This window comes from Oryctolagus cuniculus, chromosome 18 (genome assembly GCF_964237555.1).
Source record: "Oryctolagus cuniculus chromosome 18, mOryCun1.1, whole genome shotgun sequence".
NCBI classification, from domain to species: Eukaryota; Metazoa; Chordata; class Mammalia; order Lagomorpha; family Leporidae; genus Oryctolagus; species Oryctolagus cuniculus.
In genome coordinates, this window is record NC_091449.1 from 51,711,611 (window position 1) to 51,780,570 (window position 68,960).

General features: G+C 49.6%; 1 protein-coding gene across 9 annotated transcripts; it reads left to right on the plus strand.

Moving 5' to 3' along the window:
• The first annotated feature begins 23,007 nt into the window (after nt 1-23,007).
• Nucleotides 23,008-50,426, plus strand: ZFP90 (ZFP90 zinc finger protein). 9 transcript variants are annotated; one of them, XM_070062652.1, is made up of 6 exons: nt 23,008-23,258; nt 23,548-23,614; nt 27,902-28,021; nt 33,748-33,874; nt 34,191-34,286; nt 39,303-50,426. In XM_070062652.1, exons 3-6 carry the CDS (start codon nt 28,001-28,003, stop codon nt 40,955-40,957), a joined length of 1,899 nt encoding a protein of 632 aa, XP_069918753.1. In that variant the 5' UTR covers nt 23,008-23,258; nt 23,548-23,614; nt 27,902-28,000; the 3' UTR covers nt 40,958-50,426. The 9 variants fall into 9 exon arrangements, with proteins under 9 accessions (XP_069918753.1, XP_069918754.1, XP_069918755.1 ...); XM_070062653.1 differs by having other exon boundaries at nt 23,008-23,248; XM_070062654.1 differs by lacking the exon at nt 27,902-28,021 and having other exon boundaries at nt 23,008-23,266; nt 33,732-33,874.
• The last annotated feature ends 18,534 nt before the right edge of the window (nt 50,427-68,960 follow it).

The window sequence follows — 68,960 nt, forward strand, 5'->3', positions numbered from 1 at the left end:
CATGCAGGTATGTGAGAGCACCTGGGGACTCATCCCGGCTGCTGAGACAGGCTAGCAGTGCTGGTGAGGGCCAGTAGGGACTCTCCCACCTCCGGGGAAGGATCCCCATTATGTTTGCTGTGGCTTTGTTGGGACCTGAATCCCTTAGGTGTGTCTCTGCAAGCTGGGGATTAGCTATGCCCTGTCCACTTGCTGAGGGCTGTATGGTCTCATTCCCAGGCCTGGCAATAAATAGATGTCCCACAAGTACTTCCAGAAGCTTACTGAATTGTCCCTGAAGTCCTGTGTAGTGAAACAATTGTGTGACAGGTACCTGCAGTTCTGTTGGTGAAAGCTCTCCCGGCAACCTCAGAAGCCTGTGGAAGAGAGCAGTGTCACTCTGGGCCCTGGCCCCATCGTCCAGCCAGCTCCATGAGCCCAGGCAGTCAGTCTGCCGGATCACCCAGAGCCCCATCACTGCCACCTGTGGCCAAACTGCCTGGCCTGCTTCTCCCTCCATCTGATTCCTTCCTTCTGCTCACATACAGGTGGGCATCTGGCTGACCAGCCCCGATCTGGGTGCTGAGGTCACAAATGCACAAGACAGGCTCTTGGAATGGCCCCTGTTTTGAGATGGACAGAGAGAGAAGTGATGTTCGCTTCTTAGAGAGAAGATGAGGAGATTCAATTCCAACTTCCCAGACAAGTGGAGCTTCCTGCTATGTAAGGGTCTTCTGGCATCCATTCCTGCTTCCCTTGGCGCAGTGTCCACTCGCAGCCCAGTGACTTCCCTCCCTCCCTCTGTAGGGTCAGACCCTGAGAGGCTCATGTCCATCAGCACATCCCCTCCACGTGACCACAGCGACTGGCTCAGGGGGGGAGCAGACGCAGTCAGGCGCAGTCAGGCCCAGCAAGGATTTTTGGATGGACCCTGGGGAGATGGTTTCTTGAGCCTCAGTGGAAGCCACTTAGAGAAAGGCTTCCTGGCTCTTTCCGATGGCCAGGGTGGAGACCTGAGTTTGAAGCCCTTGACACCTGTGTTGTGTTGAGTATGGCCATACTGGAGATGAAGCCATGGCCAGAGGCAGGGGAAGAGAATTCCAGGGCAGTGAACTCAGAGCCCTGCCTGACCTTGGCTGGACTCATCTGTTACATGAGCTAACCACCGTCCACGTTGTTTGTGCTGCCTTGGGTTGGGTGCTTTGCACGCTGCAGCTGAGAGCATGCAGCTGACCTCACTAAAGAGAAATTTCCTTCCAGGCTGCCAGGTCAGGCCTGAGGCAGCCTGGGGTCAGGGGAAGGAGGACCAGGCAGCCGGCTGGTACCATATCCAGGAACCAACAACCTTGTACCCATGGCCAAGGGGCAATAGGAAGGGGACCTCAAGGTGGACAGAGGGGCAGTAGGTCTGAGAGAGCAGGGGTGGTGCCCAGGGTCCTTGCCCCTAGCCTCGACTTGAAAGTTCCCATTTAACTCCATCCACCCAGTAAAGGCAGAGTGCAGTCCACTTAACAGAATTCAGAGCAGCTGCCACTTGGAAGCAGGAAAGATGTGTGTAGGTGGGTGGGGAGGAGGTGGCTAATTATGCAGGAAAAATCGTTTTCTTGATATTCTTTTGGAAATATGCGCGGAGCGGAGGGAGCAGTGAGAGAGGCGACAGGAAGGGAGAGTGTTTTAGCAGGGGGCACGTCTGACCACACTGGCCTTTTTGGGGAAGCATCTGGGACCCATGGGACACCCAGGAGGGACTCTTTAATATGGAACGTCATGCATGGGTCACTCAAGGATTTGTTGGGAGTGACTGAGCCCTCCTCTTGTGTGTGTCTGTACTACACACTGATTCTTCCTGCCCTCTGACCATCGGGCTGGGTGTCTGGGGCATCTGGACTTTCCATGCTCTGGGGAAGAGGAAGGGAACTTGTTCCTCACAGGGGAGGAGGCTGCAATGTGCCAGAGATACAGCAAGCTGGGAGCTCTTTGTGCCATTTTTGTCCCCTTATGGAATCTTCCCTCAGATACCCATATCCCGCATGCCCCGAGTGGCATAGGGGCGTCTCCAAGTAGGTTGTGAATGTTAGATTCTGATAATTCTCCAGCTGTGCGTAAGCTGAACATTTCTGGGGACTATTTCCGCGTAATTATAAATACTTGAGGATATTAAACTCCCAGGTTCTGCATGGAGGGTATTATTTGAGCAGTGGTTGGCTGCAGAGCTGGAAACACAAACATCTTTTCATTCTTCCCTCCTGGTGCATTCAGAATATCTTTGTGGGATTCAAAAGAAAAAAGTTTCAGTGGAGAGAAAAAAAAAAACAATCACCACCTGGAAGCAGTGTCAGTTGCTAATATTTCTAAATAGCTTTCAATCAGAAAAGAGGAACGTGACCACTTCAGTTCATTGTGGTGGGGTGGTGACGCCTTTTCTCGATGGGTTAGGAAAGCAATTACCCAACAGCCTACCTGTGCCTCCGTGGTGATAAAATGCTCCCTTGAAGGGGGCTGACTTGCCACGCGGTGGGTCCTTCCACACTCGCTCCTCGGGATGTGTTCTCACGTGCAGATCCTCTATGGGCAGTGAGAGCCAGTGAGTGGCTCCCCCTGAGCACTGTCTTGGTGTGGGGGCTCCAGGGATCGTGAGTCCCCCCATGCAGAGGCTGGGGTCTAGGGCACCTGGGGAGGCACTGCTGCTCTGGCCCTGCCCAGTGGCCCCTGGGATGCCCTGGCGCCTGTCCAGCCTCCCACCCTGGGTCACACCTTGTCTCCTCATTTGCCATCCTCTCGTCCTGGGAAATCTGCCATAGACAGGTCCTCCATCTCTCTCCCATCCCCTGTCCTGAAGCTGGCTCCTGCTGGCCACAGCCTCCGGTCCCCCTCCTCCATCCCTGGAGACCATTGCTCCTGGGTCTTTGAACACCCCCACCCCCCACTACCACTTTTAAAGGCTTTTATGTGCTGATCCCCCCTCACCAGCCATTGCCCTTTCTGGTATCTAAGACCTGCCTTTGCCTTGGGTAACTGTGACTCTGGGGTGAAGAACCCATCTCTCTCTCTCTCTCTCTTTAGAAAACTTTTATTTAATAAATATAAATTTCAAAAGTACCACTTTTGTATTATAGCAGATTTTCCCCCCATAACCACCATCCCACCCGCAAACCATCCCATCTCCTACTCCCTCTTCCATCCCATTCTTCATTAGATTCATTTTTAATTATCTTTATATACAGAAGATCAACTTAGTATATACTAAGTAAAGCTTTCAACAGTTTGCACACACACAGACACACAAAGTAGAAAGTACTGTTTGAAGAAGAGTTTTACTATTAATTCACATAGTACAACACATTAAGGATGGAGGTCCTACATGGGGAGTAAGTGCACAGTGACTCCCGTTGTTGATTTAACAATTGACAATTGACGTCAGTAATCACCCGAGGCTCTTGTCATGAGCGGCCAAGGCTATGGAAGCCTCTTGAGTTCACAAACTCCGATCTTATTTTGACAAGGCCATAATCAAAGTGGAAGTTCTCTCCTCCCTTCAGAGAAAGGTACCTCATTCTTTGATGGCCCGAAGAATCCATCTCATTGTCCCCATCACAAGCTTCCTGGGGGCCTCTCCATTTCCTGCCAGAGCCAGGCCCCCGTGTGCAGGCCTGACCCTGTGTAGTCTTGGCCCCTGGGGTGACACCTCTGCCACACTGGGCAGCTCCCTGTGTCTCCTGCACCCTCTGCCCCCATGGAGGCCTCTGGTAGGCAGCCCAGCGGACTTGCAGTCCCTTCTCTTCTGCCTGGGACCCTACGACCCCACTGCCTCCATCTCTCCCCTGTGATGCTGCCTTCGAGGGCCTCTCTGCCCAGCAGGAGCTGCTGCCGGGTGGAAGTCCCGGCCCGGTCGCTTCCTGCTCCCCGATCCCTGGACACGGCCTCGGTCCCCAGTGAGACACCATGAAGACTGGTTAAAGCGCAAAATCAGAACTTCGTTTCTCATCCCAGGTGCGGGACCCTCGGGGAAGCAGCCCCACTCGCTGCCCGCAGGTGTGTGGCTGGCGCGGTGGGCGGCGTGTTTCAGTGACAAACGATCCAACATTGCTTTGGAAGCCGGAGGTCTCCTACAAAGGTGGGCCAGAGTGGGGAACCCCGGGGGCGCTGCGCTCCCTGTACACGTCCAGCCGCCCCCAGCCAGGACCCTCTCCAGATCACCGCCCTTGGGTAGGGGACGTGGAGGATTCAGGACTAGGGAGACAAACCCAGCTGGACCCGGTGGACCCCGAGTTCCTTGGTGCCTGCACCCGTGGTCGCCTTGTGGGGCAGCGCGGGACTCGGGCGCCCCCTGGAGGCCGTGAGGGCCGCGGACGCGCAGCGCAGGCGGAGGAGGGCGCTCCTTTAAACTTCCTGCGGGTCAGCTGGAGAAACATCCTCCGTGCACGTGCGCGCGCACAGGAGCAGAAACGTTTGAAACCAAACACAAATGCCTAATTAAGCCTCAAGCCGACGTTTACGCAGACAGGGTGCATTCCAAGCTCGTACATGCATCAGCTCCTTTAGATGTCTCTGCAAAGCCACTAGGGAGGGGCAGGTTCCCATGCTATGGAGGAGGAAACCGTGGCACAGTGCGACAGGCGCCTTACTCAAGACCACACAGTAAGTGACAGGGGCAAGATCTGACTCAGCTGTTCGGCACCAGAGTCAATGGCCTTCCTCACTCCTGGAGACCCAGTGTCAACACTCATTCAAGAAATGGAGGGGCTCCTGGAGGAGTGCCTTTTTATTTATTTATTTTTGTTGACAGGCAGAGTGGACAGTGAGAGAGAGAGAGAGACAGAGAGAAAGGTCTTCCTTTGCCGTTGGTTCACCCTCCAATGGCCGCTGCGGCCGGCGCGCTGCGGCCAGCGCACCGCGCTGATCTGAAGGCAGGAGCCAGGTGCTTCTCCTGGTCTCCCATGTGGTTGCAGGCAGCAAGGACTTGGGCCATCCTCCACTGCACTCCCAGGCCACAGCAGAGAGCTGGCCTGGAAGAGGGACAACCGGGACAGGACCGGCGCCCCGACCGGGACTAGAACCCGGGGTGCCGGCACTGCAGGTGGAGGATTAACCTATGGAGCCGTGGCGCCGGCCAGAGGAGTGCCTTCTGCACACACCCGTGGGCCAGGCAGGATCGTGGAGTCCTCGCAGGTGCATCCAGGCCCAGGATGGTGCTCTGTCACTAGATCTTGCAGGCACCCAGAATTTGAAGCAAGCTTCCCTTCAGGTCCTGGTGGGCTGGCCTGGGGTGGCAGGGCCAGGCTGGGGCTGGAGCCTTGTGGCCTCCTTTCCTGCAGAGAGGTGAACCCATTCTTTTTAGTGTCTGCTGCCCTCCTCTTTGGCCACAAGGCCATTCCTGTCCAGGCTGTCCACCTGTCCATTCTTGTCCACCACCTCCCTTTGAATGTAGGTACTCACTCTCTGGAAGCAACCTCCAGCTCCAGTGGTTTAATACTGACAAACTTCTGTTGAGATTTGTATCCCCCTGGGCTCCCTCTAAGTCCTGCTTAGACCACCTTAAGCAGGGGTGAACTTGTTTTCAACCTGAGCACAGACTGCGGTGGAAGTCGGAACAGAAGGCGGCTGAGAGTCAGGGCCATCCTGGGGCCAGCAGGTCACTCCACTGCCCTCCCAGAGGCACAAGGTCTCTCCCTGAGCTTGCTCTCATCTTCCTCCCAGCAGCCCCTTCACCCCCTCCTCCCTCAATAGCCTTCCCCGTCTCCCGGCTCCTGTTTCCGCTGAACATCTGCTGACCTGCGTCTCCCAGCCTCTGCTTTCCTCTTTGCCGCACCCGCACCAGCTGCCGACCTCCTGCCGACCGCCTCGTTGCCGGGGTTCTGCACTTGTGTTCCCAAGCCCGCGCATCTCTTTTTCGCCAGGACACATCAGCTCTGTCTGGATTGGCTGCCGTGGGTCCTGGTGCCCGCGTGGTCTAATCAGCCGGGCCAAGAAGAGACGACACTAATGAGGCCAGAACGCGGCTGTTCCTTCTTCAGCAGGTGCCATGGTGATGCAGGCACTCGGTCAGGCTGTCTGCTCTGCTTGCCTTTCACTGGGGACCTTCATTATTGTCACCAGAGATCTTTTCAAGGTCCTTAAAATTTTCTCAGCCCGGTTCCCCGGGGAGGCTGCTATTCAAAGCCCAGCCAGAGAGCACCATACCGGCCATTCCGTTGGCTAAACCGTAAGCCGCTTCCTCCTCCCTCTGTAGTCTCGCCTTTCTTTCGGAAGGGGGAGGGGAAGCCGTATTTAATCAACACCAACCACTAGATTAGATTAGTGATCTCCGCGCATTGCATTCCTTCCAGAAGCAGTTACCTCTCCTGCCCTCCACGAAGAGCAAGAGCGTGTGGTCAAGAGGAAATTGAATCAAGTCCTTTAATCAGCCACAGTAGTATTTGAATCATTTCATTTAGGATCTGACAACCACAAATTACTTTATTTTTCAGGCCAATTTTAGCCAACCAGGAGAGCTGGCCCGGTCCAACTCACGCTTAATAAATCACCCTCCTGCCTAATGGTGGCAACTTTGGGGAAGAGATTCTCCTGGAGCTTTTCAAAAATAATCAAAAGCGATCTCCCATGCTGTATGTGCCTGATGTGAGTTCTTGGACGTGCACCTCCTCCCGTCTCGCTGGGGCTGGGGAGGAAAGAACCGGCACAGGAGGCAGCGAGCGAGCTGTCACCTCCGCAGCCTGGGCTCTTTATTCCTCGCCATGAAAACAAGTCAAACAGAATCAGATGCCAGGCACACACTGTCTCACGGAGGCTCTCCCTCCACAGCCCTGGACTCTCCCATCACCTGCTGAAATCCCTTCTCTGTCAAAAAAGAAAGAGGAGCTTCTGCCACCCCCAGCGAGGCCTCCACCAGCTGTGGGGGCGGACACGTGGCATGGAGCTTAGCTTGGAGTGCCTGGGTTCCAGTTTCTGCTCCACAGCCGACCCAGCTTCCTGCTAATGCACACCTGAAGGGCAGCTGGTGATGGCTCAAGTACTTGTGGCTCAAGTACTTGGCCACCCACATGGAAGACCAGCATTGAGTTCTAGACTCCTGGCTTCCACATGGTCCAGACCTGACTGTTGCTGGCTTTGAGGGAGTGAACGAGGAGATGGGAGACCTGTCTGCCTCTGTCTTTCACATAAATATTTTAAAAGTACCTGTGAAGTCTCAGTAAAAGGCGAAACACAAGGGCCCGCCTTCAGAACCAGCCCGACATCAGCTGCCCTGAGCTCCCAGTGACATCCCCTTCCCCCAGCTGCCAGGTGCATGTGCCTGGGCTGGAATCCCCCGGGGCCTCATTCCCTCCCAGCTGCTGCCACAGCCACAAGTCCGCACCCGGGGCCGCTTGCAGCCTGCAGTCTGTGCCAAGGAAACAAGGCAGGGAGGAGGCTGGGTCTCTTGGGGCACGTTGCCCTCTTGGAGGTGCAGCACCCATGAGTAACTGGCATTAAGCGTGGGAGACTGAGAGCCTGCGATGTGGCAGAGCAGGTTAAGCCACTGCTCGCAACATCAGCATTCTGTATCAGAGTGCTGGTTTGAGTCCCAGCTCTGCTCCGTGTCCTGCTCCCTGCTAAAGCCCCTGGGAAGGCAGCAGATGGCCCAAGTACTTGAGCACCTGCCGCCCATGGGGAGACTTGGATGGAGTTCCTGGCTCCTGGCTTCACCCCAGCCTAGTCGTTTGAAGAGTGAACCCAGAGGATGGAAGGTCTCTCTCCCATTCTGCGTTTCGAATACATCTTTTAAAAAGAAAGGAGACTCAGGTACATGCAGAGAATTGTAAATTTTTCACAAAATCTGGCTTTTAGACTTGCTCAGTCAGAGATGTATTGATGTGAAAATAGAACTGTCAACAGCTGGGGCCCAGGGAGCCTCTGGGAGGGAGCCAGATGTGAGTCCTGCCAGGCCCCCTGGGGACTGACTGTGGGCAGAGCCCCCCTGGCACTGGTCACTCGTTGCCTGACTCTGGGCATCCCCTCTTTCTGTAGACAGGCCCTTGGTTCTTGCTGACCCCAACACTTGAGCTCACATTAACAAGGCTTTGGACTGATGACACTCAGTAGTTCAAGAGCCACTATCCAGTAAGGGGGCCCATTTGGGGGGGGTCTCCAAGGGACAGGGTGCCTCATGCATCTTGGGCTACTTGCTGTCTGGCAGCAGGCCCCACGCAGAACCTCCTGGAAGGGCATCTGCATGACTGCAGGGGTGGGGAGGGGTATGGGGATGGAGGTGAGGGAGAGGGCTGCTATCTTGGTCTGTTGGAATTGCTATAATGAAATACCAGAAACTCGGTGACTTAGAAACAACTTTTTTTCTCACAGGAGGCTGGGACATCCACGATCAATATGCCAGCAGAAGTGGTATCTGGTAAGGGCCCACTTTCTGTTCATACAGGAAGATTCTCACTGTGTCCTCACATGACAGAAAGGGCAGGTGAGCTCCCTGGGGCCTCTATCAGGGCACAGGTCCTAATCATGAAAGCTGGCTTTGGGGGAGTGAACGAGGAGATGGGATCATCTGATCACCTCCCAGAGTCCCTGCCTCCTAGACTGTCACATTGGCAATTGGGTTTCAACAGATACATTTGGGGTGTCCTAGACATTCAGTCCCTAGCAGCTACTGAAGTGTCCCAACCCCCTCCACTGGCGCCCCTACTGCCTGCACACACACATACACCCTGCCAGCCCCAGGGAACCCTAACTCTGAAACTGACCCCTAAGTAGCTCTGGGACCCTCTTAATTTCTCATCATCAGACACGGAACAGGGAAGGAAGACCACAATCTCTTCCCTCCTCGGGTTGTTTGGAAAATTAACTGAGATGAGACTCCAGGAACATAAAGTTTTTAGGAAATATTAAAGACAATAGGTGATTTGACCTACTTGCAATCAGAGATCAAGGAATGCATAGACAAGTGCAGAGTAGAGATATGATCTTGTTCTAGCAAGATGAATACTTTTTTTAAAGACTTATTTATTTGAAAGAGTTACAGAGAGAGAGGGAGAGGGAGAGGGAGAGGGAGAGGGAGAGAGAGAGAGAGAGAGGTCTTCCATCCGCTGGTTAACTCTCCAATTAGCTGCAATGGCCGGAGCTATGCCGATCCGAAGCCAGGAGCCAGGAGCTTCTTCCGGATCTCCCATGCGGGTGCAGGGGCCCAAGGACTTGGGCCATCTTCTACTGCTTTCCTAGGCCAAAGCAGAGAGCTGGATCAGAAGTGGAGCGACCGGGTCTCGAACCGGCGTCCATATGGGATGCCAGTACTGCAGGAGAGGGCGTTAACCCACTGCGCCACAGCGCCGGCCCCGAATACTTTTTTTTAAAGATTTATTTATTTGTTTGAAAGTCTGAGTTACACAGAGAGAGAAGGAGAAGCAGAGAGAGAGAGAGAGAGAGAGGTCTTCCATCCGATGGTTCACTCTTCAATTGGCTGCAATGGCCAGAGCCGTGCAATCAGAAGCCAGGAGCCAGGAGCTTCCTCCAGGTCTTCCCATGTGGATGCAGGGGCCCAAGAACTTGGGCCATCTTCCACTGTTTTCCCAGGCAATAGCAGAGAGCCGGATGGGAAGTGGAGCAGCCGGGACTTGAACTGGTGCCCATATGGGATGGCGGCACTATAGGCAGCGGCTTTACCCTCTACGCCACAATGCCAGCCCTGATGAATTGATGCAAGAAGACATTTTATTACAGAAAAAAATTAAATAACGTTTGTGTACAAACACAACTACAAACACGACTCATAAAATATAACCAAAAAAAAACAAAAAAACAAAAAAAAACAAGTTATCTTTGTCTCCCTTTGTCCTTTAAATTTAGCCCTGGGAGCTACTTTTCCCCTTGCGCCTTGTTGAAATATAAGCTGAGTCCTTTTATGATCCCTTCTTCACCCAGGGACGTGCAGTTTCTTCCGCTGAGTTTTTCCACTCCTCTAGGAGTTTTTCTCCGACAGGTTCTAAGACAACTCCAGGCCAGCTCTCTCACATCAGTGGCCACCTCTTGTCCCCTGGAAACCTTCACTCCTGCTTTGTCCTCACCACCTCTGGGCAGGCAGGCCGATCCCAACGCAGCACCCCTCCCTGCTGCACCTGCTCCTGCCATTGCGGCCTGTCTCCTGCCACTGAGATTCCTCTGGCATGAGTCGTCCAGGTTCACTGTGTCTCTGAGCTTTCCAAGAGTTCTGCCAGCAGCTCCATTCCCTAGGCCTCAGGTGAAGGACGAGCATCCCAGCCCTGAACAGTCCCGAGTGCAGACTCCAGTCCCTCATGAGAGCTCATGAGAGGCCGAGTTAGGGCTCCACCCCCTACCACAGTGCACCTCGCTGGACTTTGCCAAGGTCTCCAGGGAGAAGAGTGCTCCCCACCACTATGATATGAGGTTGGGAGGCTAGGAGAGGAGAGGCCAGCCAGCTCCGGGCACGTAGTACGCATGGCAATGGCCCAAGCAGGCCAGCAACTCCCACCTTGGCTGCCCCGTTAGAGATCTTGACCCTTACTCCTTGAATCCCCAGTAGGAAGAATCCTGGGATCCCTATGCCCAGGGTGACCCCACAAGGGCCAGGTCTGGAGGCAGAACAAAGACCATGCCCCAGGAAGTAGGAGAGAGGAGCTGGAGGGATGCAGAATGGGTGTAGGGGAGGAGGGCAGGCCCTGCAGCCAGCTTTGTCTTGGGGAGAAAGCCCAGAACCCCCGTCACCGGGGGAGGGGCCTGGATCCTGCTCTAGAGCCACCCAGGAAGAGACAGATGGTCTGAGAAAGCCAGGCAGACGCTAGGAACGTCCACACCAGCAAGCCCATGTCAGATGATTAAATGGCAGCAGATAAATTTAACTAAACGTGACTAATGGGGACACAAAGGGGAAGCGAAGAGAAATAGAATATTTTAGCAACATAAGGAAATGAGAAGAAAATGACTTTGCAGTGAAATGTCAGACTTCTGTGCCTGCAGGAGATGTAATCTGGTCATTGCAGGCTCAGGAGAGTGGGGAGTCTGTGGTTATTTCAAGCCAGTTTCAATTCACTTTAGTTTAATAACATATGGCCTAATACCTTTGAGACAGGGTCAGGGATGGAGCTGGGAGCTGGACAGTGCCAGCCTCGTTGACTGGGACGGTTCTTCTTTGTTGCTTTACTAAAAGACCCTGGGATTCTCCTCCTTTCTTCCTGCTTCCATTCATTCATAGTGTGAATGTCCAAGCCTGGGGATTAAGAGAAGACACAGCTCAGACTGCCCCAGCCCACGGGTGGTGCCTGCCAGCTAGGGAGGCAGGCAGGTGAACAGGAAGTTGCAGAGTAGGGGCCGCCTCCTGGGCTTAACACTGGTTGGCCTAACAGGAGTTCGTGGAATGAATGCATGATTGAAAGGGTGGTTCTGGGCCGCCGTTGTGGTGCAGCAGGTTAAGTTGCCGCCTGCTCTGCTTCTGATCCAGCTCCCTGCTAATGCGCCTGGGACGGCAGCGGAAGATGACCTAAGTAACTGGAGACCTGCCACCCATGTGGGTACCCAGATAGAGTTCCAGGCTCTTGGCTTTGGTCGGGCCTAGCTCTGACCGTCACGGCCATTTGGGGAGTTAAACAGTGGATAGAAGACTCTTTCTATCTCTGTCACTCTGCCTTCCAAATAAATAAAATCCTAAAACAGAAGAGAGATCTAGGAAGGCGCCATAAATGGGTGAACATCAAGCTGGGTCTTGACGGATGGCTAAGTTTAGCAGGCGGACAGGAGAGTGAAGAACGGGCCAAGCAGAAGGAACTGCATGTGGCAAGGTAGGAAACCCACGAGACAAGCAGATGCTGGCTTCGCTCACGGGGCTGCCATAGGCACAGGGTGAGAAGGGGCAAAGGTCAGGAGGTGACACAGGGTCAGTGGACAGTGTCCAGGAAGGGGGACCTAGGAGAAGACCTCCCCAAGCCACCTAAGGTCAACCAGCCCTGGAAGCTCTACTCCAGCCCCGTGGCCTACTCATCCTTCAAGGCCCAAGTCAGACCCCACTTCCTGCAGGAAGACTTCCTGCCCAGCTCAGACTGGGATGGGTCCTCCTTCCCCTAGGCGGTGCTCCCAGCAGACTCCATGGCACCGAACTTCCCCGCCCGCCCGAGCTCCGGGTGGGCTGGCTCCTCACATGCCTGCTCCGCTCCTCCAGCTGAGGCTGCCGTGCTCCTCCCCCGGCACACAGCGGGGGTTCCCTGGAGTCAGGCTGTCCTGTCCACTGGACAAGCACGAACAAGGACCCTCAGGGTTGTGAGTGGGGACGGGGAGAATGGGGCGGGGAGATCCGGCTGAGGGAAGGGTGCATCCGCTAATGTCACATCGGATCTTTGAACTCTCTAGAGGGACTCGAGGTGACCTGGATGACAGCTCCTCTTTGGTCCCCAGAACCCTGGCTGGAAGGAGTGGGGTAGTCAGGGCTATTGGGCCTGAGCAACAAAGCCAGAGAAGCCTGGCCCAGGCGGAGAAGCTGGGATGCTGGAGAGGTTGGGCGGGGAAGGAGGGAGGAGGGAGAAGCCGGGGTTCATGACAGGGACCGGCAGTACACGCGCCGTGCCCAGTAAGCAAGTCGCCTCTCTGGACAGAGCTGGGAAAGACAAAGCTGCAAGTTCCCTAGATGTCCGCTAGGGGGAAACAGAGGCTAGAGCGGCCGCAGGTCGCTATGGTAACCACGAAGCTGACGCTGCGTTTTCCTTAGCCCCGCCCAGCAGGTGTCCGGGAGGCTGCAAGGTCCCGGCTCAGCTCCGCACAGGCAGCGAGTCCAGACAAAGGCCCAGGTACGGATGGTTTTCTCCGCGTAGCTCACACGGTTTAGCAGTTGTAGGAGGAAAATCAAACGGGTTTTGGAGGATGGACGTTTGGCCTAGTAGTGGTTAAGCCACCTGCTGGAACCATCGCATCCCGTGTGCCAGTGCCTGGTTTGAATCCCAGCTCCTCGGCTTCCGATTCAGCTTCTCTCTGATGAGCAAGGTGGCAGGCAACACGTAATGGCTCAAGAACTTGGGTCCCTGACACCCATATGGGAGACCTCTGTGAGATCCCGGCTCCTGGTACTATCGTGGGTATCTGAGGAGTGAACCAGTCCTTAGGAATTCTGTCTCTCCGCCTCGCAAATGTTTTATTTATTTGTTTTTTAAAAGATTCATTTATTTATTTGAAAGTCAGAGTTACACAGAGAAAGGAGAGGCAGAGAGAGAAAGGTCTTCCATCCACTGGTTTACTCCCTAGTTGGCCAAACGGCCAGAGCTGTGCTGATCCGAAGCCAGGAGCCAGGAGCTTCTTCTGGGTCTCCCACGTGGGTGCAGGGGCCCAAGCTACTACTACTTTCCCAGGCCATAGCAGAGAGCTGGATTGGAAGTAGAGCAGCCAGGACTCGAACCGGCACCCATGTGGGATGCTGATACTGCCGGCAGTGGCTTTACCCAGTATGCCACAGTGCCAGCCCCTCTCATTTTTTTTTTAAATGGATTTTGAATCAACCAAACCAGCTCCTTCATTATACTGGGAAGAAAGAAACCCAGAGAGGAGACCAGCCTTGTAGCATAGCAGGTAAAGCTGCCACCTGAGATGCTGGCATCCCATAGGGGTGCCGGTTCAAGTCCCAGCTGCTCCACTTCTGATCCAGCTCCCTGATAATGGCCTGGGAAAGCAGCAGAAGGTAGCCCAAGTGCTTGGGCCCCTGCACTCAAATGGATGACCTGGAAGAAGCTCCTGGTTTCTGGCTTCAGCTTGGCCCTGCCCAGCTGTTGCCACCATTTGAGGAGTGAACCAATAGATGGAAGATTCTCTCTCTCTCTCTCTCTCTCTTTAACTCCCAATGTAATTCTGCCTTTTAAATTAAAAAAAAAAACTTTGTTTTAATGATTTATTTTCTTGAAAGGCAGAGTTACACAGAGGCAGAGGCAGAGAGAGAGAGAGGTCTTCCATCTGCTGGTTCACTCCCCAAATGGTTGCAAAAGGGCAGGAGCTGTGCCAATCTGAAGCCAGGAGCTAAGAGCCAAGAGCTTCTTCCAGGTCTCCCATGTGGATGCAGGGCCCCAAGGACTTGGGCCATCCTCCACTGCTTTCCCAGGAGTATTAGCAGGCAGCTGGTTCAGAAGTGGAGCAACCGGGACTCAAACTGGCACTCATATGGGACGCCGGTGCTGCAAGCAGAGCCTTTACCCACTACACCACAGTGCCGCCCCCACCCCGCCAAAATAGCTTTAAAAAACAAGAAAAGAAAAGAAACCCAGAGAGGGAAAGACGCTTATTGGAGGCCAAAGAGCAGACCTAGAAATGGAACTGAAGAGAAAGCGGAAAAGAAAAGAGAGCAGCGATGCCAATTAGGAAAGCCCAGTCTAGCAGTGGGTTCCACATTTAAATGACCATTGTTGGAGCACCAGCTGCCACCTGCCGTGGTGTAGCTGAGGCACGTCTTTCGGCTGATCACATGCAGACTTCTTCCGTGCCCTTCTCCTTCAGCGAGGGTCTGCCTTCCCTGGGCTTCCGTTTCATCTGTGCAATGCAGTGGATCTCAAAAGCCATTGCTCCTTATAAGAAAGCAAAGCCTTCATTTCATAAACTCAGCCCAGGGAACTCAGCGCACTCTGAAGGGCACACCAGTGCTAAGACTTTTGGGGTTGAGATCGGAAGTCTCTGTAACTGGCCCCCCCGGCACGCTCAGCCTCAGGACAGACTAGCCCGGGGCCCTTGGGTTCATGTGTCTGTTGGGAATGTTCAATGACGGTAGTCATGAACTAAACTACCTTGACTGGAATATTTGCAAATCAGTTAGCTCGCATGTTTATTTTAAAACTCAGACACAAACATGGCAGGCATCTGGTGTGCAGTTAAGACAGACTCCACCTGGGACACCTGTGTCCCTTGTCATAGGGCCTGGTTACAGTGCAGGCTCTTTCGCTTTAAACCCACTTTCCTGCTGATGAACCCTGAAAGGCAGCAGGTGACAGCTCAAGTACTTGGGTCCCTACCTTCCTACTTGCATCCCTACCACCCACATGGGAGACCTAGCCTGAGGTTCCAGGCTCTGGCTTCAGCCTGGCCCAGCCCTGGTTGTAGCAGACATCTGGGGAATGAACCAATGGATGGAAAATCTCTCTCTTAACAAGATGTGAGAACATCCTTCTTTGGGCTTCCTCAGTTTTTATCTACCCTCCTTTTCCATCCTGTCCCTGACTCGCTTTGTCCACTTTCTGGTTTCTAATCAGAGCCCTTTGGCTGCGAAAGACCGCCGATGCCCTTTGTGTCTTGGAGGGCCTGGAGACATCGGTCCCCCAGATGACCATCCACACCCCCGGGCTCCTGAGCGTCCTCGACCCCGGAGGCACAGAGATGCCTGGGGAAAAGCCTGGGGAAAGCCTTCCTTGGCAGACATTTTTCCTGACTCCAGGCCCTCATGGAGATGCTGGGCTAAATCAGACCAGCCCATGCCCGCAGCTGACAACGAGGAGAGCTGAGAAACAAGGAGGTGAGAGACTGACACAAGTAGGGCCTCTCTGGCAGAGCCAGGGGGCTGAGCTAGAACTGAGTGGGGGCTCTGCCCCCCGAGCCTGTTGCCTGCAGGGACTCCATTACCTCTGAGGTGACGGCACCAGCTCCTGACCGAGATGGAGCAAGAGTCGACGGGGCCCTTCTGCATGGCCTGGGGTGGCAGGAGGATGCCCAGGAGGCTTCGTAAGGCAACGAGGGGCGCAGAAGTCTTGGGCTACGTAGGTGCTTGTTGAATGGGGGCCGGTGGAGACGGAGTGGCTGGCATGGGCAGAGAGGGTCCGGAAACCAACCACGGGCACACCTCATCAGGCACCACCGGGGGATCTGTGACAAGACCCCAAGTGCTCGCAGATCTCTGTGTGTGTCCAGGAGCCTGAGGCTCTGGTCTTTCCCGTTATCCGTCCCCCCAGTATATCTGAATGAGGAATTTTCGCTAGACTGAACTAACGCCAAGCTGTGGAACGGTTTTCCATCCACACAGCAGAACGATACAAAGGAATCGACTCAATACGCACGGTGACTAGGTGGACTATATTAGATGGACTTTACTCTTGATGGAAAAAAAATTCCAATCTGAAAAACTCATATATTGTGTGACTTCATTTATGGAACAGTCTAGAAGTGGCAGAAGTGTGGAGGTGGGGACTAGATCAGTGATTGCTGTGGGCTGGAGAGGGAGACAGGGCGGGTCTCATCACACAAGGGAAGCACAGGACGCTTCTCTGTGGGATTAGGACGTCTGCATCTTGAATGTAATGGGGCTGCATGAGTGTGCACGTGTGACAAGATGCCAGAGGAATATACATAAAGACATACCCAGAAAAGAGTATGTGTGAGGTCTGTAGAAGAGGGGAGTATGTTTTAGCAACAGTTTCTGGGTTTTGATATTGCACTAGAGTCAGGTAGGATATCACCACCAGGGGAAGCTGGGTGATGAGTACATGAGACGTTTCTGAACTACTTGTAGTATTTATTATTTTTTCAAAAAGATTTACTTATTTGAAAGGCAGAGAGAGAGAGAGAATATCTTTCATCTGCTGGTTCACTCTCCAAATGGCCGCAACGGCCAAAGCTGGGCTGATCTGAAGCCAGGAGCCAGGAGCTTCTTCTGGGTCTTCCATGTGGGTGCAGGGGCTCAAGGACTTGAGCCATCTTCTACTGCTTCCCCGAGCCATAGCAGAGTGCCGGATCAGAAGAGGAGCAGCTGGGCCTCGAACCAGTGCCCATATAGGATGCTGGTGCCACAGGCAGCGGCTTTACCCGCTATGCCACAGCACCGGCCGCCTTGTAGTATTTACTGTAAATCTATAATTAACTAAAAAAACTTACATTAAATGTATACCCATGAGTCAGCTTTATTCTGTCTTGGAGCTTTTGAGTATGGGAGTAGGTAGTGTAAATCCGGTGTAATTATCCAAGACTGTGGTTGCAAGAGTCAGAAAACTCATTTTAAACTGGTATACGAAATTAAAAAAAAAAAAAGAGGAGGAAATTACTGGTGCATGCATTTAAACAAAGAAACAGCAGGGCTAGAGCGGCACATATGGCAGCTAACTCAAGACTGGCTCAGACAAGATTCTCTCCCCTACTTCCTCTCCCCCCACCGTTCCCTTCCCTCATCCCCTGTCCTGTCCCTCTTCCACCCTCCATCTCTACCTCTCCTCCGTCTCCCAATCTGAAGTCTGGGGTCCTGCCTGCTGCTTGGGTTGCTACAATCCAGGGGGAAAGTTTCCTTCTGCTAGCATGCACATAAAACATCCAGAGAAGGATCTGATTGGCCTGCTTTGCGTCATACGGAAGGCAGTGATTGGTTGCTTCACCAAAACCTCAGAGAGGAGAGAGCCGACCTTCCCTCAAAGGAAGGAGGTGCTGTTACTGTGCAGAAGGGGAAAAAAAAAAAAAAAAAGGCTGCCCATTATGGTATATATGATGGGTAACTTAATGAAAACCAGAAATAAGGGAATAGTTTGCTGGCACCGTTTAAGGCCCCAGCGTGGTCTGCATGCACAATGTTGGGCATCATACTGGTTTCAGCACCTGCCGGGTCCTCTCCTGAAGCCTGGGGGGTGGGGAGATGGGAGGAAGGTCTACAGAGGGACATGAGAGTCTACAGGATCAAGGCCAAACGGAAGGGGCCACTAAAATGTCCTGGAGAGGGTGAGAGCCCTCAGGACTCAACAGTGGCATGCCTGAGATGGAGACCACTTGGATCACTCCTCTGACACTGGGTGGCTGAATGGCCTTGCGAAGTTTCTTAAATTATCTGAAATGGAGAAGAGAAGATGGACTTCATAAATTGCTAAATTCGACTGATGTAATAATATATGTAAAAATGCCGAGCCTGGCTCCAGCAGGTAGAAACCGTCAGATAGAAACGCATTCTTGCTTTGTGGGTCTTTAGAGCAGTAGTGGGTCTCAGTGGCCGGAAGGTGGCGCTCGAGGCCAGCGGTCCGGAGACCGGGGCCCTGGAAGATTCAGACAGAGCAATGGCCTGGGGTTGGCCGGAAGGCTCCCGGGGGCTGGGACTCCGGGGTGGACTTGCAGCTGTTTATTAAGACTATATCATGTTTTTGGTTCACAGTGACTATAATTTAAACAGATGCGCAAGTGTTTCTGGGTAAACTCAGAGGCTAATATCAAGATATGGACAAGGCTGTTTCTGGAAGCTCTAGGGGAGAATCTGTTTCTTTGCTTTTTTCAACTTCTGGAAACCACCAGCATTCCTTGGCTACGGCCCCCTTCTTCTGTCTTCAGCGTCATCAGTGCTGCCTCTCCTTGGTCATGGCTCCTTAGTCACAGCTGAGGAGGTTCTCCACCTTTGTGTATCTTCGGGATTAGATTTATCCACCTGGATAATCCAAACTTAACCTCCCCCTTTTAAAATCATTAATTTAATCACACCCATAGTTCCTTTTCCCGTGTAAGGAAATATATTCACAGGTCCTGGGAATTTGGACATGGACCTCTTTGGGAAGCCATCATTCCTGCTGATCCATCAAAACAAAGCATAGCCCAGGTCTGAGAGTTTATGGTTGAGATGCCCTCTGGGTGGAGGCATTGAAAACAATGCCAGGCAATAGTCTTCAGGGTGTGTAAACAGGATTACTGGGGCACGGGCTGTGGTGCAGTGGGTTAAGCCACCACTTGGGGTCCCTGCATCCTATATCAGTGCATGGGTTGAGTTCTGCCTACACCTCCAATACCCCTTTCTGCTAACGCACCTGGGAGGCAGCAGATGGTGGCCCAAGTACTTGAGTTCCTGCCACCATGTGGGAGACCCGGGTGGAGCTCCTGCCTCTCGGCTTTGGCCGGGCCCAGCCCCAGGGGCTGTAGGCATCTGGGGGGTAAACCAGCAGATGGAATATTTCTCTGTTTCTCCTTCTTTCTGTCACTCTGGCTCCCAAATAAATAAAGAATTTTACGAAATAGTTCTTGTATCCAAACTGCTATTGTGTATTGAGATGTCATTCATCAAAATAAAGGACAGAGCGGGTGGAGCAGGAGTGGGAGGGGGTGCCTGAGAGGAGTAATCAAGAAGACATGTCTGCTGAGAGGTAGGAAAAGGGGGCCCAGGCCCACATCAGCTTCCGCATGGCTCAGAGCCTGCTTCCTGCCACTCTCTAAAGACATCGGTTAGTCCTTATCCAACACCTCCTGTGCCCTGTGGATTTCTGCTACTGTTGTCCATTGTCTTCAATGTGAAAAATGCTTTCCTGGCGTCAAAATTTTGTCAACATTTAGGCTTTTTTTTTTTTAAAGTAAAATCCATATAATGTAAAATTAGCCACATACAACTAGAATGGTTAAACAATAAGAAATGCTGGCAAGGATGTAAATCGGAATCCCCACACATTGTTGCTGGGAATGCGAAATAATGCAGCCCCCCTGGAAAACAGACTTGCGATTCCTTAAAATGTCAACCATGAGGCTACCAAATGTCCAGCGACCCCACGTCTCAGTATCGCCCCAAGGGAGATGAAAACATGTCCCCATAAAAGTGTTCACACAACTATTCCTAGCAGTGTTGTTATTATGAATGCATTAAAAGCCAAAGTGTACACATCCCAACTGATGAATGAACACAGTATATCCATATTTACCAGCAATAAAAATGGAATACTTACATGTGCTACCACATGGATGAACCTCAAAAGCACTATGGTGCATGAAAGAAGTCAGTTACAAAAAGAAATCATATATTGCATGATCCCATTTATAGGAAATGTCCAGAATAGGCTAATCTAGTGTACAGAAAACACAGCAAGTTCCTAGGACTGAGAGGTGGCGGGGATGAGATTAGAGAGTGGCCACTATGGGGCACAGTTTTCTTGGGATGATGAAAATGTTTTATAGTGATTTTTGTTTTTTTACTGAATTGTACACTTTCAATTGTGAGACCTATGATAGATAAATGATATCCCAAAAGAGCTATTAAAAAGAAAAAAAGAAAGAGCTGATGTGTGGGGACAAGGGTGGAATGTAGAAAATTCTAGGAGCTGCAGAAAGGGCAGCATTGGGAGCCAAGGGAGGAACAGGCTTCAGGGAGATCAGTCTCAGCTGGGACAGAGGACGATTAAGTCTGGCAGGCAGCAAGCAGAGTAGCCAAGACCTGAACAGGCACCCCGAGATAGGATACCTGCCTGGCAGGCAGCAGCCCCCAATTCTTTCTTGAAGATATTATTCTAAGTGTCTCTGGCTCCCATTGTTGCTATCTTCTAATTTCCATTCCTCCAAAGCTAATCTGTCTTTTCTCTCTAGCTACTTTTAAGATCTTTGAGGGGCTGGCATTGTGGCACAGCTGGGTAAGCCAGCACCTGCTTCGCTGGCATCCCGTGTTGAAGCACCGGTTCGAGTCCCAGCTGCTGCACTTCTGAACCTGCTCCCTGCTAACACGCCTGGGAAAGCAGCAGAAGATGGCCCAAGTACCTGGACCCCTGTCACTCACGTGGGAGACTGGGGTGAAATTCCAGGCTCCTGGCTTCAGCATGGCCCAGCCCTCTTTTTCTCTGTCACTCTTTCTTTCAAATAAATAAACACTTTAAAAAAAAAAAAAAAGATCGTTAGTGTTCTTCAGTGTCCCTGTGCTGTTTGTCAGTGTAAATTTATTTTCATTCATCATGTTTGGACTGCTGGCATTCCAGAATCTGTACATTTGTATCTTTTACCAATTCTGGAAATTCTCAGCCTTTACCTTTTCAAATATTGTCTCAATTTTCTCTATTTCTTATTCTGGAACCCAGATTAGATATGTTATGGCTGAGTCTGGTTTTGTTTTTTTTTTAAGATTTGTTTATTTATTTGAAAGTCAGAGTTACACAGAGAGAGAGGGAGAGAGAGAGAGCTTCCATCTGCTGGTTTACTCCCCAGATGGCTGCAATGGCTGGGGCTAGGTTTGACTAAAGCCAGGAGCTTCTTCCGGGTCTCCCACGAGGGTGGCAGGGGCCCAAGAACTCAGGCCATCTTCCACTGCTTTTCCCAGGCACATTAGCAGGGAGCTGAATTGGAAGTGGAACAGCCAGGACACGAACTGGTGCCCACATGGGGTGGTGGTGTCACAGGTGGTGGGTGGCTTTGCTAGGCCACAATATCAGTCCCATACTTTTATTTTTTGTTTAAGATTTATTTACTTATTTGAAAGAGTTACAGAGAGAAAGAGACACACACAGAGATCTATCCACTGCGTTCACTTTCCAAATGGCCACAGCAGCAGGGGCCAGGCCAAGTCAAAGCTGGAAACCATTCGCTTCATCTGGGTCCTTCCACGTAGGTGGCAGGGGCCCAAACACCTGGGCCATCCTCCACTGCTTTCCCAGGCCGTTAGCTGGGAGCTGGATCGGAAGCAGAGCAGGTGGGATGTGAACCAGCGCCCATATGGGATGCCAGCATCATTGGCAGCGACTTTCCGTGCTATGCCACGATGCCAGCCCCATCTGTACACTTTCTCCTTCATTTTTTTTTCCATCCCATCATTTGTGAATTATTTCCTCAGATCTACATTCTGGTCACTGATGTCTAATCTGCTGTTAATTCTGTGTATTTTATTAATTTTTTAAAGATTTATTTACTTATTTGAAAGAAAAAAAAAAAGAGTTACAGAGAGAGAGAGAGGTCTTCCATCCGGTGGTTCACTCCGCAGATGGCTGCAACGGCTGGAGCTGCGCCGATCTGAAGCCAGGAGCCAGGAGCTTCTTCCAGATCTCCCATACGGGTGCAGGGGCCCAAGAGCTTAGGCCATCCTCTATTGCTTCCCCAAGCCATAGCAGAGAGCTGGATCAGAAGTGCAGCAGCCAGAACTCGAACCGGCGCCCATATGGGATGCTGGCACTGCAGGCGGCGGCTTTACCCCCACAGCGCTGACCCCCATGTCCAAGGTTTAAGACGGCAGTCTCCAGTGGAGGGTTTCACCCTTGGAGTCCCTATTTTTACTGGAGGTTGGGGGTTGTCTCCATTAGACACCCTACTTCAGATGGGACGTGGGCTTTGTTACCTCTCTGGTGCTTCAGGAGCACCAGAAACAAAGCTCAGGGCAGTCTCCCTTGGCAGATAACTTCCAGGGGAAGGCAGGCTTTCAATGTTCTGCCTATACTCGTCATCAGTTTTGTTTCGTTTTTTTTTTTTTTTTTTTTTTCCCTCTGTGTAGTCCTTACCAATTTTCCAGCTCATGCATGCATTTTAAAAGATTTTTAAAATATTCTAAACAACACGGAAGTGCACGTGTGAATTCCTTAGAGGAGACTCAGGGGTGCCCGACTTCGGAGTTCTGGGGCCACAGCCTCTTATCTGCTGTGAACTGCACATCCCTCTCCCGGGGGGTAAACTCCGAGTGCTTTCCACTGCATCCACTTACTCCGGGAGCAATGAAAGCTGGAATCACGAGCTGAGCAGCTGGGACTCACACCAGGAACTCTGACTTGGGATGCGCTTATCTCTAACAGCGGCTTAACCCACTGCACCACGACCCCTTGAAGTTCACCATCTTTGTGCTGAAATTTGCCATCATCTGTGGCTTACTCCAAGCACAACACCCTAAGCAATGCGATAGTAGGTCATGGTCCAACATGGTTGCGGCACAGTCTGGGCGGCACTCGTGCGGGACCTCCCGGAAATTTTTTTCTCTTCTGCGGTATCATTAAATATTTCGTCAAGTTTCTTGATCGTAGTAAGTGTAGTATGGGGAGCCAGTGTGAAGACAGGCCCTGAGAATCGCCTCTTGACAAGGATTCGGGAATGCCCAAGCACTAACGCTGCCTCACTCCCCGTCCTGTCCCATTCTTAACAGCTGACGTCAGAACCTGAAATCATCTCGTGGCTATGTTTACGCTCTTACTGTCTACTTCGTCCACAGGCACCTACGCAGAGACCCCTCCTGCCCAAGCCACAGCTGTCTGACCCCCGCTAGCAAGATGGCGGTGGCTCACTGACCGAGCCCAGTGATTGACAGCCACACCGCTCCCCAGCTCCGCCCTAACCGCGGGCCCCACCGCAGCGCCCCTCGGGGCCGCCTCTGTGGGGGCCTGCGCGCGGGGGCGTCTGGGAAGTGTAGTTCGCGCATCCGCCACCGTCCCGGGGTTGCGGGCGCGAGCCTCCGCGTGCGCAGGCGCACTTCCGGCTCTGCCCGCCGCTGCAGCCATTGTCCGGCCCTGGTGCGGCTGAGGCCGCTCGGGGCAAGCCCATCAGCAGATCAGGATTGGAGAGAACCGAGCCTGCTGCAGGCGCGGGAGGAGCCGGCCAGCGGCTCTGGGTGGCCTGAGGTTGCAAGATTCGGAGGCCCCCGGAGGCGGTGATTCCGAGTGCGCGGGTGGGGGCGGCACTTCTCACGGGTTCGGGAGGTGGGGGGGTGCCCGCAGGCCATCGGCCACCGTGTAGCGGGTGAGACTGGGCGTGACTGCTGTGAGGTGTCCTGGAGGCGGCCGGGCCTTTCAGCTGGGGAAGGAGGCGCGGCGGGCCCGGGCGGGGCCCACGCTCCGCTGCCCGCCGCGCTCGGGCTGCAGCGGCCGAGGGCCGGAGGCGGGGCGGCGGGGCGGGGTGGGACCGGGCGGCGGCCGCAGCCGGTGAGCACGCCCTGTCCTCTCTCCCCAGCTCCGGTCGGGCAGCGGGCCCCGGCGAGGCAGGAATGGCCCCGAGGCCGCCGACGGCCGCGCCCCAGGTGAGCAGCGCGTCCCCGACCTCCGGGGGCGTCCCATCCAGCGAGGCCCCCCCGGGCATGTTTGGGGACTGTTCGTGTCCTCCGCCTGGCGACTTGGAGCCTCGTAGCCACGCGAGAAACCCCGGGGCGCCCAGGGCTGGAGAGAGCGGGATTCCCAACGCGGGGGCCGCCCTGTGGGCTAGAGGGGCCGGGGCCGTGCGGTCTGGTGATGCTGGGCAATGTCCGGCAGTGCTGAGTGCTGAGTGCCACGCCAGTTCTTGAACTCTTGTCCATCCGTGGAGAGGGTGAGGTGACGGACAGGCAGCTGGGGAGGAGGAAGTGAGTGGCGATGAGTGAGGGGAGAGGAACCCAGCGGCTGACCCGGGGGCCACAGAGAAACTTTAGCCGAAGAAGGCCCGTCGGAATCTGCCTAGGAAGAGGCTGGTGGAAACGGGCTTTTTTTTTGGGCAAGGAAGAAAGCAAAAGACAAAATCAGACTGACTTGCCCCGAATTTTTGTCTTTTTTTTTTTTTTTTTTTTTTTTTTTTTTTTTTTTTTTTTTTTTTTTTTTTGACAGGCAGAGTGGACAGTGAGAGAGAGACAGAGAAAGGTCTTCCTTTGCCGTTGGTTCACCCTCCAATGGCCGCCGCGGCCGGCGCCATCTGATGGCAGGAGCCAGGTGCTTTTCCTGGTCTCCCATGGGGTGCAGGGCCCAAGCACCTGGGCCATCCTCCACTGCACTCCCTGGCCACAGCAGAGAGCTGGCCTGGAAGAGGGGCAACCGGGACAGAATCCGGCGCCCCAACCGGGACTAGAACCTGGTGTGCCGGCGCCGCAAGGCGGAGGATTAGCCTAGTGAGCCGCGGCGCCAGCCTTTTCTTGTCTTTTTCTGCCTTGATGAAGGAATGCTAGTGCGCAGCCCCCGGAAGTTCGGCCTGCACCTTGATTAATGTGAATGAAACTGATTTGGGAGCTCATTTAGACTTGCGGCAGAGGGCGCATTTTCTAGAAGCATCCTCACTCGGGGTTATCCGTGGATTTACAGAGTCTGTCGGTGAAAATGTAAGGATCCAGGCCGGCGCCGCGGCTCACTAGGCTAATCCTCCACCTTGCGGCGCCTGCACACCGGGTTCTAGTCCCGGTCGGGGCGCCGGATTCTGTCCCGGTTGCCCCTCTTCCAGGCCAGCTCTCTGCTGTGGCCAGGGAGTGCAGTGGAGGATGGCCCAAGTGCTTGGGCCCTGCACCCCATGGGAGACCAGGAGAAGCACCTGGCTCCTGCCAATGGATCAGCGCGGTGCGCCGGCTGCAGTGCGCGGGCCGCGGCAGCCATTGGAGGGTGAACCAACGGCAAAGGAAGACCTTTCTCTCTGTCTCTCTCTCACTGTCCACTCTGCCTGTCAAAAAAAAAAAAAAAAAAAAAAAAAAAAGGATCCAGATGGCAATGTGTGAGACAGTCATATCAGTCCAGATAAAAATACCAACTAGTAATGTCCTTTAAAAGCAGCTTTTAGGGTGGGTGCCTGGCACTGCTGTTAGGATGCTCCTGGAAATGCCGGCGTCCCATGTCTGGGATCCAGCTGCTGCTCATGCACGTACTAGAAGGCAGCAGGTGGTGGCTTAAGAACTTGAGTCCCTGCCACCACGTAGGAGCCCCTGACGGTCAGTCCCAGGGTCCTGGTTTCCACCTGGCCCAACCCAGGCCTTTGTAGGCCTTTGAAGCAGCACGTGGGAGATCTCTCTCTCTCTCTCTGTGTCTCTTGTCTCTTTGCCTTTCAAATACAATAAGTAAATTAAAAGTGTTTATTAAAAACAACTAGTAATGTCCTTTAAAAGCGTTTTATTGCCTGGGACCCCTGCGTCCCATGGTGGAGTGCCTGGGTTTGAGTCTCAGCTCCACTTCTGGTTCTGGCTTCCTACTGATGCGTACTCCAGAAGGCAGCAGGCAATGGCTCAAGTAGTTGAGTCCCTACCACCTGTGGGAAAGACCTAGCGCAAGTTCCCAGCTCCTGGTCCTGCCTCTGCTGATGTGGAAAGTTGGAGAGTGAGCCAGTGCATGGGAGATCTCTGTCCCTGCCTCTCAAGTAAAACTACAGCGCTTTACAGTAAATAAAAAACACAGCATACAGTGCCTTTAGGTATATTTTTACTTCTTCTGGTTTCTGTTCTTTAGGGAGAGCCCTGAGGAGTAAGACAAGTCACACTACTAGGCCGAGAGAGTTACTTGGTTTGGGGAGAGCCAGAGCAAGCCATTTTCATCTTTGCAAAGAGTTTCCTCCTCAGGAGGGAGAGTTAGGATGACCAGGGGCGTGGGCCTCTGAAGGGGGAGCTGCCTTGTGAGTGGAGAAAGTGTGTGTTCTGAGTGGAGAATTTTAGAGGCTACCTTAAACTTCACTTTTAAGGCTATGTTCCCTAGGCAGTCTGATTTAGTTTTATTCTAATGGAATGACCTGGTGGTGTTCTTGGATTATCTAACTCGCAATAAGCCTGCAATGGGACATGTCAGGCAGAAATCCCTCTTTGTCAGTAATTCCCCTTCTCTGAGCACGGACCTCTGGAAATGCAAGGGTGAGTGAGCGAGTCATGTGACTGCTCGTCTGGACAGTTAGTTCTGCTCCCTGCAGAAGGGATGTCCTGGGCTGCTGCAGAAGTCCAGGAGCTGCTTGAGTTCGGAGAAGGGGCAGGAATTCTCCCTGCAGGACGGAGTCAGAGATGTCTTTGAATAGGGCAGAGGCTGAGCAGAGTGAAGACGCAGTGTCTGGGAGCAGAGCTGATCGACTGGGTCAGAGAAGCTGGGGAGCAAGATGAGGGCCTTGCTCATGGAGCAGTGCCCTGGGAGACACCTGTGGGCTACGGGAAATGAGAAGGCGAGAACAAAAAGGAGTTTGGACTCCTTTTGGCCTTGTAACTCGTTCGTTCTTTCATTCACTTATTCAGCCTATAGTGTGTCGGGCGCTTGTCTAGGCAGTTGTGATACTTCAGTGAACAAAAATCTGTCCAGGACTCTGCCCTCCTGGAGCTTCCATTCTAGGGAGGGGAAGGAGAGGGCTCCAGTGATAAGTAGTATCCTGGAATATCCAGTGATTTGTAGTATCCTGGAAGGTAACTACCTCAAGAAGGAAAAAAGGGGGGAGGGACAGGTAAGGGGCTTGAGTCAGGAGGAGACATTTTGTAGTAGGGGTGTAGTTTTTGGTTTTGTTTTTCTTTTTTTTTCTTTTTTTTTTTTTTTAATTTTTGACAGGCAGAGTGGACAGTGAGAGAGAGAGACAGAGAGAAAGGTCTTCCTTTTTTGCCGTTGGTTCACCCTCCAATGGCTGCTGCGGCCGGCACATCGTGCTGATCTGAAGCCAGGAGCCAGGTGCTTCTCCTGGTCTCCATTGCAGGTGCAGGGCCCAAGCACTTGGGCCATCCTCCACTGCACTCCCGGGCCATAGCAGAGAGCTGGCCTGGAAGAGGCAACCGAGACAGAATCCAGCGCCCCGACCGGGACTAGAACCCGGTGTGCCGGCGCCGCAAGGCGGAGGATTAGCCTAGTGAGCCGTGGCGCCGGCCTTGGTTTTGTTTTTATGTCTCTGGCCCAGATGTCCACACCTAAGAAGGTAACCGTTAAAAAATGTATATTTACTTATTTGAGAGGCAGAGTTACAAGGAGAGAGGGAGAGACAGATACAGAAATGTGGGGAGCAACTGGGAGCAACCCGGACTAGACTAAGTTACTGGAATTAAGACTTATTCTATGCATCTGCTCTCCCACAATATGGCGCTGAGAAGGGAGAAACAGCTTCTACACAGCTGCCTCCAGTTCAACCAATAAACTGTAGGACCTGCTCCTGATTGGAGGAGAGCAGCATACTCGGCGTGTGGGTAGCAGAGTTGGGATTGGAGGAAGAGGACTATAAAGGAGGAGAGAGACAACATGCACCAGGAACATCTAAGGGGAACACCTGAGGAACACCTGTGCAGCCCCCGAGAGAGCCGGCCGGCGGTGTGCCGCTCCCCTGCGGAAGTGGGGAAAGTGGCCAGGGGGAACCGCCCTTCCACGGAGGTGGAAGGGACAGTAGCCAACCCGGGAAGAACCAGCAGCAAACCCGGGGAGGGCCGAGCAGACGAAAGAACAGCGCAGGGTCCTGTGTCGTTCCTCCACGAAGAGGGGGAGCGACACAGAAAGATCCATCCACTGGTTCACTCCCAAACGGGCACAGCGGCTAGGGCTGGATCAGGCCGAAGCCAGGAGCCTGGAACTCCACTGGGGGTCTCCCACGGAGGTGGCTGGGGCCCAGATATTTGAACCATCTTCCAATGCCTTCCTAGGCATTTTCACAGGGAGCTGGATTAGAAGTAGAGCAGCCAGGACTCCAGTTGGCACTCATACGGGATGCCTGCTTCACAGCAGTGGCTTAACCTGCCACTATGCCACAGCGTAGGCCACAGGTATTGTTTGTTGGTTGTTTGTTTGTTTTTTTTGTGAGACAGCTGCCATCCTCAGGTTCACTCTCACAGAGGGCAGATGGAGGCTGAAGACAGGAGCTGGCAACTCAGTACAGTCCTCCTGTGTAGGTAGCAGGGACCCAACCACCAGCCATCCTTGCTGCCTCAGGGCCTGCATTTAGCAGGAAGCTGGAGACAGAAGTGGAGGTGCTGGGACTCCAAAGGGTGCTCTGATAGGAAATATGGACACCCACGTGGCAGCTTAACCCACTTAGCTACAATACCTGCCCCTGTTGTTTTCATAGTAGCCAACCTGGTAGGCGTGAAGTGGTGTCTCCTTGTAGTTTTGATTTGTATTTCTTTAGTGGTCAGTGATATTATAGTTCTTTCATATGCTTATAAGCCATTTGGATATGTATCTTCTTTGGAGAAATGTTATGCCCATTTTTGGATTGGGTTTGATTTTTTGTTGTTGAGATTTATATATTATAAATAATATAGATCTTTATAGTATGCATATAAATCTTAATATTATAGACATTTTAATAGAAAAAAAGATATTTAGGATACCTCTTTAGCACTTCTGTATGTGGTTTGATGAATTTCCTTCTTTTCTCCCTATGCATGTTTTCCCCTCAAATGTTTTCAGTTGTAACTTATTTTAAATTACATATTATTTTTATGAGGGTTTTTCTTTCTTATGAAGTTTTTTATGTATTTATTTTTACTTATTTAAAGGCAGAGTGACAGAGAGACAAAAAGAGAGATCTTCCATCCACTGGTTCATTCCCTAATGTCTGCTACACCAGGTCTGGGCCAGACCAAAGCCAGGAGCCCAGAACTTCAGCTGGGTCTCCTGTGTGGGTGGCAGGGATCCATCAACTGCTGCCTCCCAGGGTGCACATTAGCAGGAAGCTGGATTGGAAGCAGAGTAACTGGGACTCAACCCAGGCACTTATGGGACATCCCAATATTTTAATAAAAAAAGTTGGGGGCTGGTGCTGTGGCACAGTGGGTAAACGCCCTGGCCTGAAGTGCCAGCATCCCATGTGGGTGCTGGTTCTAGTCCCGGCTGCTCCTCTTCTGATCCAGCTCTTTGCTATGGCCTGGGATAGCAGTGGAAGATGGCCTGAGTCCTTGGGCGCCTGGACCCACATGGGAAACCTGGAAGAAGCTCCTGGCTCCTGGCTTTGGATCTGCTCAGCTTTGGCCGTTGCGGCCCTCTGGGAGGTGAACCAGTGGATGGAAGACCTCTCTCTCTGTCTCTACCTCTCTCTAACTCTGTGCTTCAAATAAATAAAATAAATCTTAAAAAAAAAAAAAAAAGAAGAAGTTAGTTCATTCCCCCAAATGGCTGCAATGGCCAAGGCTGAACCAGTCCAAAGCCAGGAGCCAGGAGCTAGGAGCTTCATCCTGGTATCCCAAGTGAGTGCAGGGGCCAAGCATTTGGGTCACCTTCTGCTGCTTTCCCAGGTATATTAGCAGAGAGCTGGATTGGAAGTGGAGCAGCCAGCACTCAAACCGGTGCCCATATTGATACTGGTATTGCAGGCGGGGACTTTACCCACTATGCTGCAATGCTGTCCCCAAATTTTGTTTTACTATTATGAATAATATTGGGATAAAGTCCCACTTGGTTGTCCCAGGTAATTATTTTAAGAATACTTACGCAATTGAAAAGTCTTTACATCTGTAATTTTTTTTTGAAAGGCAGAGAGATACACAGAGAACCTATTCACTTATCTGTCCCCAAATACCCAGAGAGGAAGGATGCCAAAGTTGGGAACCAACTACTTGAGCCCTCGCCACTGCCTCCCAGGAAGCTGTAGTCAAGAGCTGGAGTTAAGGATTGAACCCAGGTACTCCATTATGGGACAGAGGCATCCTAACCAGTGTCTTAACCATTAGGCCAAACACCTGCCCCTGCATCTCTTAAATGAAGTAGCCAGCAGAGAACGAGATCTCTTTGACAGGCTTTGGTGTCAAGCATCTCCTTAACTTACAGAAACATTCAGATTACTTTTCTTCTTTCTCAGTCTTTTGAAAGAATTTACTCATGAAACACTTTGACCTAGGATTTTTATAGAGAGGATGATTGGGGAGCAATTTTCTCTGTGTACACACTCAATTATTAAGGTTTTTATGTCAACATTGATAATTTAGAACACCCATCCTTTAAGATTTTCCAACTTCCTAACATACTGTTAGTGTCATTTTACTGTTTTGTTTCTCCTTCCATCTTTAAATTCATTTTAAAAAAATTTTCTTTAACTGTATATATCAGAGATTTTTCTACATGGCTGACATTTGAGAGGAACCAACTTTTCGGTTTGGTGACAGTATCATCATTTTTCTGCTTGCCCCTGCTTTTTATGGTCTAGGAAGCTCATTCACTAACCCCCATGAATTTTAGCCTCAAGGCAACTCCTCACTTCCCCGCAGTCAGAACTGCTCCGCTGCCTCACTCGGGAGGCATCTCTGAGCCCCTGCTCCTTGCCAGCAGTGGCTCTCATCTAGGGCCCCCCGTCAGGGCCAGCTGCAAGTGGTACCCGCTTCCGGTGGGGCAGTGCTGAAGTGGCAGTGAGGCGATCAGGGAGAGGGAGCGCATGAACAACTAAGCCCGGGCCTGGTCTGTGCTGCGTGCTCTGTAAGTCTTCACTGCTGGAGGCAGGCACTCAGAGCCGGTGGTTAAGACACTGCTTGGGATACTCGCTTCCCATATCAGAACCTGGGTTTGATCCCGTCTCTGCTCCCAGTTCCACCTTCCTGCTAATGTGCATCCTGAAGGGGGGGCAGCAAGTGAGGTTCAAGTACTTGGGTTCCTGCCACCCATATTAGAAACCTGGATTGAGTTCCCAGCTTCAGCTTTGGCTTCAGCCTGGCCCAGGCCCGACAGCTATGGGCATTTGGAGAGCGAACCAGTGGATAGGAGATTTCTCTCTCTCCCTCTCTCTGCATCTCAATAAATAAAGAATAAGTAAATAAAAAATTTAAATAAATCTTTGCTGTTGTTCTTTCATTGTGAACTACCTGAAGAGCTTTTAAAAGATGCCTGACAGCCCTCTGTGCATGGGCAGTTGAGAACAGTTGCCCAGGTCGTTCTTGACCATCTCCGCACTCTGGATTGTGGACAGATGGCTGCAGTTCTGCGATAGAGATGTGGGCCAAATGCCAAGGGAGGATGGGGAAAGGACCACTGTGCTTGTTCTAGAATGACAGTGAGGGTTTTTTTTTTTTTTCACATAGAGCTGAGGGAAAACATTGTGTCATGGTGCTGGTGTTGAGGTGCATCAGATTAAGCCACATCTGACAATGCTGGCATCCCAAATCGGGGTGCTGTTTCGAGTTTTAGCTGTTCCATTTCCAATCCAGCTCCCTGCTGATGTGCCTGAGAAAGCAACAGGTGATGACCCAAGTACTTGTGCTCCTGCTACCCAGATGGGGTTCTGGGTTCTGATTTGGTCTGGCTCAGCCCCAACTGTTGGTAGCCATTTGTGGAGGGAACCTGTGGATGGAGGAGTCTTTTTCTCTCTCTCTCTGTCTCTCCTGTCTTACTCTGCCTTTCAAAGAAATAAATCTTAAAAGAAAGATCATACCCAGAATAGGTTGCATGAAGGGAGGAAGACACAAAATAGAATGATGTTGTCGGGACAAAGAGTCCTCATGGCAGAGATGTGGTATGTGTGGCAGGAGACAAATTTGACAGAAAGGTGATTCAGTAGCCCAAGGAGAATGGCCTGAAGTAGGGATCTAGAATAATCTGGAACAGTGCTGCCCAAAAGAAATATAGCTACATTGTAATATTAAATGTTCCAGTAGCCACTATCTAAAAAGAAGGGAAATTAAGTTTAGTAATATATAATTTAACCTGCCATATCTGGGGTATTATTTCTACATGTAATCACTTTTTATATTGCTAATGAAGGCCGGTGCTGCCCGCACCCCGGGTTCTAGTCCCAGTCGGGGCGCCGGATTCTGTCCCAGTTGCTCCTCTTCCAGTCTAGCTCTCTGCTGTGGCCCGGGAGGGCAGTGGAGGATGGCCCAAGTGCTTAGGCCCTGCACCCGCATGGGAGACCAGGAGAAGCACCTGGCTCCTGGCTTCGGATCAGCACAGTGCGCCGGCCGCAGTGCGCTGGCCACAGCGGCCATTGAGGGGTGAACCAACGGAAGGAAGACCTTTCTCTCTGACTCTCTCTCTCACTGTCCACTCTGCCTGTCCAAAAAAAAAATTGCTAATGATGCGTTTAATTCTTTTTGATACTAAATCTCCAAAATTGCTTTATATTTTATACATATCACATAGCTTGATATAATCAAGAAACAGCAAAATCAGTGTGGCTACAGTTTAGTGAGTAATGAGGGAGTTGGAATTTTATTTTTTTAAGGATGTATTTACTCATTTATTTGAAAGGCAGAGAAACAGGGAGAGAGAGTGAGTGTGAGAGAGAGATCTGTCCTCTAGTTCACTCTCCAAATGGCCACAACAACCAGGTCTGGGCCAGGCTGAAGCCTGGAGCCAGGAATTCCCTCCCAGTCTACTACTTGGATGGCAGGGGCCCAAGTACTTGGACCATCTTCTGCTGCCTTCCCAAGTTGCATTAGCAGGGAGCTGGATCAGAAGCAAAGCAGCTGGGACTTGAATTAGCACTCCGATATGGGATGTCAACATCTCAAGCAGAGGCTTAACCCACTGTGCCACAATGCCGGCTCCTGAATTTTATTCTTAGTCCAGAAGGGTTCTCTTGGTTTTATGGAGTGGGTCCCTCATAATACAACTGTACTATGGAGTACTGTGAAGCAGTTCAAACCAAGAAGAAATAAAATTATATAAGTCTTTATGGAAAGATCTCTAAGATACTTAGTTAAATGTAAAAACAAGTTGTGAAACAATATGTATGGTGTTTTATAAAACAATTTGTGTGTGTGTGTGTGTGTGAAACATAGACAAGGGACTCCAAGTATGTACACTAAACTATGAAGAATGGTTTCTTCTGGGGAGTAAAGTGGGATTGGTTATGAGGGTGAAGATGAGCCCTCCCTTTTTACTCCACACTGTACTTCATATAAAGGAAGTGGAGGGCAGCAAGGAACTGGTTGGTGATTATATAAAAGACTTGGCTTTGCACAGCGTCGGGAGGATATCTAAGTGGGTATGCATGTTTGCAGGACAAATTGCCCCTCATGACTTTCCTGCTGGCCACACCAGATCCTCTACATTAGGTAAATGGCTAGTGCATAAAACCCCATGTGTGTCCCGCCCCACCGCAGGACAGCACATATGTGGTCACCACTTATTTTATTTTATTTTTGACAGGCAGAGTGGATAGTGAGAGAGACAGAAAGAAAGGTCTTCCTTTTGCCATTGGTTCACCCTCCAATGGCTGCCACGGCTGGTATGCTGCGGCCGGTGCACCGCGCTGATCCGAAGGCAGGAGCCAGGTACTTATCCTGGTCTCCCATGGGGTGCAGGGCCCAAGCACTTGGGCCATCCTCCACTGCACTCCCTGGCCACAGCAGAGAGCTGGCCTGGAAGAGGGGCAACCGGGACAGAATCCCGTGCCCCGACCGGGACTAGAACCCGGTGTGCCGGCGCCGCTAGGTGGAGGATTATCCTATTGAGCCGTGGCGCTGGCCTACCACTTCTGATATATCTCACAGTATGTTCATAGTATTGCCCTGGGAACATTGATGGGGTCGATCCCTTGTTGAGCAGGAATGTGGTCCTACAGGAATCAGTAACATTCAAAGATGTGGCCGTGGACTTCACCAGGGAGGAATGGCACCACGTGGACTCTGCGCAGAGAACGTTGTACAAGGATGTGATGCTGGAGAACTATAGCCACCTGGTAGCTCTTGGTAAGTACCACTTACTTCTTTCAGAGCCTTGTCTATTGGTGGGTCCCTCCTTTCTCAGCTGCTAAAGTTATGCTCATAGCTTGGGTAACTAAGTGGGTTCAGGAGTCAGAGTTTGGTCATCTCTTCGGGATCTAGCTTTATAGGAATTGAGCCTGTGCAATTGCAGAACTGGAGAAAGGGAGCTGGTTCCATGATTCCTCAAGCTGCACCCTTTTCCTTCGGAGTTCCTGAGGATCAAAGGCTAGTACTGACTAGTAGGAGGGTACTCTGTCTACCTGCACAAACAACCACATCTTGTGTGTTCACCCATGAGCAGGATATCAAGTTTCCAAGCCAGAGGTGATCTTCAAGTTGGAACAAGGAGAAGAGCCGTGGATATCAGAGGGAGAAATCCAGAGACGCTTCTGTGCAGGTAAATGAGTGAGAATCAGGCAGGGAGGAATCAGTGCAGGTAATGGCACAGCTGAGGGAGGGGGAAGTGCCTTGGAGTCCCTGATTTGAGAGCTCTTAGACCTGCATGGAGAGCTGAAGTCATGTTCCTGGTCACACCTTTGTGTGTCTCTGTTCTTCAGTAGAGTGCTCTTGCTGTCAGTAGGTCTTAGAGAAGAGGGTACCTCTTTTTCTTTTCTGAAAGTAGCCCTTGTCCTGCATTTAGAATACCATCTCTGCCTATTCTGTAGCCCTCCTTGCTGGGTTATTTTCTCCTCTGGTATCCTTAGACTCTTCATTATTTAAAGGCCCTTTTCTCACTTGCATTCAGATAGGAGTTAAACTCCTGTGTCTCCTCCTTGTTGTGTATTGTTTCTTTCACTGTCTGGTGCCCTAGAGGTACAGGAAATACCCACAGCCTTGATTCTTCCTCCCTTTATAACCTGCCTTGAATTTCCTTTCCCTGACCACATGCTTTAAACCTCTGTCTAGGGAGTAGCACCATCCTCCTTCCAGCCCATGTCTGTTAGGTTTTTAACAAATTTTTCATGTTATGTGAAAGGCAGAGAGAGAGAGAGAATCTTTGATCCACTGGTTTAGTCTCCAAATGCTCACACAGCCAGGGCACCCAGCTCCAAGTCAGGAAAGTGGGAATTCAACCCAGTGTCCCATGTAAGGGGCTGGGAGCCGAGGACTTGAGCCTCATCTACTGCTTCCCGAAATGTGTATTAGCAGGAAGCTGGAATCAGAAATGGAGCTGGGACTCAAACTCCAGTGTGGGAGGCACATGTCCCCCATGGCTCTTTAACCCCTGAACCAACACCTGCCCCCTATGCTGGTTTGACTCACCGCCTCCACTTTCTGTAGGCTCATCCTCACCTGATATTCTGACTTGTTGAGTGCTTCCTGGCTTTAGGTCTTTGGCTTTTCTTGCTTTCTCCAGTAAGTGAATCTTCCTGAAGGAACCTGCCCTCCAGCCTCCTCCCCCTTCTCTCTGTTTCCCCCCTACAAGGATGCCTGCCTTCTGGTAGTTGCGGCCTGTTGGTCTGTGTTGTAGGCTCAGGAATCTCCCTTATTTGTACCCTGGTCACTTTTTTTTTTTTTTTTTTCTTTTCATAAGATCTCTCCACTTAGAAGTCTCATGAAGTTCATATAGAATATGTAAACTCTGAATTCATCATTTTTTAATTCTTGTTTTGAATGTAACTCCTTGAGCTTCAGTATCAGCTAAGCTGGTACCTGCTGTTTCTGGTAGCCAGCAGAGGCCCAGGCACGATAGCATCCACAAGGGATCCCTTGGTATGCATCTCCCTGCCAGAGGTCATATTGTAGACAGGACTTCAATGACAGTACCACAGTGTGACAGTTCAGGAGGTATTTTAGTACTTCCAGACTCTAGGTATATTACCTGCCTAGAAGACGTACGTGGAGGTCAGGGAGTGAGTGAGTGCAGACAGAGGCGGTGGGGTTGTGGGGAGACCCATGGGCCAGTGCTTTTATTGGGTTCAGAGTATTATCTGAATATTTTATGCAGGGGGTTTTAATTGGTGGGTTTAAAGCAGTAGTTCCAGGAGGTCCTGCTGTGACTGAGAAATGGTCATCTTAAGGGTAAATGTTGGAATGGCCCGATAGATGGGGCTGTGGGAAAGCAGGGAGCCCAGCCTGGTAGGCTGGAGAGAGCCCTCTAAGGTTGTCATCTCTGGCCACCAGCTATAGCTATTTGAGGAGGTTGTGCCGTGCATCTGCTATGAGAAGTTAAGCTTATGTTTAAAAATGGGTGCCGAGGGCACATAAAATTAGAAACACTCGCTCTAATCCCCAGCCAGCACATTGAGCCACCTTACTGGTCTCCCATTACTACCTGGACCTATTAAAAAGCACTGAGTTTCTAACCCCTCAGGCCAGAGTCCATAATCAGTTTAGTCTTTTTTTCTTTCAACCCAGGTTCTTTTCCTCCTTAAGGAGTGTCTGATGTTTTTTGCCTTTTAACTTCTGCTGGGGACATCTTGGATCAGGCCAGAGGCTGTAATTCCCAGCTGGAAGTACTCATTCTGTCTTTCTATAATACATATTGGATTTTTAAAGTTACACCATTTTTGTTTTATAAATCACGTACTCACAGAATCGTGGAAACACCACCACTGTTTAAATTTTTTTTTTTTTTTTTTTTTGACAGGCAGAGTGGAAAGTGAGCGAGAGAGAGACAGAGAGAAAGGTCTTCCTTTTGCCGTTGGTTCACCCTCCAATGGCCGCTGCGGCCGCCGCAGCTGGCGCACCGTGCTGATCCGGTGGCAGGAGCCAGGTGCTTTTCCTGGTCTCCCATGGGGTGCAGGGCCCAAGCACTTGGGCCATCCTCCACTGCACTCCCTGGCCACAGCAGAGAGCTGGCCTGGAAGAGGGGCAACCGGGACAGAATCCGGCGCCCCAACCGGGACTAGAACCTGGTGTGCCGGCGCCGCTAGTCGGGGGATTAGCCTAGTGAGCCGTGGCGCCGGCCACCTACCTGCCTTTTAACAAGACCTCGCTAATACTCCCTGAACCTCATTATAGAAAATAGAAACTCCCCTTATTGAAAGGTTTCCTCTCACACCTTCCACTGTTATCTTTCTATTCCTGCTGAAACAAATTCCCTTTAGGCTGAACTTCTAACATTCCCTGTAAGTAACATATACTTTCCCTTAATTGGTAATAGAAGTATGTTCTGCCCATCGAGAGCATTGATTTGTTTAGGTCAAGGTCTATTAACTTGTGAAACTAATACAAATGTGCTTTTATTGGGTCCTTCCCTGATTTCAAATAGCATTTATATCATCTCCACTATGCAAACTCGGATTTAATATTGTGCCATCCAGTAGTTTTTCACTTTTTTTTTTTACTTGTCAAAATATTGGATTCTATTCTTAGATTTCAAGCTCTTAGAGGAAGAGCCTGTTATTATCTTCCTATACATTCTATGTGTGTGTGTTGCAGAGCATACAAAAGGCAGATAGAAATACCTTGATTGATTGTTAGGGAATGTGGCTGGGGAGAGAATTTCCTCATTCATTCAACAAATATTTCTTGAATGTCCCACTGGGAAGGATTCTAAAAAAAAAATACAAAGTATTCTCTGCCTTTAGATTAGAATCGATTCTTGTTGCAAGGTAAGGAATTTGGGGTTTAGGGCCCCTTAGTTGTTTTCCTTTCCCAACATGTTATTTTGAAAATTTTCAAATATATAGAAAAATTGAAAAGCTTACATAGTTAATGCCACATACCCATTGTTAAGATTATCACATTTATTGTTCAGATTTTGTTATATTTGCTTTATCACATATCTCTTTATATATCTATGTTACTATAAGTAAAAAAGTAAGATATCTGTCTTTTTATTTATTTATTCATTTGAAAGAGAATGCTCCTGTCTACTGCTTTACTCCCCAGATGTTCACAGTGGCAGTAATTTGGGGAAGGCTAGTGGGAGCTGGGAACTAAATCCTGGTCTTCTGTGCGGGTTGCAGGAATCTGGCTACTTGAGCCATTGCTGCTGCCTCCTAGGACCTACACTAGCAGGAAGCTGGAGGTGGGCATTAAATATGGGACATGGGCATCCTAACACGCAGCTTTGTGGCTTAATGAAATGCCCACCTCTGACTTACTTTTTGATGCATTTCCAAGTAAGTTGCAAGTGTGAATACTTTTCATACTCGACATGCATGTTATTCATTGGTGCTCAATATTTATTTATGATTCTTTTTAAGAAAATGTCAAAAAAAAAGTAACTGGAATTTTCTAAAGAAATTTTCTGTAACATCCATAACAAGCTGTGGTTTGTAGCAATTTATAATTTCCTACTTTTATTGAGCTCATCAGTTCTATTTGCACAGTATACATGCTATTTGTTAAGCGAACTATTTTTAGAATTGATTTTGTTACCTTCTGAATAAATGAATTGAAAAAGCAAAAAAAGAGAAAATGTCATAGTAAAATGTACAACTCTTAATTGTATGATACAGTTGGGTTTTAAGACGTGTATTCACTTTGAAACCCAATTTATAACCCAAATTCCTGTTGATATGGAACATTTCCATCACTCCAAGAAGCTCCCTGTCCTTAGTATTTAAATGTTACCCTTCTTAAAACCTATAAATTAATTAATTCTATGTTATTGATATTCTAAGATAAAAACAGGGACTTAGCGATCCATTTATTAGGCAGATTGAAATAAATCCTTTGGGTCAGTATGTTAAGGTGATTAAAGTAGAATCAGAGCTCAGATAGACTAACATCACAGCCAAGTGCTAAGGGGAAAGATGATCTGCCTTGGGATGGGTGTTTGGTATAGTGGTTAAGATGCTGCTTGGGACACCCACATCACCGTATTAGAGTGCCTGCATCCAAGTCCTGGCTCCCTATTTCTGATTCAGCTTCCTGCTGGTGGCACACCTTGGGAGGCAGCAGATGGTTCCTCAAGTACTTGCATCCCTGCCACCCGGGTAGAAGACCTGGATTGAGTTCTGGGCTCCTGGCATTGTGCTGGTCCAGCCCAAGCATCACAGGCATTTGGGGAATAAGCCAGCAGATAGAAGGTGTTTCTCTGTCTCTCTGCACTTCAAATAAATACAAATAAAATAGAAATTATGAAATGGGTTTATTAGGAAAGTAGATTTTGTGGTGGGTTATGAAATGGACCAGAGGCATGGAAAGCAGATGAAATATTACAAGATGGACTATAATGCTATTCCATTTGCATTGCTAACACCCTCATGCTCACATATGCCTTTATATGCAAATTAGCCCTCGTGGGTGGACTTCCTTCATTCTCTGGACTTAGCACACGCTCTGGGTTGGCAGTCTTCATTGCTTTCCTTTCCTCCATTTTAGCTCTTCTCCCCATGCCATGGGACTAATTTCAAAACAGTCATGGGTAATTTATATCTTTTTCATTTCATCATCCTTCTCTAGCAGTTTGTCTCAACAGGAAGGAACAGGAGATCTTTTCCCTTTGAATTTCTTTCAGACTGGAAGACCAGGAGTGAAGCCAAATCATCAAATCTTCATCAGGGCATAGCTGAAGTGTCCCGTAGCACAGATGGTCTCTCCAGTGCCACTTTAGAAGACACCTGTGATATTAGTAGCCAGTTAGAAAGGCACCAGGAAAACGGGAAGAGACATCTGGGGCCAGAGGCATCTGCCCAGAAGAAAATAATCACACCAGAGAAAAGTTTTGAGCAAAATAAATTCAGTGAAGATTCTAGGTTGAATAAAGACCTGCTTACACAACTGAACATTCCTTCAAGAATAAGGCCTAGTGAATGTGAGACGCTTGGAAACAATTTGGGACATAATTCAGACTTACTTAATCAAAACAATGCCCTTGCCAAGAAGAAACCATATAAGTGTAATAAATGTAGGAAAGCCTTTATTCATCGATCATCACTTACCAAACATGAGAAAACACATAAAGGAGAGGGTGCTTACCCTACTGGTGCAGATCAGGGAATTTATCCTGGAAAGAAACATCATGAGTGTACTGACTGTGGGAAAACCTTCCTGTGGAAGACACAACTGACGGAGCATCAGAGAATTCACACTGGGGAGAAACCCTTTGAATGCAATGTGTGCGGAAAGGCCTTCAGGCACAGCTCATCCCTTGGGCAGCACGAGAATGCTCATACTGGAGAGAAACCCTACCAGTGTAGTCTCTGCGGCAAAGCCTTCCAGCGCAGTTCCTCCCTTGTTCAACACCAGAGAATTCACACCGGAGAGAAGCCCTATCGATGTAATCTGTGTGGGAGGTCCTTCAGGCATGGCACATCCCTCACTCAGCACGAGGTTACACACAGTGGTGAGAAACCCTTCCAGTGTAAGGAATGTGGGAAAGCCTTTAGTCGGTGTTCTTCCCTCGTCCAACACGAGAGGACTCATACTGGAGAGAAACCTTTTGAATGTAGCATATGTGGGCGGGCTTTTGGTCAGAGCCCATCTCTTTATAAGCATATGAGGATTCATAAGAGAGGCAAACCTTACCAAAGCAATAGCTACAGCATAGATTTCAAGCACACCTCCTCTCTTACTCAAGATGAAAGTACTGTGACTGAAGTGAAATCCTACCATTGTAACGACTGTGGGGAAGACTTCAGTCACATTACAGACTTCACTGACCATCAGAGGATCCATGCTGGAGAGAACCCCTATGACTGTGAGCAGGCCTTTAGTCAACAAACTATTTCTCATCCCGGAGAGAAGCCCTATCAGTGTAATGTATGTGGGAAGGCGTTCAAAAGGAGTACCAGTTTCATAGAGCATCACAGGATTCATACTGGAGAAAAACCGTACGAATGTAATGAGTGTGGAGAAGCCTTCAGTCGACGCTCGTCGCTTACTCAACATGAGAGAACCCATACTGGCGAGAAACCCTATGAATGTATTGACTGTGGGAAAGCCTTCAGTCAAAGTTCATCCCTTATTCAGCACGAGAGAACTCATACTGGAGAGAAACCCTATGAATGTAACGAATGTGGGCGCGCCTTTCGAAAGAAAACCAACCTGCATGATCATCAGCGAATTCATACTGGAGAAAAACCCTATGCTTGTAAGGAATGCGGGAAAAACTTCAGTCGAAGCTCAGCTCTCACCAAACACCAGAGAATTCATGCACGAAATAAACTCTAGGAACCCTGAAACTAAGGAATGTGTAGAAAGCTTTAGCTAAAATGCTGTTCTGGTTCAGGACCACAGCATTCTTACTGGAGAGGGTTTGAGAATCTAATGACTTGTGTGTGATGAAAACTTGTATATTGTGTGTGGAGAAAACTGTGTGCCACTAGACAGAATGTCTTTTTAATAAAAGCCACATGCATATTTGATTACAAGCAGCTGTAAAACTGACTACAGACAGCATATATAGCCAGTTGAAAATGATATGCCTATATATTGGATTTTATAAAGCTTTTGAATATATATATATACATATATATATATATATATGAGATCACCAAGTTTCAATCACTTGATGTGTAACCCTGTTTACAGTCTTTTTAAAAAAAATAAATAAAACTCCAGTAATGACGAAAAGTCATTTTTAAAAATTGCTTGACAACTGCAACTCTTAAAGTAAGTCCACTGTGGAAACCAACTCCACCTGCAGAAATTTGCCATTGAAAGAATTAGTTTAAGTAGCATAACCACTTCATTGTACAGATAAAGAGACAAAGCCAAAGATTTGAAGTGGTTTGCACAGTATGGTACAGCCCATAAGAGCTAAGTGGATTGGAGAATGCAGGTCTCCTGGATCTTTGTCCCCATGGCATTGTGACTGAAGGGTTTGAAGTGAATCAGATACCCAAACATTTACTAAGCACCCTTGAGTTGAGCATTTAGAAATTCCTAAAAGCATAAGAAGCAGGATGTATGCAGCTTTGCCACAGGCCTATTTAAATCAACTTGTAGAAGCTTACAAACCAGAACATCAGCGGCAGCTGTTGATAGTTGAGCTTCTGGTGACTTTTTCCTTTTCCCAGTTAGAAGTTACATAGAGCTAACATGTCAGTTTCATAGAACTATTAAGTCCTCTTGTGCTTTTTAGGGCACTCCTATGAAAGCGCACTGACCTAAGCTTTATATATCAGATCGGTAGGAAAGCAACTAAGGAAAAACTAAGAGGAGAATGTTCCCCAAATCAGTTTTGTTACACAGAAATAAAAATCCAGCTACTTTTTGCCATAAATTATCTGACTCCATTTAGAGAAACAACATGTATTGACTCATTTTGTGCACAAATATTTCACCATAAAAATACCAGCTTGTTGGGGGCAGCACTGTGATGTGGTGAGTTAAGCCACTGCCTGCAGGACCGGCATCTCATGTGGGTGCTGGTTCCAGTCCCAGCTGCTCCACTTCTGATCCCGCTCCATGCTAATGTGCCTGGGAAAGTAGCAGAAGATGGCCCAAGTGCTTGGGCCCCTGCATCCAAGCTCCTGGCTCCTGGCTTCATCCTGGCCCAGTCCTGGCATTGCAGCCATTTGGGGAGTGAATCAGCAGATCAAAGACTCTGCTTCTCTCTCTGTTTCTGTAACTCCACCTTTCAAATAAATCTTTAAAAAAAAAAAAAAATACCAGCTTGTTTTATTTCTATGATTCTTTCCTATGAGTAAAGCATGAGCTAGGTAAGCTTCAGTGGTCCACTCCAGTTTTTTTTTATTTTACTTGAAAAGCACAATTAGAGAGATGGAGACAGGTGTTCCATCCTCTGGTTCACTCCCTAATGGCTGCAACGTTAAGGGCTGGGCCAAGCTGAAGCCAGGCACCTGGAACTCATCTGGGTCTCCCGCTTGGGTCGTCTCATGGCTTTCCTAGGCACCTAGGACATTAGCAGGGAGCTGTATCAGAAGTGAAGCAGCTGGGATTCAACTTGACCCAGAGCCCATATGGAATGTCTGTCACTGGCAGTGACTTTACCCACTATGCCATAACGCCGGCCCCACCACTCCAATTCTCAATGTCTCCTCACGCTTCCCATCACATAGTCTAAATGAATTTCTAGAACCTTTGTTCATTGACACCAACATTACAGGCAGATTTGGAAACAACTGTGAATGTTAACCTGTTCACTAAAGAGGTGTTTTCCCCTCTCAGAGGCAAAATTCCTTAAGCCTAATTATGATTCTCAGTGAAGAGTGATATGGGTGGTGTGCCAGGTGGCAGGATCCATCACCCTCTCATCCTGTATAGCATAAAGTGGCTTTCAAGTATTTTCATTCTTTGCAGAGGAAAATGTGTATGGTGGCTGAAATATGCTGTGTAGCCCTGTAATTCTATCACTTGCAAGCCAAGATGTTCTTCCAAGAAATTATTATCCAAAAAAAAATACTTTATGATGCTCAGTGCTTAGTGTGTACAATGCCAGGACCGTGCTTGTATTGGCTGATACATGGTTTACCAGTGGGTGATTCTACTCAGACCCTCCCCTACTGATTAACTAGGAATCCTGACAGTGCTGCTGATTGGGGATCTCTAATGTGGACTATTTGCAGGAATGGCATGAATTGTAACCAAATGGTGACCTTGTTACGGAAATTTATAAAAAACTTAGTTCCAGAACACCCAAAGAATACCAGGGATTTGTTTGTGGTGCCTGGCCTAGATCCAGCACCACTGTAAATCTCAGCCATCTTCATTGACAAGGAGGAAGCCTAGGAAGTGTGTGGCTAATTGAACAGGACTCCTAAGCCCAGCACCTCACACCATGCCCTTAGGAATACCCAGCCTTTCAGGGCAAAATGAAATACATCCTTGTAACATTGTATTCTTCCAATAAAGGCTTCTGAGTCCAATGGTAATCAGTTTGTCTTTCTCAATTTTTAGAACATGGTAAAGATTAGAGAATGGTGCATCAGGAAGGAGGGACTGGAGCTGGCATTGTGGTGCAGCAGATTAAGCCACTGCTTGCAATGGTGGCATCCTGTATCAGAGTGCCAGTTAGAGCCCCAACTGCTCTGCTTCCCATCTAGCTTCCTGCTAATGCACCTGTGAAGACAGTGAAAGATGGCCCAAGGGCTTCGACCCCTGCCAATCATGTAGGAGACCAGGATGGACTTCCTGTCGTCGGCCTAACCCAAATCTGGCTGTTGTGGCCATTTTAGGGGTAACCAGCAAATGAAAGATTCTCTCCACTTCCCTCTAAGTAAGTAAATAGGTACGTATTTTTAAAAGGGTGAATTAGCTGCTAAATTCTATTCTTCACAAGTCTGAGTTAATAGCTACCATTTATTGAGTGCTTATTGCTTAAAAGGTGTTGTCCTACATGTTTCACATCTGTCATTCGATTTAATCTTTATAGCTGATTAAGGTGTTACACTGGTTCTTGTCCTTGCTGAGCTTTCCCGCCTCTTGTTGTAATAATCCCTGCTGTCCTGACCACAGGAATGTGAGTCAGGATAACCCTGGGACTCAGTGATAGTTTTAAGGGTAGGCATGTGATCTCGTTAGGCCAGTTAGGGTCCTTTGCCAGAATTTTTTCAAAGTAGAAATGGCAGTGAATCTTGGCCTTATTTAAGGCTAACTTGACTGGAGAAATAAAGGCCTAGAGCTTCCTGGAGCTGGATTTCTTGCCAGAAATCAGTGGCCTCCTGTAGTAGGAGAGGATAAGGCTGACGTAGTGTTCTCGTTTCTATTCCCTGTGGTCCTGGAACTTGGCTCAATTTCTGAAGCACGTATCAGTCATTACCAGCCCAGTGATTCATCCTTTTTGCTTATTTTTGTGTGTTTCTGTTGCTTGGATTATAGAAACCTAATATTTGTATTATATCCTTGTTTGACAGTACAGGAGAGGGACCTAAAGATGTAACTTGAATTTGCCCAAGGCAGATTCAGGTTTTGAACCTGGGATTGTCTGACTTTAAAGGCATAGCTCTTAATATTTAAGCTGATGTCTCCAGAGCTCTGTTAACTCCAAGGAGCTGCAAGTAACTCAGTGTCATTTGAGGGTGAGTAGATGACAGATTAAGTTGGAGTCTGAGTAGAGAAGGTGAAAAACCATGAAATTTTTTTCTGACAATTTCCAGAAATCTCCTAAACTCGCAATCTCATACCTTAATGTATCAGTTAACATTTGGCCACACTACAGATTAAATCTTACATTATGCTTTTTTAACAACCCATTCTATCATGTTTTCCATGTTATTAGATGGTCTCTTGCTCTCTTTAACAAGTTCCCTATTATTGAGATACTATTTGGTTTAGTTTTGATTTTTAATTTATAATGACATTGAGCATTTTTATCTTTTTCCGCACCCCATCATTTGTTTCTATTGAATTTTTTCTTAAGGTATCCAGAATGAGAAAATGTCCAATATGGGATTATGAGATAAGCATGTTTGGGGTAGTATAATGGTGTGAGGACCATACAAGAATAAGCATAAACTTGATACGATGGGGCAGCAGTGATGGTCTCAGAATTGCAGAAGGGATCCAGGGGATTCCAGTCTGGGAAAGGACTCAAGGACAGGCATTCCATCTGCCAGAACACCCAGCACAGCTCTAGATGGGAAGCAGATACTTCCGCTTGTTAGGTACGTCGGAGGTGGTAATGCTCGGTTCTTTACAGCTGCAGCGGGCTGTTAGACATACTAATCTGGTTAAATCCTACTCATCTGTTCTAGTGCAAATGTCACATAAGGAAAGGTCTTGATGACTCCTGCTTCAAATTTGTCTCCCTCTTGTAAGTTTTCATAGATTATTGTTAATACCCTTCATGTTACCTCAGTTTCTGATTGTGATTATTTGACTTTATCCTACACTAGAGTGCCAGGGACTCAGAATCCACTTCTATGGTTTTACCCCTTTTTTTTTTTTTTTTTTTTTTTTTTTTTTGACAGGCAGAGTGGACAGTGAGAGAGAGAGACAGAGAGAGAAAGGTCTTCCTTTTGCCGTTGGTTCACCCTCCAATGGCCACCGCTGCAGCCGGCGCACCGCGCTGATCCGATGGCAGGAGCCAGGATCCAGGTGCTTTTCCTGGTCTCCCATGGGGTGCAGGGCCCAAGCACTTGGGCCATCCTCCACTGCACTCCCTGGCCATAGCAGAGAGCTGGCCTGGAAGAGGGGCAACCGGGACAGAATCCGGCGCCCCAACCGGGACTAGAACCCGGTGTGCCGGCGCCGCAAGGTGGAGGATTAGCCTATTGAGCCACGGCGCCGGCCCTGGTTTTACCCCTTTTTGTTTCCCAGCTTATCAGCCTACTAGGCACATATAATATAGTCTTATTTTTTATTTATTTTTTTATAGGCAGAGTGGACAGTGAGAGAGAAAGACAGAGAGAAAGGTCTTCCTTTGCCCTTGGTTCACCCTCCAATGGCCGCCACGGCCGGCGCACCACGCTGATCCAAAGACAGGAGCCAGGTATTTCTCCTGGTCTCCCATGGGGTGCGGGGCCCAAGCACTTGGGCCATCCTCCACTGCACTCCCTGGCCACAGCAGAGAGCTGGCCTGGAAGAGGGGCAACCGGGACAGAATCCAGCGCCCCGACCGGGACTAGAACCCGGTGTGCCGGCGCCGCAGGCGGAGGATTAGCCTATTGAGCTGCGGCGCCGGCATAATATAGTCTTATTAGGTGAGTAATGGAGTGGAGTTCTTGAAAGTTTATTTTATTTTTATTAATTTGAAGGGCACAGCAACAGAGAAAGAGAGCTCTTCATCTGCTGGTTTACCCCTCAAGTGTCTGCAACAGCTGGAGCTGGACCAGACCAAAGCCAAGAACACAGAATTCCATCTTGGCAGGGACCCAAGTGCTTGAGCCATTACCTCACAGGGTGTGCATGAATAGGACACTGGGTAGGAAGCAGAGGTGGGGCTTCATCCCAGGCACTCCAGTATTAGATGTGAGCATCCCAGGTGGCAGCTTAACCTGCTGTGCCACAACGCCGACTCCAAGTGGAGTTTTGTTGAGAGACAAAACTGGCTCATAAAGTGTTGGTCAGTCTTGAAATCAGAATCTTATAAAATGTAGAAATCTGTAAGGGAAAAAATGAGAACTTCTATACACTACTGTTGAGAAGGTAAGTTGGTAGAATCATTTTTGAGAGTAACTTGGTAATACCCACTAAAATTGAAGATAAGCATATCTCATGACCCATATGAATGAGATATGACTCATATCTCATTCCACTTGTAGATAAATATCCTAGACAAGGAATTCTACCGGGTAAGCACAAAGAGACACGCGTGAAGATGTTCATTGCAACAGTGTTTGAAAGAGTAAGATTGCAGCCGGTGTCGAGGCTCACTAGGTTAATCCTCTGCCTGCGGCGCCGGTACCCCAGGTTCTAGTCCCAGTTGGGGCGCCGGATTCTGTCCCAGTTGCTCCTTTTCCAGTCCAGCTCTCTGCTGTGACCTGGGAAGGCAGTGGAGGATGGCCCAAGTGCTTGGGCCCTGCACCTGTATGGGAGACCAGGAGAAGCACCTGGCTCCTGGCTTTGGATTGGCGCAGCACACTGGCCGTGGCGGCCACTTGGGGGGTGAACCAACGAAAGGAAGACCTTTCTCTCTCTCACTGTCTAACTCTGCCTGTCCAAAAGAACAACAACAACAACAAAAAAAAAAAGTAAAATTGCAGACACAATAGAAATGTCAGTAAAATGAATGGGCTAGTAAGTTGTGGGATAGTCTTATGATTCAAGACTTATTTAAATGAAGAAACTAAAGTATCGGGGGTTGGGGGGGGGGGACATTTAAAAGAGCTCTACCAATTCCACTCCTGTACCCATGCAGCTAAATGCGGCTAGAGAAGAACAGAACCATGTTGGTTAGTCCTTGAATTTCCTGTCTCCTCTCTCCAGCATTTGTTTTCCTCATCCTTGCCCCACTCTCCTGGGATGCTATTTTAAATCTTCTTACTTCTCAGAAGTAATAAGAAGTCTTATTCCTCCCTCAGTTGATGACCTTGTTCCCTAGTTAACTGAGAAAAAGAAAAGCAAGAAGAAAAGAATTCTTCTATGTGCATCAGGTCCTTGCACTCTTCTTGTTCTGGTTGACACTTTTTTTTTCTTTTGACAGGCAGAGTGGACAGTGAGAGAGAGACAGAGAGAAAGGTCTTCCTTTGCCGTTGGTTCACCCTCCAATGGCCGCCGCGGCCGGCGCGCTGCGGCCAGCGCACCGCGCTGATCCGAAGACAGGAGCCAGGTGCTTTTCCTGGTCTCCCATGGGGTGCAGGGCCCAAGTACTTGGGCCATCCTCCACTGCACTCCCGGGCCACAGCAGAGAGCTGGCCTGGAAGAGGGGCAACCGGGACAGAATCTGGCGCCCCGACCGGGACTAGAACCTGGTGTGCCAGTGCCACAAGGCGGAGGATTAGCCTAGTGAGCTGTGGCACCGGTCGGCACTGTTCTCTTACCTAACATCAACCCTTCCTCTGGTGGAGTAGATCCCAACCTTAAGCCATATCCTACAGTTGTCCTATTTACTGAATCTTCTTTTATCTGTTGGCTCTTTCCCACTGGCATAATAGCAAGTAATTTTTCTCATCTTACATGGACATATCCTACATCCCCTCCAGTTACCCACCACTCCCTGTTCTGATGTCCTTAATAAAGCAGGGTTCTTTGGTAGAGGTCTTTAACTCTCTTCTTCCATCGCTTAATGCTCACTCCACTCAAGTCTTTGTTTCTGCTTATCAAAGACCAGTGATTGACTCGATGCAGCTTAACCCAATGGCCCATTTTTAGCCCCTGACCCTGATCTTTTCAACATTGTTTGATACAGCTGATCACTTCCTCGCCCTCAACACATACTTTTCACTTGGCTTCTAGGCTACACTGATCTAGATTTCTGAACACTTTATTTTTAAAATTTATTTGAAAGTAAGAGTTAGATACACACACACAGAGAGAGAGAGAGAGAGAGAGAGAACTCTCCCATCTACTGATTCACTTCCCAAATGGCTGCAGAAACTGGAGTTGACAGGCAGAAGCCAGGAGCCTGGAACTCCACCTGGGTCTCCCGCATGGGTGACAGAGAACCAAGTACTTGGGCCATCATCTGCTGCCTTCACAGGCATATCTATTAGGAAGAGGAGACTTCTCTGATACAGGAAGCTGACATTTCTATTTATTCATTCATTCATTCATTCACTCCCCAAATGGCTGCCACAGCCAGTGCTGCGCCGATCCGAAGCCAGGAGCCAGGTGCTTCTTCCTGGTCTTCCATGAGGGTGCAGAGGCCCAAACACTCTGGTCATCCTCCACTGCCCTCCCGGGCCACAGCAGAGAGCTGGACTGGAAGAGGAGCAACCGGGACTAGAATCTGGTGCCCATATGGATGCCAGCGCCGCAGGCGGAGGATTAACCCAGTGAGCCACGGTGCCAGCCCTAGGACGCTGGCATTCCAAGCTGTGGCTTAACCACTGTGCCACAACACTGGACAGCTACTTCTCCCAAGTAGTGTTTCCTTACTCCAGACATGGAAGTTCCCTGAGAGAGCAGTGATTGAATCCCTTGCTCTCTCTCTCTTTTTTTTTTTTTTTTTTTTGACAGGCAGAGTGGACAGTGAGAGAGAGACAGAGAGAAAGGTCTTCCTTTTCCATTGGTTCATTCCCCAGTGGCCAGCGCACCGCGCTGATCCAAAGCCAGGAGCCAGGTGCTTCTCTTGGTCTCCCATGCTGGTGCAGGGCCCAAGCACTTGGGCCATTCTCCACTGCCCTCCCGGGCCACAGCAGAGAGCTGGACTGGAAGAGGAGCAACCGGGACTAGAACCTGGGGTGCCGGCGCCGCAGGCGGAGGATTAGCCTATTGAATCTCAGCGCCGGCCGCTCTCTCTTTTTCAAATAGTCATCCTGTTTGGGCTCTCATCCTATCTCGTGGCTCGATTTGTGGACAACTTCAACATTCTTGTCTCTAGTTCAGGATAATCATATAAACAAATGCCTACTTGAGGTCTCCACTTGGAAATCTAACATGTCTCAGGTTTACTGTGTCCTAAGATAACTCATGGACCTCCCAGCTCCATCATAAACATGTTCTTCCCTAGGTCTTCTCTGTGATAAAAGGGACCCTGTCCTTCCAGTGGCTCCAAAATGGGCAACTGTTGGTGATTGCTTTCTTTTGCACACTAAATCCAAACTGCAGTAAGTCCTGTCTACTAACTTCCGGGATGGAAGAGGGTGACTATTTCATTTGGCCTCTGTTGGTGCCATCCTAGTCCACATCACCACACCTCTGGCCCAGGTTTTTGCGGTAGCTTCCTGACTGATTCCCTTGCTTCCAATCTTCCCTCTCTGTGATCACAGAGCCAGCGTGACCCTGTCAAAGCATAAGGTGATGTCGTGCATCTGTTCTAAGCCCTGTAATGGCTCTCCATTTCACCTAACAAAAGCTAAAGTAAGAGCCTCCAACAGAGAGGCACCACTTGCCTCCTGGTAGTGCCTGTGTGACTCACCACTTCCCTTTTGACCGTTCTGCTCCAGGCCCACCAGCTCCTGCAGTTAACTAAACACACACAGCCAGCCCCACTTCAGCACCTCTACATTGGCCCTAACCCCTGACCCCTTCCCCTTCAGATCTTTGCCCAACTATTTCTTACCAAAGGGCCCTTCCTTACTACCCAATCAAAGCAGCAGACCCCTTCACTGCGTGCCCCAGCCCCCTTCCCAGCTTTATTTTATCCTTAACACCTACAGATACCTGACATTCTGGATTGTCGCTCCCCCTCTTCGTGGAGGAACGACACTAAGCCCTGCCTAGGCTTCATATCCGAGTCACGGCACCATTATGTCGCTCCCCGTCTTTTGCTCCCCGGGCTAATCTGACGGATTCCAACCTGGTGGCCCACGTCTCTGCCTCTGGTTCCAGATTTTCACCTTTTGCCCCCCAGGCTGACTTAAAGAATTCCAAGCTGGCTTACGTCTCCGCCTCGGCCTGCACTCGCGGCTTCATCCTCCCTAACATTTTTCTCTACCCGGTATATTTCCCTAAGTTTTCTTCCAACAATATTCCTCCCTCATTTCTCCTGGCTTCTCCCCACAGTCCGTATCCAAGTCTAAGTTTCTTATAGGTTTCACTTTCACTTTCAACCTGCAGTCCGTATCTGAGTCTAAGTTTCTTCTTGCTTTCACTTTAAATCCTAACTTCTTTCCCACAGTCCGTATCCGAGTCTATGCCTAGGCTTTCGATAGCTTCTTCTGGCACCTTTTCTGTCCGGCTTTTCCCTAGGCTCTTTGCTAGTCTCTCTCTCCAGTATTTTCCACTTCTTCCCGTTTCTTCTCTCCTAAGTTTCCTATCCGAGTCACGGCACCATTATGTCGCTCCCCCTCTTCGTGGAGGAACGACACAGGACCCTGCGCTGTTCTTTCGTCGCTCGGCCCTCCCCGGGTTTGCTGCTGGTTCTTCCCGGGTTGGCTACCATCCCTTCCACCTCCGTGGAAGGGCGGTTCCCCCTAGCCACTTTCCCCACTTCCGCAGGGGAGCGACACACCGCCGGCCGGCTCTCTCGGGGGCTGCACAGGTGTTCCTTCAGCTAGATGTTCCCCTTAGATGTTCCTGGTGCATGTTGTCTCTCTCCTCCTTTATAGTCCTCTTCCACCAATCCCAACTCTGCTACCCACACGCCGAGTACGCTGCTCTCCTCCAATCAGGAGCAGGTCCTGCTGTTTATTGGTTGAACTGGAGGCAGCTGTGTAGAAGCTGCTTCTCCCTTCTCAGCGCCATATTGTGGGAGAGCAGATGCATAGAATAAGTCTTAATTCCAGTAACTTAGTCTAGTCCGAGTTGCTCCCAGTTGCTCCCCACACTGGATATTTTACCTTCTCTAGGATGTGAGCTCCGGAGGGTAGGGATTTGGGGAGGGATTAATTTTATCGAGTATAACATACAGAAAAGCACACATGATTGACAACTGAAGGCAGTGGCTTTTGTGTCTTTTGCTCAGTGCTGTGTTCTCCACACAGGAAATACTCAAATATTTAATGAATGATGGTGCTGGATTTACAAGTGTTCAGAAGGCTAAGATCTTGAAAACAGTGGAAGATAAAGTTATAGAAGAAGGCACACAAGGAGACAGAGGAAGCTTCTCAAAGTTCTTGGAAAATGGAGTAAAAAAACTGGGGGGCAGGCATTTGGCATAGTGGTATTTGGCATAGGTCACCGCGTGGGATGCCTGTATCCCATTTTGGAGTGCCTTGGTTGGGGTCTTGGCTCTGCTACTGATTCCAGTTCCCTGTTAATGGAGATTCAGGAAGGCAGCAAGTGAGTACCTGCCCAAGCAGGAGACCCAAATGGGGTTCCTGGCTCCTGACCTCAGCCTGGCCCAGCCCCGGCTGTTATAGCCATCTGGGAAATGAACCAGCAGATGGAAGGTCTCTGTTGCTCTGCCTTTCAAATAAATAAATAAATATTTTAAAAAGTGAAAGCACAAAGTTCTGCCAATTCTGCAAAACAGCCTAAGGGATCCCATCCCTGCCCCCGTGGTTGACAAAAGGTGGAGTCTGGAGAGCTCTTCCAATCACCCACATCTCCTCCCACACAGGTCTGTGTTTAAAAATGAATAAATAAAGATAAAAAAGCAAATATGGCAAAACATTAACATTAGCTAAAAGAAGGTGTCACATAGGTGTTGGCCTCTCTGAATGTTTACTCTTTTTTTAAATTTATTTTTATTTATTTATTTTTTTGCCAGGCAGTTAGACAGTGAGAGAGACAGAGAAAGGTCTTCCTTCCATTGGTTCACCCCCCCAAATGGCCGCTACGGCCGGCACACTGTGCCAATCCGAAGCCAGGAGCCAGGTGCTTCCTCCTGGTCTCCCATGTGGGTGCAGGGCACCTGGGCCATCTTCCACTGCCCTCCCGGGCCACAAAAGAGAGCTGGACTGGAAGAGGGGCAACCAGGACAGAATCCGGCGCCCCGACTGGGACTAGAACCCGGTGTGCCGGCGGCGCTAGGCGGAGGATTAACCAAGTGAACCGTGGTGCTGGCCCTGAATGTTTACTCTTACAATTAAAATCATTCTTCTTGCTCTTGTCTGACCCCTTTTCTCACAGTCAGGCCCTTCCTTCTGGGCCTGAGGCCAGCTGAGCTGCGTAGCCAGCATACCTGAAAGATTTAGGAGAAGGAATAATGGTTATTCCTGTTTTTTAAAAAGGTGATCCATGCTCAAGAAGGAAGGGAGGGCACTGTTAGGATCATTCCCACTCCCCAGATGTGATTTTGAAGGACCAATTAAAATGGGGGAGGGGGGTAAGCATTTGGCCCAACTGTTAAGATGCAAATGTATCCTCTGTTGGAGTGCCTGGGCACCACTCCCAGCTCTAACTCCTGCTTTCAGCTTCTTGCTAATGCAAACCCTGGGAGGCAGTGGTGATGCTTCAAGTAGTTGAGTTCCTGCAACCCATGTGGAAATCTGGAGTTGAGCTCCTGGCTCCCTACTGTGTTCCCCCTGTCCCAGTCATTGCAGGCATTTGGAGAGTGAACCAGCAGTGGGAGTGCTCTCTCTGACTCTCTGCCTCTCAAATAAATTTCAACAATAAACACAAAGATGGAGAGGGCCTCCTATAGATAAAGAATATAAGCGACTATTTGCAGGAGTTGGTGGAAGGAGATTACTAATTTTTGCTAACAAATTTTAGTGAAACTCCTATAATTTTGGAAAAAACACTTTAAAATTTTTATTGATTTATTTACTTATTCAAGAGACAGAAAGCAAGAGACACAGAGAGAGAGCTCCCTGCAAGGTGTCCGGCGCATCCTGGGCCAGTCCAGTTTCTTCAAGTTCTTTAGGAGGCAGGCCAGAGGGCATTTTGAGTCCCACCCTCAGGATTAGCCAGATCCCAAGGTCTCCCCGGTAGCCCAGATCTACTGACATTCGGTCAAGGCGTCCCCAGTCCTGGACTTCAGCAGAGGGATTAGAGGTCAGTCCTCTACAGGGCCAAGCCAGTGGCGGGACGTCTCCACAGCCGCTGGAAAGCTAAACAATGGAGAGAACAGAGACCACGTGCGCACAATTTGGAGGTCTCTGTCCTGACGGAGAGCTAGCCGGAGATCACAGAGACTGGGCCAACCCAGAGGAGGGAGGGAGAGCAAGGGAGGAGTTACTTACAGTTGGTCAAGTGTGGTCCGTAGTCAGCCTGGGGCACCAGACAGGTTCAAGGAGCGAGGGGGCCTCAAACCCAGAAAGGGGAGGCGCCAACCTCAGCTCCCGGGTTTGGGCACCATCTGTGAGGTGTCCAGCGCGTAACAAATCTTCCCAGGCAGACGAATCAATTAATTCACAGGCTTTTATTGGGGATCCGCTCCCAGGCGAGGTTCCCCAGTCCCAACAGAGCAACAGAGCAGGGGCCGGGAAAGTCGCTCGTCAGAGATTGGGAGTGCTCCTTTTATAGATTCAGGGCATGGGGGTTAAAGGTTGAGGCGGGTCTGATCCTCATTGGTTGACCTTTAGGCACCTGCGGGGACCTTGACAAGGACTTTTCTTCCCCGGAAGTACAGGTAGGAACTTTCCATTCCCAGAAGTATAGGCCTTCCCTCCTTGCAGATCCCAAAGCTACCACTCCCATGCATTGGTTCACTCCCCAAATGCCTGCAAATGACCTGGTTTAGGGCTGAAGCCAGAAGCCAGGAATTCAATCCAGGCCTGCCATTTAGGTGGCAGGAACCCAACTATTTGAGCCATCACCACTGCCTCCCACGGTGCACATTAGCAGCAGGCTGGAATCAAGAGGAGAGCCCAGCCTGGAAACTGATATACCGTGTAGCAGGTGTCCCAACCAGTGTTGTAACTGCTAGGCCAAACGCCTGCCCCACTTTTTAATTTTGTTTTAACATATTTTAATGGATAAAGGAACTAAGAAATTAGAACATGAAATATAAATGATAGTTTAGTGTGGTGTGAACAAGTATCATCAGAATTTGTAGTGATTGCTTTTGGATTTTAGTGTTCAATTTCCAAAGTTAAGAGTTGTCCCAGGATTTTGACAGAGTCATTTCTATTGGTTTGGAGTTGCTGATAAAACCCTAAAATGGAAAACAAAATCGCATGTTCTGCATTCTAAAGGGTGTCACAAAGGACCGGTACATTGTGCCACAGGACTCACTATAACACATGTGCACCACCACTTCATTCTATAGCCCTGTAGAATAAGGTTTTATCCAGAGGAGGCGGACCTCATGCTGCAAGGCCTCTACCCCTCCCCTGACAGATCAGGGAGACTGCGAGTGACTGGAGACGCTAGGGCATCTGAAAACACAGGAGCTTGGCATCTTCATCTGCAGCACACGCGGAGGCCCACTTCAAGGGCTGCCACCTGGAGTTCTGGGAAAACGTGACTGTGACCCAGAAGTGTGTGCACATGCGTGTGAAAGGTGGTGAGAAACAAGTCCCTGGCAGCAGAGTGTGAAGCTCTCTTAAGGGCTGGCATTTGGGTTGTGCCTGGGTAGGGGGAGAGGGAGGACAGGTCTGCTCCTTCTGTTCTCTTTGTTGCCAAAGAGCACAATACAGAATTTCAGTGGTTCCTGCACAGGGTATCCATATAATTGATTGTCCAGGTTGGGACCTCTCGGGATGAAGGAGTTAACTAGATTGGAAGCTCAATCTGGGGTGGAAAACTGGGCTGGTGAACGTCCACCCTGGGCCTGGAAGGGAGGAGGTCAGGTGGTCAAGAGCCATTGGGGGTGTGTCCCACTGGTTGCCCGCCAAAGTAAGGGCTAACGCCAGGAGAGGAGTTAAAGGCGAGGACTGTGTGAGTCCTTAGGAAAAGGCCGGCTGTCCTGCTGGGAATCACAGGGCAGGGGTCAAGCTGAATGCAGGGTTACTGTGGGGGAGGCCACGCTCTCAAGCTGACAGGACTAAGGCAGCCAGATGGGGCACCAGAGCTTCTCCCCTGCCTCACCTTCAATGCCGACTTTCGGTTTCCAACCTCGCCCAACACATGGCAAGGGCAGGGAGTAGAGGGTGTAGGAGGGCATAGGCAGGCAATTGTGAATCTAAGAATATGGCATTTTTAAATGGCTGGGCTAGGGTTCTGTTTTTTGTTTTTTTTTTTTTTTTAAAGAATTATTTATTTTATTTGAAAGAGTTACATGGAGAGAGGAGAGGCAGAGAGAGAGAAAGAGAGGTCTTCCGTCCTCTGCTTCACTCTCCAGTTGGCCCCAACAGCTGGAGCTGTGCCGATCCAAGCCAGGAACCAGGAGCTTCTTCCAGGTCTCCCACGTGGGTGCAGGTGTCCAAGGACTTGGGCCATCTTACACTGCTTTCCCAGGCCATAGCAGAGAGCTTGATCGGAATGGACCAGCCGGGTCTTGAACTCATGCCCATATGGGATGCTGGCACTGCAGGCGGCGGCTTTACCCACTATGCCACATCGCTGGCCCCGGGCTAGGTTTTAATAACCGAAAGTATACAAAATCGTTTCTGCCCAGCTCAAGTTGTCCTAAAGGAGGATTTCATGGCACAGTGGAGTGAGAAGGGCTTCCAATGGTGACACCACCGATTTAGGGCTAACAATACGAAGCTGTGGGTCCACCCTTTAAAGAGGTGTCCAAAGGAGGACCATTGGCGTCCCCTGACATTTGTGAGTGGTGGGTAGGACGCGTATTTCCGCCAGGTGCGTTCGCACAGCGCGGGAAGAGTCTCCGCAGCGCCGGGACGCGAGGCGCGGCTGCAGACTACACTACCCGAAAGCCTTGGCGGCGGCGCACTTCCGCTTCCGTGTACGGCGTCTTCCGCCTCGCGCTCGGACCTGGACAGAGACGGCTTGTGCGTGGTGGTGTGTGCTCCCTGGGCGCGGTGGGAGCGAATGTGGTTCCGCGGCCTCTGCCGAATTCCTTGTCCTTGGGACCCTGTCACCCTCCTCCCGTGGCCGCTCGCGGTCGGGACTAGGACACCCGGGCCAGATACTTCCCCGCTTCTCCCGCGCTTTGCCCTCTGGCGGGATGCAGGCATATGTTAACACGTGACCTCCCGGAAAAATGCGCATAAATTGAACCGTATGAAATTGGCTAGGTAAGCGGAGAAACTCTAGGTGGCCAGGCTTCCGCTTTGAAAAAGTGGCTTTTCCTGAGCAAGTCTAAGTTTCTTGTCCTCTGAAGTAGGGGTGGGTGAAGAGCAGACACCATTCCTCTTCGCTTTCCTGGGGACGGGCAGGGTTCTGTGCAGGCTGGCGGGAGGGAATAATGGCGAGCTAGGCCACCGGGACCGAGTTTTCCACAGAAAATACCGCCGGCGGAGTGAGATGTTCAGAAAAGCATTCCAAAGGCATCAAAGAGCTGACGAGCGCGAAGAATTAGGGATCCACCTCTGAGAAGCAGGGGACACTTCGCAGTCCCAGCACTTGAAGCTGCATTTTGCTGATGAAAACAACGCCTGTCCAGCCCGCCTGTGACGGTGGTGGACTTGATAACCCCATGTTTGAAATGAGGTCCTGGATAAGACACCCTCGGGAAGATGTTGAACTAGAAAAATGATCTCTGACTTAGATATGGCTTCCAAACGGAGGTCACCAGGAGGCGTAGGGAGCCCTGTTAACATTGCCCTAGTGGTGGTGTGCCCTCCTGCTCCGCAGAGACAAAACTATCCTTAGGGAAAAAATCACATAATAAAGTGTTGTTTTTCCTAAGATTTTATTTATTTGTAAGGCAGAGTTAGAGAGAGGGAGAGACAGAAAGGTCTTCCATCCACTGGCTACTCCCCAAATGGCTGCAACAGCCGGAGATGGGCTGATCTGATGCAGGAGCTTCTTGACACATGGGTTCAGGGGCCCAAGGACTTGAGCCACGTTATTATACTGCTCTCCCAGGCCATAGCAGAGAGCTAGATCGAAGAGGAGCAGCCAGAACTTGGACCAGTATCCATATGGGATGCCAGCACTGCAGATGGAGGCTTAGCCCAGTATGCCACAGCGCTGGCCCCATGTTTTATTTTTTTGAGAAAACTCCAAGCACACTCTCAGACATAACCAGAAATACAAGGAAACAATATGATGCAGAAATAACAGACAACAAAGTGCTCACTTCAGATAGTGGAATCATTAGAGAAAGTATAAAATAGCAATTTGTACTATATTTAAAAGTTAAAGACAAGCACAAAAATATCTACAAAAACCAGGAATCATAAAAAAGATATTGCATATTTGAAAAGATAACCAAATAGAATATTTTTAAAGTAGCTTTTAAAAAAAACCCAATTTTGTGTTTAACAGCAAACTAGATATGAAAGAAGAGAGTTAATGAATTAGAATATGGATGAGAAGAAATTATCTAGAAGCTAGTGAGCAGAGACACTAGTTTGTTGGAAAATATAGATGACAGGCCAAAACATGTTAAAACCCCTAGGTAAGAAGTCCAACATAAATTTAATAATTTCCAAAAGGAAAATAAAAAGCTATGTGAAATTCTTTTTTTTTTTTTTAATTATTTTTTTTTGACAGGCAGAGTGGACAGTGAGAGAGAGAGACAGAGAGAAAGGTCTTCCTTTGCCGTTGGTTCACCCTCCAATGGCCGTTGCGGCCGGCGCGCTGCGGCCGGAGCACCGCGCTGATCCGATGGCAGGAGCCAGGTGCTTTTCCTGGTCTCCCATGGGGTGCAGGGCCCAAGCACCTGGGCCATCCTCCACTGCACTCCCTGGCCACAGCAGAGAGCTGGCCTGGAAGAGGGGCAACCGGGACAGAATCCCGTGCCCCGACAGGGACTAGAACCCGGTGTGCCGGCGCCGCAAGGCGGAGGATTAGCCTAGTGAGCCGTGGCGCCAGTGCTATGTGAAATTCTTAAAAAGTTAATGGCTGGGAGTGTTCCAGAATTTATGGAAGACATGCCAATATACATATTCAAGGAGCCAAACAAAAAAATCTATAACTAGATACATCAGGATAAAATAATAGAAAATCAAAGGCAGATAAAAATTTTAAAAGCCATTGTAAAATAAAAATGCCTTCAAAGAAATAAAAGCTGACCTCTCACTGGCAACAGTGGAAGCCATGTGAATGAGGAATGAATTCATTCCACCAAAGAAAATACCTGCCCAGCTAGACATAAAAGAAGTCTTTGAGGCGTAAGCACATCGTAAGTCCCTTTTATGCAAGCACAAACGAATTTCATCACGATCAGACCTTACATCTAAAGACTGTGTTTCATATAAAAGGAAAATTATCCCAAATAACCAAAAACATAAGCAAAGATAGAACCCAAAGGAAGTAGCAAATATGGATAAATCTAAGTGATTATAAAGCAACAATGTTATGTATGTTAGCCTTTAAAAGGACAGAGTTAGGAGTCAGAGTTTGGCGAATGGCTGATTCCTGTTAGGACACCTGCATCCCCTGTCAGAATGCTTGGTTTGAGTTCTGGTTCCTCCATTTCCAGTGCAGCTTCCTGCTAATGTGCACCCTGGGAGGCAGCATGTTATGGCTAAAATACTTCGATCTTCGCCACTCACATGGGAGACCCAAGTTAAGTTCCAGGCTCTCGACTTCAGCCTGGTACAACCCTGACTGTTGCAGGCATTTAGGGAATGAACCAGTGGATAAAAGATTTCTCTGTCCCTATCTCTTGGCCTTTCAAAGAAAATTAAATAAATAGAAATAGAAATAAATGCAAATACAGAGTTAGGATTCAAGACACCCTCAGGAAGATGTTGAACTAGAGAAAAATGATCCCTGCCATAGATATGACACTCATTTCTGGCAAAGACAGAATAGCTTTAGTAAATTACGTTTCCTACTAGAAATAACTAGAAGAGATGGAAAAAAAAAAATCCTGAGAGAGAGAAGGCATTGGAAAACTACCAAGGCAGCTAGGAACTGAGGAGCCAGGATGCAAGGGAGGGGGAGCTCATTTAGGTGAATCTGATGTTATGAGCACCTCCTTTTAAAGGAGCAGCTGATGATTCTGGCCTACAGGGATAAGCTGAGGCTTGACAGATCAGCAGATAAGAATCAGATGCGAGAAGTTTTCAGCATTCTCAAGGACATGGAGAGTTTAAGACACCCCCTCCTTCCCATCCATTCCTAAGAGGAACACCCCCAGGTACACCCCAGGCTGTCAACTAGGACACTTTGAAGGGCTCAGCCTGGGAGTAGGGGTAAACCAGAAGACAGACCTTAGGAAGAGAGAAATGTGAGTGACATCAGTGAGGATGGCAGAGTAAGGACCTCCAAAATTATCTGCTCCATAAAAAGCAACAAAAATACTGGTAGAAACTCTCAGAATCACCTTTTTTAAAAAAAATGTTTTATTTATTTATTTGAGAGGTAGAGTTACAGACTGTGAGAGGGAGAGACAGAGAGAAAGGTCTTCCTTCCATTGGTTCACTCCCCAAATGGCCGCAATGACCGGAGCCACGCCAATCCGAAGCCAAGAGCCAGGAGCTTCTTCTGGGTCTCCCACGTTGGGTGCAGGGGCCCAAGGGCTTGGGCCATCTTCTACTGCTTTCCCAGGCTGTAGTAGAGAGCTGGATCAGAAGTGGAGCAGCCAGGACTAGAACCGACGCCCATATGGGATGCTGGCACCACAGGCGGAGTATTAACCTACTGCGCCACAGCGCCGGCCCCAAGAATCACCTTTAGAATTCTGGAATTCAGTCAGTCTTGCAGCAATCTCAGGAACATTTCTAAACTGCGTTTCAGTAAGAACAATGGCCCTGTTCACATATCCTTCTCCTCAGTGCCTCTGTAGCCTTGGGAACCCACAGCCTGGCAGCCACGAGAAAGGGCAGAAGAGAGTTGGCACTTCAAAGTCCCATTCCCAGAGAATTGTCATTAATGAATATTTGATCATATAATGGTTTCCTGTAAGACTCTACTCACAAAATTTATCTTTATTTGGCTTGTCTTGGAGCTTGCCCAGTGCAAACACCCTTTCCCCCAGTGGTGCCTGTTGGAATTGATCAGGACAGTTGTTTAACATCATGGTTATCTAAGGCACTGGGTAAGTCTGTGCAACAGCAAGCTAATCAAAGAGCTTAAAAGAAAAAGCTGGAGAATGAGATGCCCATAAGATGCAGTGAAAAACCCCAACATATCCCTGGGAACCTAGAAAGCTATTCACATGCATTGGGCTGTGTGGCATGCCCAGGGCTGTGCGTGTACTCAGGAAAGATCCAGAAAGGCCCCAAGATCTTACTACTGGCTGAATGTGAGACTCTGTGCAATTAGGAAGTGAGGCAGGTCCAAGGCAGAGTTATAAACTACGTTGCTGGGTAGTAAAGGTGTGCCCTCCCCTGCACTGGAGTCCCTTGCCCTTTGGCGAAGACCGGGAGACTTAGTGGTCCTAGGCATGTAAGAAAATCTCTGTCTAATCGTTAGCGGCGACCAGCTAAGTGAACAGAGATTCCAGTGGCCGCATGACAAAAAATACAGACTTCACAGGATTAGTTCAGACATAAATGAACAGTAGCAACAATGAACAACCCTGGGGAATAGAAGGTTGGAGATCCAGTGATCAGACTCTGGAGAGGGGTTGGGGGTGGGGCTCCATTGATTCAAGGACCCAGCGGGATGGTGGTGAGCCTGCTGAGAGGACTGCAGTGCTGGGAACTTCTCTGGGGCAAGAACAGCCTTTGCGTGGGCAGCCTGTCTAAGCGGGGCTGCAGGACTCCACAAGCTCCCCTCCACCTTGCAGGAGTCGGAAGGAACTCAGTGGGGACCCGCATGTCACAAGTTCTTTACCAGCAGCTAACGCCTCCGAATCCCAGAGATCGGGATTCCAGGAGTGGGAAGTAAAGCGCTGGGATTGGTGGAAGAGGGACAGAGAGGGTGATGGACCAAGAGAACAGTGTGGAGAGGGACAGGGCGAGGAAGTCAAGGGACAGAAAGGTAGAGGTGGGAGCTAAAAGAAACGGCGCTTCCTGAGAGGAAGGGTGCTCAGTTAAGGAGGCCTCTGGAGACACAAGAGGAACTCTTCCGTGGTCACCCACCGCCACCTCCAGCCAGGCCATACTTGCTGTTGGGAGGGACAGTGTTGATCCTTTTCCCCTTTGTATTCATTTTCCACCACAAACACTTTGAGGGGTGGTGATCAGGGAGCCCACCCCTAATGCTGCCCGGCCCATCTGGTTGCTGTGTACTCGCTGGCTGCTAGAACTTGTTACCTCAAAGAGAAAGGTTGGGTGGGGAAGCTTTGCCCTCACGGTGTATGTTCTCCCCTTGAAAACAGACTCCTCTGCCCCCGTGCGTGGGAGAAGCAGGTGCGGCCTCCACCAACAGGACACCCACGAGCTCGTAGACTATTCCAGCAGCAGCCACATCATTGGCACCAAGGACACGTGTCCATCAGGTGAACATGTCTAGTGTTGGCAAGGTAACGACTGAGTTAAAACCTGTGCTAACTGCAGGACCGTTCACAGGACGGTGAGAAAGATGATCCCATTCTCCTGTGGGCCAGAGCAGGCGGCCATCGTCCCAAATAACTTCTGACTGGAGAGAAGCATGGATGTGGAACATGTGGCAGAAATTCATGGTGAACCCCCCCCCCCCAATAAAACCCAACAGACTCTTCTTTTCAAGCACAAGTTGGTGCTGTTATGGTTAAATAGAAACTCATTTTTTTAAATTTATTTATTTATTTATTTATTTATTTTGACAGGCAGAGTGGACAGTGAGAGAGAGAGACAGAGAGAAAGGTCTTCCTTTTGCCGTTGGTTCACCCTCCAATGGCCGCTGCGGCCGGTGCGCTGCGGCCGGCACACCGCGCTGATCCGATGGCAGGAGCCAGGAGCCAGGTGCTTTTCCTGGTCTCCCATGGGGTGCAGGGCCCAAGCACCTGGGCCATCCTCCACTGCACTCCCTGGCCACAGCAGAGAGCTGGCCTGGAAGAGGGGCAACCGGGACAGAATCCGGCGCCTCAACCGGGACTAGAACCCGGTGTGCCGGCGCCGCTAGGCGGAGGATTAGCCTAGTGAGCCGCGGCGCCAGCCTAGAAACTCATTTTTAAAATGTCGCTGAGTTCATAGGAGTTTGGGTGTTGTGTGGTGCAGTGGTTCTCAAATTTGAGCATGTGTTAGACTCTTTGGTTACACAGAATTCTGGGCCCCTCCAGTTTTTCGATTGAGCTTGTCTGGGGTGATGCCTGAGCTTTAGCAGTTCTCAGAAGTTCCCAGATGATGCTTGTACTGTGGGTCCTGAGACCACACTTTGAGAACCAGGATCAGGCCAGCTCTCTGCTGTGGCCAGGGAAGTGCAGTGGAGGATGGCCCAAGTATTTGGGCCCTGCACCCCATGGGAGACCAGGATAAGTACCTGGCTCCTGCCATCGGATCAGCGTGGTGCGCCGGCCGCGGCGGCCATTGGAGGGTGAACCAACGGCAAAGGAAGACCTTTCTCTCTGTCTCTCTCACTGTCCACTCTGCCTGTCGAAGAAAAAAAAAGAGAGAGAGAGAGAGAGAGAACCAGGATCTAGGTCATCGGAAATGCAATTACTTTTGTGGCATGGTCTTTTTGCTTTGTTTTCAAGTGAACGCTCTCTCTAGTGTATTCCAACTCTTAGCCAGTTTTTCCAGCCATATCCTTTTCTTGAACTTGTCCAGATAACATTTCATGGAGGAAATAGATCAAAATGTCAGCAAGGATGATAATGAAAATGGTAGAACCTTGTGTTCTTCATTTTTCTACAATATTTTCTGCATGTATTTTGTTTGATTATGTAAGCTGAAAAGAAATAGTAGTGTGTTGGAGAGGAGGCTGCTTCTCCCTGGGGTTTTACCCAGGTAAGGACGGAGTGAGTCCCAGGAGTGACTTCCAAAGAAACCTGGTGCAGCTGCAGGCTTGAGAGGCGTGGAAGGAAGGGGCCGGAACGAATGCTCAGGGCTGGAACAACCTGGGGAGCCACTGCTGTGTGGGAGGCTGGAGACAAACAGCGAGGGAGGGGTTGGCTGTAGGTACTGGCTGAAAGGCATTCTCTGGAGGCCAGCACTGTGGTGTAGCGGGTAAAACCAACCTCTGTGATGTCAGTATCCCATCTGGACACCAGTTTATGTCCCAGCTGCTCCACTTCCAATCCAGCTCCCTGCTAATGGCCTGGGAAAAGCAGCAGAGGATGGCTGAAGCACTTGGGCCCCTGCTACACATGTGGGAAACCTGGAAGAAGTTCCTGGCTATTGTGGCCATTTGGGGAGTGTGAACCAGCTGATGGAAGACAACTCTCTCTGTCTCCCTCTGTAACTCAGACTTTCAAATAAATAAATAAATAAATAAATAAATCTTAAAAAAAAAATCATTCTCTGGAAGTCAGACTGAATCAGCAGATTCTGTTAGGAATAGGAATTTTAATACACTTCACACTATATTTTCTTTCCTTTTTTTTAAAAAAAGATTTATTATTTATTTGAAAGGCAGAGTTACAGAGGGAGAGAGAGAGAAAGATTTTCCATCTTCTGGTTCACTCTCTATACGGCCACAATGACCAGGGCTAGGCCAAGCAGAATCTAGGAGCCTAGAACTTCATCCAGGTCTATGCCACAGTGCTGGCCCCTTCAAACTATATTTTCTGAATGGAAAATTTATGGGTCATGGCACTGTCCTTGCTTTTATTTGCTTGTAAACGTTCAGGGAATCCTTGGATTCAGATTTATCAAATCTGGCTGGTGGGTTGCAATAAAAATGTTTATGTTCCCTGAAGCTGTCTCTCCTGGTCTCCCCTGAGGAAGTGATACTTTGTTCACATTATTTTTTTTTTTAAGTTTTGTTTATTTATTTATTTGAAAGGCAGAACAACAGAAAGAGAGAAGGAGGGAGAGAGCTCTTGCATCCACTGGTTCACCCCCCAGATGCCTGCAGTAGTATAGGCCAGGATCCAGGAACCCCACTTGGGTCTCCCACGTGGGTGGCAGGAACCTGAGTACTTGAGCCATCAGCTGCTGCCTTGCAGGTTGCACATTAGCAAGATACCAGATGGGGAGGTGGGGCGCTGTCCCAGGCACTCTTGCCATGCGGTGGCTCACCCTGCTGCACCACAGTGGCCGCCTCGCACAGTTGTGTTTATTTTCTGCACATCTTGAAACATTCCGTTCTCCTGGGCTGAGGCTCTTATCTTCAGGAATGCATTTTTGTAAATAGATTAGGCTTGCTGTTTGCATTTTAAAATTTTTCAGTTTAATCTCATTGTTTTGTCTTTCCCTCTCCTCTCTGTGCACATGTTCAGCAACCTGGTAGGTGACCAACAACCATTTATGAGTGGAACAGGCAGTCCCCGGGTTCCTCAGTGCTTTTCCAGGCAATACTCCTCAGTAGCTGAGTGACCTGGGGCTCATTTCTTGCACTGTTTGGCCTTCAGTTTTCCCTGCAGGTAGTGAGCACACTCAGAGGGCCTACCAGGTAGGGTTGTTGGGAATTAAGTGAGTTAGTGTGTTACACAATGCTTGGCCATGTCAGCCCTGTAAATACCCGTAGGTGTGTCTTGTCCTTACTGCATTACCATCACCACTGAGCAGACAGTGTGACAGGCAGAGTGGACTGAGAGAGAGAGAGACAGAGAGAAAGGTCTTCCTTTGTCATTGGTTCACCCTCCAATGGCCACCGCGGCTGATCCGAAGCCAGAGCCAGGTGCTTGTAGTGGAATGTAGTGAGCACAGAATTGGACTTGGAGTTAGAAGGTGTGGTACTGACCGGCTGTGCAATCTCTGCTCATGTTGCTTTGCCTCTCTGAGCCTCGGTTTTGTCTGGAAAGTGAGGGCCACCCTGGTTCAGCTATTCAGGCCGATGTGAGCATTGAGTTAATATCTGTGAAGCACTTAGCACCGTGCCCAGCTCCTAGTGGACACTTGTTTGTTTTTTTTTTGTTTTGTTTTGTTTTTTTTTTTTTTAAGATTTATTTGTTTGAAAGGCAAGAGTTACAGAGAGCCAGAGCCAAGCCAGAGCCAGAGAGAGAGAGAGAGAGAGAGAGCGAGAGAGAGAGAGAGAGGGAGAGGGAGAAGGAGAGGCCTTCCGTCTACTGATTCACTCCCAAAATGACCACAATGGCTGGAGCTGAGCAGATTAGAAGCCAGGAGCCAGGAGCTTCTTCCGGGTCTCCCACGTGGGTGCAGGGGTCCAAGGACTTGGACCATCTTCCCGGCTTTCCCAGGCCACTAGCAGGGAACTGGATCAGAAGTGGAGCAGCCAGGTCTCAAACCCGTGCCCATATGGGATGCCGGCACTGTAGGCGGCAGCTTTACTCTGCTACGCCGCAGTGCCGGCCCTCATAGTGGATGCTTTTTAAATACGCGGACACAGTGGAACAGGCTAGAATTGTGGGGTCACAGACCTGCCTTGGAGCTCTCACGGGCGGGTCCCTTAGAGAGCCAGAGGCGCAGGACTCCTCCCACCTCCCGGCGGGGGCGCCGCGTGCCTGCCTGGTGGCCACCAGGGGGCGGTGGTGCCCTGCAGAGCGAAGCCCTGGCCGCGCTCAGGAACCGCCCTGCAGCCCCTGGCCCGCATCGGTCAAACCTGTGCGGCTTCCTCACCTTCGTTGCCCTCATTTCTCCCTACAATTTAGCCTTCCTTGATGACATTCTTGCCTCTGGTGGCCTGCACCCGAGAGGAAGCGATTTGGGACCCCCGGCAATAGCAGGGACCAGGAGCTGTGTCAGAGACAGAGAGACCTTCAAATCTGCGAATGCGAGGGCTGGCGTTGTGGTGCAGGAGCAACAGCGATTGCTTTTTCTCACAGTTTGTAGTTCGCAGAAATTCATATCCAGAAACGTTTTAATACCGCGCAGTCAGCACTCCCACGGTTGTTACCAGGATTCACCAGTTGTCAGTGCATTTTGCCAGATTATCTACACACACTTCATTCTATTTATTTTTGCTGAGAGTTGCAAACATCCCGACACTGCACCCTTGGGTGCTTAAGCCCACATCTCCCAAGAACAAGGAGGTGCTCCTAGGTGGTCACAACACCATCGTCACACCTGTGAGACTCAACATTGGAGTAGCACTATTCTCTTATACACAGCGAGGAATTCAGATTTCCCCTGTTGTCCCAATGGTATCCTGTATAGCTGCAGGTTTTTTATTTGTCACCAGGATCCCATCAATGTTCACATCACTTTTTTCTTTCATGACTTTTTTTTTTTTTTTTTGACAGGCAGAGTGGACAGTGAGAGAGAGAGAGACAGAGAGAAAGGTCTTCCTTTGCTGTTGGTTCACCCTCCAATGGCCGCCCGGCCGGTGCATTGCACTGATCCGAAGCCAGGAGCCAGGTGCTACTCCTGGTCTCCCATGGGGTGCAGGGCCCAAGCACCTGGGCCATCCTCCACTGCACTCCCGGGCCACAGCAGAGAGCTGGCCTGGAAGAAGGGAAACCGGGACAGAATCCAGCGCCCTGACCGGGACTAGAACCCGGTGTGCCGGCGCCACAGGTGGAGGATTAGCCTATTGAGCCACTGCACCGGCTCTTTCATGACTTTTTAAACATTTTTTTAAAAAAAGATTTTATTTTTTATTATGTATTTGAAAGGATTATAGAAGAGAGAGGGAGAGACAGAGACAGATATAGAGACAGAGAGATATCTTGCATCTGCTTGTTCACTCCCCAGATGGAAGCCAGGAGCCAGAGGCTTCATCTGGGTCTCTTCATCTGAGTGCAGGGGCCCAAGCACTTGGGCCATCCTCCACTGCTTTTCCCAGGCACATTAGCATGGAGCTGGATCAGAGTGGAACAGCCAGGACTCCAACCGGCGCCCATATGGGATACCGGCACTGCAGATGGTTGCTTTACCTGCTGTGCCACAGCATTGGCCCCCTTTTTATGACATTTTGAAGAGTCCTTGCAAGTTGTCTTGTGGAAACTCCCATAGTCTGAATTTGTCCTGATTTTTTTTCTTGACTACATTCAGGACAGTCACCTCTTTAAAGGAACGGTACTGCATAGGTCACAACCTTCCCATTACATCGTATCAGGAGACCCATCCTGTGGGTGTGTCTGTAATGGTGACACTAAGTTTGATCATTGGCCATCTGTAACAGTTTCCAGCCCCCCCCCCCCAACTAAATCTGATACCACAAGAAACAACCAGCTAAGTCCAGGATGTGGGACAAATAACCAAGTTTCTCCAGTAAATCCATAGTCATACTGCCTTTTGAGAAAATCAGGCACGTTCTGGACACAGGGCCTTTGCATTGTGAATCCTGACACCTGGAACATTTTTCCCCATGAAAAACATGGTTTCCTCCTATTCCTTGAAGCCCTTGCTTAAATATCAGCTTTTCAGCAAAGCCTTCATTGGCTGCCCTATCTCCCTTAGCTTACTGTTTTCCCATAGCAATTGTCACCCTGTGACATAGCCTGTAATTTATTGTGTTTGCTGTCTCTCTCCCTCTATAAGAGCAGTAGGCCGGCGCCGTGGCTCACTAGGCTAATCCTCCGCCTTGCGGCGCCGGCACACCGGGTTCTAGTCCCGGTTGGGGCACCGGATTCTGTCCCGGTTGCCCCTCTTCCAGGCCAGCTCTCTGCTGTGGCCAGGGAGTGCAGTGGAGGATGGCCCAAGTACTTGGGCCCTGCACCCGCATGGGAGACCAGGAGAAGCACCTGGCTCCTGCCATCGGATCAGCGTGGTGCGCTGGCCGCAGCGCTCCGGCCGCAGCGGCCATTGGAGGGTGAACCAACGGCAAGAGGAAGACCTTTCTCTCTCTCTGTCTCTCTCTTTCTCACTGTCCACTCTGCCTGTAAAAAAAAAAAGAGAGAGAGAGAGAGCAGTAGAGGGGCCTATAGTGCTATAGTGCTGCCATCCCATATGGGTGCTGGATGGAGTCCTGGCTGCTTCACTTCCAATCCAGCTCTCTGCTATGGCTTGGGAAAGCAGTAGAAAATGGCCCAAGTCCTTGGGTCCCTGCACCTGCGTGGGAAGACGCAGAGGAAGCTCCTGGCTCCTGGCTTCAAATTGGCACAGCTCTGGCCATTGTGATCAACTGGGGAGTGAGCGAGTGGATGGAAGACCTCTCTCTTTCTCTCTGCCTCTCCTTCTCTCTCTGTGTAACTCTGACTTTCAAATAAATAAGTGAATATAAGTGAATCATTTAAAAAAAGAGAGAAGTGGTTTTTCTTTGTTTTGTTTGCTCTGTATTGTAGCACAGCAAACAAAACCTGGCGTGTGCTGCTATGGTTTGTCTTCTCCCAAACTCATGTGCCGTATTGGATGGTGGAGACTCAATGTGACCACGGTGTCTGGAGGTGAGGCCTTTGAGTTGTGATTAGAATTAGATAAGATCATCAGGGTGGGACCTGTGATTGGAG

What these genes read in the sequence shown, in the direction of transcription:
- ZFP90 (XM_070062650.1), top strand. Translation starts at nt 23,582, where the DNA reads ATGGCCCCGAGGCCGCCGACGGCCGCGCCCCAG. An exon ending in CGCCGACGGCCGCGCCCCAG is followed by an intron (nt 23,615 to 33,747) that starts GTGAGCAGCGCG and finishes GTGGTCCTACAG; the next exon opens with GAATCAGTAACATTCAAAGA. An exon ending in CCAGAGACGCTTCTGTGCAG is followed by an intron (nt 34,287 to 39,302) that starts GTAAATGAGTGA and finishes AATTTCTTTCAG; the next exon opens with ACTGGAAGACCAGGAGTGAA.